This window comes from Bidens hawaiensis, unplaced genomic scaffold (assembly GCF_021521415.1).
Source record: "Bidens hawaiensis isolate Kalapana, Puna unplaced genomic scaffold, B.hawaiensis_p1.1 tig00020159_1, whole genome shotgun sequence".
Classification (NCBI taxonomy): domain Eukaryota; kingdom Viridiplantae; phylum Streptophyta; class Magnoliopsida; order Asterales; family Asteraceae; genus Bidens; species Bidens hawaiensis.
Window position 1 is genome coordinate 329,658 of NW_027493071.1, and position 69,723 is coordinate 399,380.

Consider the following 69,723-nt stretch of genomic DNA (forward strand, 5'->3'; position numbering starts at 1 on the left):
GACGACGCTTGTGGCAAGGATAATTTGGTCAAAGGGCCAATCGGATATGTCCCTTATTTTTTTTGTTTGATTAAATTAAACATTAGTTAACACTCAAGGAAACTTCAAGCACTAAGGCTATCCTATGTGGAGGGGGGGGGGCAACGTTGCCCCTTCACAGTGCCACATCACTATCACATAGGAAATAGAGCTTCCAAGCTTCTCTCCATAATGTCTTACTGTGGTTTATCACCTCTTTTTTGGCCCATTATGTATTTATGTATGTATGTGTTTGTGTGTGAGAGAGTGAGAGAGGGATGTAGGCCTCACTGTCACACCCTCAAAATCCACTAACGGAGTTTTACCGTCAGAGGGTGTGAACTAACAGGATCGGATTCATTAGTTATAATCAAACCATAAAACAAAGTTTCAAAAACCATGAAAACGTTTACGAGTAATTAAATGCGGAAGCGTAAAAACCACAGAAACCAATGTTGCGTCACGCAGGACGACTTAAAACCCAGTGATAACAGTTTAAAATAAGTTTGCATTATTAAAAGTGTTTCAAGTAATGCATGATCCTAAACCGCGTCCCCTCCTCGGCTACCTGAGAATAACATACTAAAAGTGTCAACACAAGGTTGGTGAGTTCACAAGTTTATATAAAATAAAGCGTTTAGCGTTTGCGTTAAGCGTTTTGCGTTACAGCGTTTTGCGTTACCAGATAGTGTTATGTCAATTATATATCTATAGGTAGCTAGCCTATAAAACAAGTATCACTAAGTGTTCGACACCGAAGCTGACTGTTTATTATTTGCCTTGCCACCAGGTCTATCCCGACCATGGTATGTGTTTAGCCAAGATTACACCCACTCGACCTCCAGTCGAGTTTAGCGTTGGGTGGGGTTTGTCAAACCCAGTAGTACTACTCAACAATGACTCGCTATTATCCAATATTAAACGGTTCGATGTGAATGAAGGACTTTGGTTATTGCGTTTGCCACTTAGTCTTTACAAGTGATATATAATCTATATTAACAAAATCTTAAATGCGTTTTCGGAGTATGTTATCTCCCCCAAGTGAAAAGCGTTTAAAAGTTTAAAAGGGGGAAAGTGAAACTCACTGTTTGCGAAGTATTCCCAAAATAATTCACCAAGATGCGCGTCACAGAAAAACTCTCTCTAGCGTTCTAAAACAACAAAGAGATTTTTCTAAGTGTCGGAATATTATCGAGTCTCTAGACCCGGCACATAATACCTATGCACACAACATGTTTCGTGTTTCGTTTGTGAATCGTGTGTGACTTTAACAAGTGTATTTGTGATACGTTACATGTGTAAGCAATTATTTACGTGTCATGTATTCATAATGTACATCAGTAGCAATTACTCCCCGTAAGGGCAATTTGGTCAACACATAACAATTAACTAGCAATTATTCCCCATGAGGGCAATTTGGTCAAATCATAACAATCAATTAGCAATCACGTTGTTTCATGCAACTTTCACAAAGCTCAGCAACTAGTTTCTTAACGACAGAATTCTACTTGAAAAACTAGTCTATCCCACCGATTATAGCATCACAATTAATTTACCAAAAATCATCACAAAAGCATATATGTCTTAGGTTTCCAGAACATATTTTATTATATTTTTATTCCACATAGGTTTCTCACAATAATCAAATCATTACAGCAAACTCATAACAGTCAAATTCATGCGCAACAGAATGTTATTTGAAATTCCCGTTAAACGAAAAATCCAATAAATGCAAGACCACATGGGTTAGGTTCCTAACTCAATAAGTCAACTTCCAGAAGTGGAACCAACCCAATTGGTCTCGTAGTTCATGAGATATAATATTTACAAAACAACCTAACAGCAGGTCTAACAACTCAGCTTTGCACAACGTTTTTGTAAAATCATAAAAGTTAACTTTTACACGTCCAAAAATTGCAAATTTATATTCTTTAGAAACTAGACTCAACCTAGTTTACTTTAGTATCAATAATCTCAACCAATTTTCACATTTACACCCCGTTACAGTCAATTAAACATCAATAACACAATCTGTCCAGAAACTGTTTGCATCCAAACTTAACATATTAACTATCTATGGACCATCATTCATTCATATAACACTCTAGACTCCATAATCACTATCCATGCACATCAATTACGCATTACATACATGATTAGGGTTTTTGTTTGAACTCAAATCAAAGACACAAGCAATTAACATGTAACAATATCCATTCTAGTTATCAAATCATCATCAAATCAACATCAATCATATGAACACATTACACACATAAATCGACCCCTAGGGTTTTCAATTAACCCATTAAACATCGAAATTAAGTATAAAGGATGCAAGGGATAGTCGTTTATACCTTCCTAGCACCTTAATCTTCAATCAAAAGCTTGAAAACTTGGTTGTATGTGTGTGTGTGAATGGCGGCAGCCAAGGGAGCCAAGGGAGAGGGGTTCCGATCAGGGTAGAGGGAGGAGAGAAAGAATGAGTTAGGGTTTAGGTTTATTATTATTAATAATAATAATATGTTACACTCAAGTCCCTCAACTTTCAATTGTTGCTTTTCTAGCTTAACTAACTAGTTCTAGTACATTGAGTTAACGTTTATAACGATGTTATCACACAACTCATAAGTCTAACACATAATTATCACATAATTACTGTTTTGACGTTTTTCGTTTATTCACCAATCATTTGCGTCAACTCGTTTGCGTTTCGGTGCAATTCCCGAAAGACTACACATGTAGTAAGTGTTAAGCGTCATTTAAACCCTAGTTTAAATGTAATGAGGTGTGCGTTATAGATTCAGTGATCTTAAGTTTGAATTGACGGAGTTGAGTTAACGGAGTTAACCTGAAATTGACGATTGTCACACTCACATCCCCCCATTGGTGTTCCTACCCAATGTTTCCCCCTAGATCACCCCTATGTTACCCATAGCGGATGGTCTAAGTATAAAACTGGAAAAAGTTCTTGTTTTACATGACATGGACGTGGCGGGCCGTCTTCCACTTCCACTCACTACTAGAAAATAACTCATTTTCCTACAAAATTCATATATGTAATTCCAACGAATTTCCAACAAAAAAATAAAATTAAAAAAACAGCACTGAGTTTGCTACAATCCCTGCAACAAAAGAGTAATAATACGATTTTTCGTTGAAAATTGTTGCTAACTCTCCAACAAAAATCACATCTATCAATTATGTTTAGTATTTTTGTTAAATTTAGTATAATACATTTGTTGGAAAGTTGTAGAAAATTTAAAAAAATAAATAAAATAGGCTTTGTTGGAATAATATAGCAACTTTGCCACGACATCTTTATATCAATTTTGTATGGAAAATTGTTGGAAGAAGTTGGAAATGAGTTTCACATACGTTTTTCTCATGCAACTTATTGTAGGAAAATGTAGGGAAATCGTTAAAAAAAGCTACTTTTTCAACAAAACCCATCGTAAAAAATGACCGATTTTCTTGTAGTGTACGGATCTCAACCGGTTAATTCCAAAAATCACGATCAAGTTAACTCAGATCTATAAAAACAAAATCCCAAATTATAAACAGACCAAAAGGTATTCCTAGAAACCCACCCGGCATCTTTACGTTCAAATGATACCAACGTTATCAATACGCTACAACACGACGTATTAATATAGATATGTGAACATAAAACTAAAGTAGTACTATGGTAAAAGTGAGAAGAGCTTACAGACTGATTTTTCAACCGATGATTGCAATGGTGATAATGGAAGTACAAAGGAAGATCGGTATGAGTATATGAGGGTGGAGATAACTGTCATCGGTAGATCGATAAGTACAAAAAGACTAAGTTGAGGATAGAAGACTAAAAATAGTCATTTAAAAGAGATGGCTAACGACTATTTAAATTATTTTTTATAAAAGTTTTTAAGGTTGAAAAAGTGATTTCGATTTTGTTTTTTCCCGGTTCCAAAAAAGGAAAGTTTGTATTTTTAATACTTTTTATGTGCATTAGGGATGAGCTCGGGATGGTACCGGTAGGTACCGGTACCGATCCCGAAAATCCCGATCCCAAAATTTGGAAATAGTTGGTACCGGTATCGATTCGGTACCGGTATTTCATGAAAATTCGGGAAATACCGGTACCGTACCGATACCGAAACTCAAAATTTGGTACCGATTTGATACCGACGGTATCAAATCGGTACCAAATTCGGTACCGGTACCGGTACCAATCATTACCCGTACCGAAAATGCTCATCGTTAATGTGTATTGTTAACACCTTCCTTTTTTTTAAAAAAAAAGAAAAGGTCATATTTATGCTTGGACTAATCCATCTTAATTTGTTAGTCTGGCTCGCCAACCCGATATCATTGATCAGGGTTATTCAAATAACATGCGGTTTGTAACTAGTTTAAAAGGCTGAAGCCAAGGTAAGCTAACTCATTGGCTCCCTCATTTGACTCGATTAAATTGAGTACACACATTTTTTTTCTAATGTTAATAAAAATACATTATTGAAATTCCAAAAAACAAATATTGGCATATTTTTGCTGCGATGAACTAGTGTTATTATTTCGTTCATCTTCAATCCACGTGCTACCTTCTCTTGCTCGTTTATTGTTGGCTTTAAGTTTAAATGAGTTGACTTCAGCCTAGAGGTGCATAAATTGGGTTTTTCAAATACCCGGGTTTTTCAAATACCCGTGTTCGGGTATGACCGAGAATTGGAAAATCGGGTATTGGTAATACCCGGATCGGGTTCGAGTCCAGGTATTGTCTTTAAAACCATACCCTATGTATCGGGTTCGGGTCGAGTATTAAACCGGGTATTCTAAAACCGGGTATTTGAATACCCTATTTTCGGGTATTGAAAAAACCTATTTTTGGATTTTTGGGGGTTTTTTTTTCTGGGTACAGATTGGATTTCTTTTAAGGGGTTACAATTTTTAGGGGTATTTTTGGGTATTTTTCAAGTATTTTTCCGGTAATTTCGAGTATAGATCGGATATTTGAAAACCCGGTTCCGGGTATTACCGTGTATAAATCGGGCCCGGTTCCGGGTACGGGTTTTGATACTAAAAAACATACCCTATCCGTACCCTACGGGTAGGGTCGGGTATTTAAAACCTGGGTATAAAAAAACCCAGTTCCGGATATTTTTTTTAGGTTCGGGTTTTTTATGCACCTCTACTTCAGCCTTTTACAAGCTGAGCTTGAGCTCAAGATTTCATTTTGTTAAAATAACGAATAAACCGAAATGGGCTTGTTTAACTTTGAGGCCAAACTCAACTTGCGTAAGCCGAACTCATTTAAACTCCAATATTGGACACCCACGACTCCACGAGAGTTGGTTGAACATCAAACCTGTATGGCTGTATCCAATAAGTCAGCTTCAAGGTTCAACAACATCAATACAGTCCATACTCTATACCTAATAAATAAATAACTTCTTGTGCCATTTGCCAAAATTCCATGAGGATGCGTTTTTTTCAAGCTTCGTTTTCTTCATCCCTTTTACTTAAGGAATAACACACAATTATATACTTTTTTTAAAAATGTTATTTAGGCTCACCCAATAAGTTTTTATAAATATTTGCAAACGAGTTGTAAGTGATATTAAAACTAATTAATTAAATAATTTATCTAATACGAGTTAACAGCTTTTGGTTATCTAGCCAAAAATAAAAAATAAAAAATTAAAAATTAAAAGTAATTTATAATTTCTCACAATTCTTTTCAGTTTATCATAGCATCAAAAGATTCTCGAACCTCCGACAGACATAATATCCATATGCGTTCTTTCTCTCCTCCCTCTCTTGTTCATAGATCTTGAAACCAGATGACGGCGAAAGAGGCGAAAAAAGCAATCCATAGAAAGATTTGGCGCCGCTCACTAAATTGGAGGGGTGCTCTAGCGATATCCCGATAACTTTCTCTAGGAAAAGTCACCTGTTTGAGTTTTGTTTTTGACAAAATATCATACGTGAGACAGAGTTTTTATCACAGTAACTCTTTTGGAGGCTTGGTTTAAAAAAGCACGCATGAGGCGAGCCGAAGCAAAATGCGACCTAAGGCGAGGGCCTCTTCGCTTTAGGTCAGTCAAGGCGAGCCTGAAGCGAGATTTTTAGGCAAAAAGCGAACTAAAGCGAAGTTGAAGCGTTCACCTTTTGTATGCAAGTAGTTTTTAAGTATCTAAATGTTGTACACTATGTTTTTTAGGGTGTATGTGTAGGTAGTTTATATATTAAATCATATAATGCTTAAATATAGCTACGTTATTGGTCGGGAAGCTAAAAACCCATGACATATACATATATAAAAATTTTATATGTATATTCTTCTCGAGTACAAAAAACTCTCGCTTTTGCGTCTGACGCTTCTGTTTTAAACCCCGTCGTTTTTCTTCGCCTCTCGCTTTTTAAAATCAAGTTTGGAGGTGGGTTTCCTTTAGAATTGGTGTCGGGCCGGTCACCATCGCTGCGTGCAATCATGGGTGTACTCGGGCGTCATGACTTTTTTGGTCGTTCAAAAAAAAATGAAGCTGGCCAACCCAAAAACGAGAAGGACTAAACACGACTATTTCCATAGTACAAGGGCCAAAAAAAACCTCACTTCACTCACCCTGGATAATAATAATATATCAAGGCGGGAAAATCGCCACAAAACCCTAGTTCAGACTTCAATCTCTTTTCAATTTTTTTGAATCAATCCACAAATATGGGGATCAAGGTAGTTTCTTTTACCCAATTCAATCATCGTTACTTCTAATTACACTTCCAATTGAGCTAATTGGAAGTTTTTTCAATTAATTTGACCTAATTTTTGTGATTTTAGGGTTTAACGAAGCTTCTAGCAGATAATGCACCGAAGACGATGAAAGATCAGAAATTTGAAAGCTATTTTGGTCGCAAAATCGCCATTGATGCTAGCATGAGCATTTACCAGTTTCTGGTACTTAAATTGAACATATATGAGTTTGTTTATATTGTATTGTGCTTAATAATAATAATATTGTGATTGTGTAGATTGTTGTTGGACGTAGTGGAACTGAAATGTTAACGAATGAGGCCGGTGAAGTAACTAGGTAGCTAATTATTATTATTATTATTATAGTTTATAAGTTTTATTTTTGTAATTTGTGAAGAAGTCAATGCATTGGTGTTTGACTTTTATGTTGTGATTGTGCATATGATAGTCATTTGCAAGGGATGTTTAATCGGACGATTCGGCTTCTGGAGTCTGGATTGAAGCCGGTGTAAGTGCGGTTTTTGTCTCAACTTGATGTTGTTATGTGAAATGAATAGTTTTTGAATTTGTAAGTGGTTTTGGTTAATCTTTATAGGTATGTTTTTGACGGGGCGCCTCCAGATTTGAAGAAACAAGAGCTTGCAAAACGGTAACCTTATTATTGTTTCATGCATGATTTGTTTATATTTAAAAATGGTTATGATATTGGTTTTAAGAGTTATGATACAGTTACTCAAGGAGAGAAGACGCGACAGCTGGCTTAGATGAGGCTATAAAGGTAAGATAAGTATTAATTCTTTTTTGACAGTGCTTTAACTTTTTAGATAATTCTTTTTTACATATTGCTTTTGGTGTTATTGTAGTCTGGCAATAAGGAAGACATTGAGAAATTTAGTAAACGTACGGTGAAGGTGAGTAACAAGTTAAGAGCAAGGCACAACAAAATGTGAAGTTAAAGAAGCTCATTAGTTGGTTAATATTGTAATTTGTGTTCCAGGTGACGAGACAGCATAATGAGGATTGTAAAAAACTTCTCAGGCTTATGGGAGTGCCTGTTATCGAGGTAACATTGTCAAATAGAAAAATAAGTATGAGTTAAGTCATAAGTCACATAATAACTTAAAATTATTTATGGATTGTACGTGTATTTATGCAGGCTCCATCTGAAGCAGAGGCACAATGTGCTGCTCTTTGCAAAGCTGATAAGGCATGTATCTTTGTCTATATTAATACCGACTTAACTCTTAAGTCATATTTATTAACTTATTCTAACGTACAACCTGTCACAGGTCTATGCTGTTGCATCTGAAGATATGGATTCTCTTACTTTTGGAGCACCCAAATTTCTTCGTCACTTAATGGATCCTAGTTCAAGAAAGACCCCTGTGATGGAATTTGATGTTTCAAAGGTGCTAAATCTAACAATATAAATTGCAAATTATGTTACTAATTACTATGTTCTAACATTGAGATGCTGGTTTTATCAGGTTTTGGAGGAACTCAACCTTACAATGGATCAATTTATTGATCTGTGCATTCTATGTGGGTGTGATTATTGTGACAGCATTAGAGGTAATACATAGTTTTTCACCATCACATTTTTAGTTCAAGGTTTTTGGTTATATAACTTTTTAATTTATTTATTTTTGTTATATTTTAGGTATTGGTGGTCAGACAGCTTTGAAGCTTATCCGCCAACACGGGTCAATAGAGAGTATTTTGGAGAACATAAACAGAGAAAGGTTCTCTATTTTCTTGCAACACATAAATGATTAATTTAATATATAAGTAATGTTAAGTAACATTTACGCAGATATCAGATACCTGAAGACTGGCCATATCAAGAGGCTAGGCGTCTTTTCAAAGAACCTTTGGTTTGTGATGATGATGAGCAGCTTCAAATTAAGTGGACCGCCCCAGATGAAGAAGTAAGAAGACTTCAGAGTTCATATTATTAACCTCTTTTATACTTTTATTCGTTACAGTATTTTAAATGTTTATATTTTCTTTTCTAGGGCCTGATAAACTTCTTGGTGACTGAAAATGGGTTCAACAGTGACAGAGTTACAAAGGCATGTTTCTTTGTATTTTTTTGGTATTATTCTCTTTGTTCATATATGTATATAAACTGAATATGGATTTTCTAATATTAGGCAGTGGAGAAAATAAAAGCCTCCAAGAACAAGTCTACACAGAACCGGTAAGAAAACAATCGAATCGTTTATTCATATGATTGTTTTACTCTCAATCTCTGATGCCTTATTTCTCTCTGTCAACCAGATTGGAATCGTTTTTCAAACCGGTTGCTAGCTCATCTGCTCCCATTAAAAGAAAGGTAAGGTTTCATTGAAATCAGTGCGTCTCTGTACATTGCATATTCCTTGTGAGCATTATAAATCAATCCATTGATTTCAGTATAGTTATGTCTTCTTGAGTAACATATGAAACAAGTATAAAACAAATACTTAATACTTGTGGTTAATTAGGTAAATAACCATACTCGTGTATAATCAATCCACCATAATTTTGAGTAACCTGGCTGTCAGGAAACAAAATGCTTACTTGGATCTCCAAAGCCAGTATTCAAGAATAGGAATTTGACTCGAGCATCTTGTCTGAACATAAGCTGCTTTAGTCCTCCAGTTCTAGGTGTACATTTCAGGCACTCATTGATGTTATCAAAAGGTGTCTGCTTTGGAACATGAAGCTGAAATGGTGAATATTTAGAACTGAGTCCTGCTGATTATTATTTATATTTGATATCTTACTAAATTTTAAGATTCTTGAATCAGAAAAATAGTTTAGAAATATTCTTTAATCATAAATGCAATGTAGTTTCTTGTTTGTCCCAATGTAGGTAACTAATTATTAGAAGTTTGTTTTGTATCTTTGATTTTTGTCTCAATTCTTTGAACCAAATTTTGACTAGATTAAGCAGTGTGACATATGTATGATGTTTGTGCGTCAGGAAACAAATGAGAAGGCCACAAAAGAACCAGCCAACAAGAAGGCAAAGGGTGGAGCTGGTAGAAAAAAGAAATAGGTTAGTTTCAATTTATTGTTGGTCCCATAGTTGTGATCAGTTTGGACTAAAATCGCTGTCTATTTTGAGAAAATCAACTGCTTATTGTACTTGTTCTTATGTAATGTTAAGAATCTATCAGTTTATGATATTAGTTTTGTTTTACAACAAACCAGATATAACAAGAGAGAAGTAATGTTATAATTACTTGTACAAAAAGCAGCAAAAAATGTCATTTCATCTCATCAAAAAACACAAACTCAAAGTTTAATCTTTACAGGCACAACTATAAAGCTAAGTTTAACAAAATCCAATCCATGGGCATCACAGCCCCTTTGTGACAAATGATTAATATCACATGATATCATCAGCTTGGGGGTCCTTGAAGCAGATCACTCTTGCTTTGAGCTTTCTTCAGTTTGGCTTTGACTTTGACCCGTGATTTTGACACAAGGGTTTGAACTGTGTTTATGAAGTTCCCGACTGCCATGGTTATCAGAAGGATTCCACAAGTAACAACCTGGTGACCGAAAATGGCATTTTCTAATCATACGCATGCTTGTGAATTTGAGTGATGAATAATTTGAAAAATGAAATGCGAACTGTTACGATTAATGCCTTTTTTAGCTTTACCTGCCACTCAGAAACCACACCAACCACTGTGATTTTCAGTAATAGCAGACCCACATACGCTTCAAAAGCCTATGAAGAGAATACAAGCAGGCGGTAAATATATTGCCAAAAGGCATAATTCTTTATAAATAAAAGTAAGTTTCAAATAATCCAGTAAATCACCTGCAAGATGAAGAGTATGGGGTATAACAGCCATATTTGACCTTCTACTCCAGCAGTTTCTCCCCACACAACATCCATTCTTCTAGCCTACAATCAAAATACGAGTCAATTTTATAATTTTAGGGTCTATTTAATCTATAATGTTTACAAAAGAAAACACCTTTCCAAGTGCGATACGAGTATAGAGCCTCTGGCGCTGATATATGTTCTGTAGAAGCATTGCAATTCCTTGCATAATTGCCCATTTGAGAAACAATTGTATACCCTTCTGCAGCAAGATTAATATGCATCCATAAAATAAAAGTTAAAAAATCAACCCATAAACTTAAATGAAACAAATTCTAAACAATTTTCAAGCAGTAACCTGCTTTTCAGAACAATTAGGCTGCCTTTCTATACCCCATGTGAGGCTGATGAGTGCCATAACCATTGCACAATAGTGATGATATATCCACCTAACAAAAATCACAATATATAGTATCATGCAACAATCATATCATTTGTATACAAATTTAAACTAATTACCACGGACGTATGTCACTTCCATTAACTCTCAAAATATTCTCTCTCAAAGCCAACCCCGTGTAGAGAAATAGTAACCACGCCTGAAAACAGGACACTTTTGATGCTCTCGTGACATGTACATTAACTTATATGATTTAATAAGCACGTATACGATATAAAAAAGGGAAAATTCCTAAAATAGCCTTATATTGGAAATAGATTCCAGTTTTGTCCCATAAACTTAATATTTCTAAAAATGGCCCTCTCTAACTCATCTTAGACCATGTATTAGGAAATCTAACACGTCTTTGACGACATATTAGCATAACACGTCGTCAAAGACGCGTTAGATTTCCTAACACATGGTTAAAGACGATAACATGTCGTGAAAGACGTGTTAGATTTCCTAACATATGGTTAAAGATGAATTAGGCTTCCAAACACGTAGTCAAAGATATGTTAGCATCAAACGCATAGTCAAAGATATGTTAGCTTTTTGTTTGTTTTTTTTAATATTATATTTTTATAACTAGTTTAACTTATATTTGTTTTTTTATAACTTTTAATATATAAAAGTTTTATATTATTTCGAATATATCGACGAGACATGCTTACTTTTACGATTTTATCTACTGCCTAACATAAACTTACTCAAACTCGAGCCGTGCCAAATCAATATCGAAAAGTTCAATAAAATTTGATCCCGCTCGGTTTTAAATAAAATTTATGTTGGTCCATAGATAAAAGTAAACATTTCTCGTCGGTATATTCGAAATAATATAAAATTTTATATATTAAAAGTTATAAAAGAAAAACAAATATAAGTAAAATTGGTTATAAAAATATAATATTATAAAAAACAAACAAAAAAGCTAACATATCTTTGACTACGCGTTTGATGCTATCATATCGTTGACTACGTGTTTGGAGGCCTAACTCATCTTTAACCATGTGTTAGGAAATCTAACGCGTCTTTGACGACGTGTTTTGGAATTATTAAGTTTGAGGGACAAAACTGGAATCTATTTCCAAAATCAGGCTATTTTAGGAATTTTCCCTATAAAAAAACATATTTTACCTGGTAAAGCTGGACTGGCAATGCAGGAAAACATCCATTCCAAACCCATGACCTTAACACCAGTAACAAAGATGGGAAAAACAGAAACAAATATGCAGTCCTATCCTGCTCACAGAAGCCAAAACAATAGTCACTAATTCTAAATTTGATAATTATATAATATAGTTACTAATTGTAAATATCATATATTAGAATGTACCCTGAAGTTATTGTATTCCTCTTTTACTTTCAACTGAACATCCTTTCTGGTAGCATGGACATTTATTGGACCAAGGAAGGCCCTCAAAAATCTTCCTGTAACCAAACAGCCCTAATTAAACTAAAAATTCATTAACTTTTTAACTGTAACCAAACAACCCTAAATAATTATAAATAACTGATTTAATAATATAAATCACCATAAGATTTACTGGGAAGAAATGCAGCTGCATCTCCTTCGCTCAATGTATAACTTGCTCTACTTAGCTCTTCAACCATCTGTATACAGAAAACAAACAATTAACTTATCACACGAGACACGACACAATACGACACAATTACCTGTGGTGTCAACACAAAAACAATAACTAATCGTGTTTCAGACACGAACCTGTTTCTTTAGATACAGGTGACACAACACGACTTGTTTAGGGGTATGCTAAATAAGGGCTAAGGGACCTGCTTAGACAAATAAGGGACCTATTTAGATATTTTTAATCGAGTATCGACTAAAGTTGAAGGCAGTAAGACTAAGGGGGTGTAAAACTAGGTAGAATTGATCTAACTCACCAAAGCGTAAATGCACACGATGAATTTGGATTAAATATCTCTCAATCTATAACCAGAAAAATAATAACTCTAAAACTGATTACAAACTCATAACCACAATCACAACTTTGATTATGTAATATAGTTTGTACAATTAGAGATGGACTCGAACTCTAAGCAGTTAATGCGAAAAAATGTCGGATATCTGAGATATCAGTTATCACTGTGGGATATCGGTAATTTTAATATCATGTAAATTTCATATATATATATATATATATATAGCAATTTAACACTAATAATTCAGTATACTCTCCTACCATTAACAAATTAAACCTTTTCAACTTGCAAAACACTAACAGTCGTAGCAAGTAGGAACTGGTTAAGACTTAAAACACTAACACACTAACACTAACACTAACACTAACACTAAAAATTTATAATTAAGACTTAAACTACTGATATCGGAATATCGGTGATATATCAGTCAATATCGCCAATATTATTGGTACCGATATTCTGACCAATATTTTACCAAGGGACTGATACCCAGCGATATTGACTGCATAGCTCGAACTCCTAGCTAGACATGTTATTTAACTAGTTGAGCCAATCCAATAACTCTAAACCGGCCTGACATGAACCGCCTCATTGACTTGAGGATGGGAATTAAGCCAAATAGGCAAACAAGTAGGACATATATTTTATTAAAAATAATAAAAAATACAAACATGTTAACCGGTGCTTAACCTGTTTAGACACTAATTTAAACAAGTCTTAAGCGTGCTGACCTGTTTAAGTCACGAAACCTGATAACCTGTTTAACTCCGTGTCTGTGTTAACATACCTAACGAACTTGAAATTAACGATCGAATCTGCAATAAAAACAAAAAAAATAGTATTTAATTACTTTTTCGGCATGTTTGGGATCCAAATTCCCTTTCTTGACGGATGAAGCGATGAATGAATTCAGCGTTTTAATATTGGAATCAAGTGCTAGTGCTCGTTGCCTTAATGATGCTTCCTCTTGTGAAGTTTTAGATATTAAAGTCGCAGCTGATTCCTGCAACTCTTTACTCTGTTCCATGATTCTCGAAACCTCTTCCGCCGCGTTACGCTCAGATGGGGTGTTGTTATTATCACCGCCGCTGACTGTAGCGGTGGAATCACCCATCGATCGAGTTTTTGTTACGTAACTAATGCGACAGTGGTTCTGGAGTTATGGTATAACTATTGTCTATGGGTGAATGGCAATCTGAATGACGACAGTGGCTATCAGTTGCAGTTGTAGTTGTAGCTTCAAATGTAGATCATCTACTGATATCCATCACCCCACCAATTCAATATAAACCATTTATTATTATCATCATCATCATCATAGTATATATTATTATATTATATTCGGAAATATTATGTTTAATAAATACCATGTATAAAACAATATAAAATTAGTTGATTCTTTTACTTATCTTACTTGCTATCTTTTATCCCCTATTTAACGAGTTGTTTACGTCATTCGTTTTTAATATTTATATATTTTTTGAGAGAAATTAACGTACAGATTAAATTAACGTGTTAATTGTGAGAATCAAGTAGAGTAATTATGATGTACTTAATTTGTATTTGATCCAAACTTTATATTTTAATTTGTATTTGATCCAAACTTTATATTTTGAATTTTAATTTTGTTTATTATAAGTAAGTTAATAATATATTTATGGTTTGATGATGAAAGAGTTTCACAAATAAAAAAAATATTATAACCTAATTCAAAGGCTATCTGGGTTTGGTGAGACTCATAGCCCGCTTATTATTTTTTTATTATAAAATTATTTTTTAATTATAAATAATATTTTTTAAAAATCGAATAGTAATTTTATAGCTTTCATAACAAATATTTGGTAAGATTAATTTTTAATTTAGTGAGATGTTATAACCCGTTTAAAGGCTATTTGGTTTAGTGAGACCCGTGAATTCGGGTCAAATGCATATAGTCTTTATTTACAAATAAAGCAATCCGATGACTTGAGAGAATGCAAGGAGTAACCAGAGAATTTTTAAAGGTTGTGATTATATATAGTTAACATAAGATATATAAATCATGGGTTAGGAAGCTTAAGAAATTTTAAAGGTAATTTTGTCTTTATACCACAACATGTACGGTTACTTTAGTTTTATAAATAATAGTTATAGTTTTAGTCCTCCAACTTCAATCAAATTTTGTTAATTTATATAATAGTTACACATTTACCATTTATTTAAAATATATTACCCTTACGACTTTTAAACGGTCATAACTTTTTCACACGTTAATATTTTTTTAAATTATTTCATAAAAATAAGCATTTTATTCTCTTTAATTTGAGTATAGTATTGTTAGAGTTTGTTCATTTTAAAAAATTAACATTTTACGTGATTACCAGTTAGTACCGACAATGGGTCAATTCGGGTGGTTCCATGGCCAACTCTAAAGGTGTGCCATGTTGGCACTCGGCCGAGGCACATTTTTTTCGTGGGCATAAAAAATTTTAATTCCTGATGTTATATATATATATATATAACTAGCTTTTGAACCTATGTATTACACGGGATTTATCAAACGATATAAATAAATAAGGTCCTGTTATTTCAATTGTGATTCTCAAAATAGTTATGAATTAATTTAATGTAGACTTAAAAGAAAAAAAAACGGGTTAACGAAAATTACTAAAATAGCATGGTTTTGGAAACGTTAGGTGTGGATTTGCAAGAAATTTAAAAAATGTGTTAAAGTTGCGTAGTTGGTCAAACTTCATGTATGAAAATGACACTATGTTATGAAATCCACATTATGTTATAACCCGCTTGACAAAATAATTTTGACTCATGACCCATGGATAGCTAGAATGAATGAGATAAAATATTATAAATTAAAAGAAATGTAGGCTTGATACCTAAGTTTCATCATTTTCTTTTATTAGTATTGTAAGATGTAAGATACTTGAACGTTTATAATCCTACTATTTTTATAATACTCAAACACATTTTAGACCTACTTTTCTTAATTACCCAAAAACATATAGTCCGTTAAAATTTGAAAAATACACATTACTTTTAATTAATCCATAAAAGTTAAATAAATAAAAAGAAAGAAACGAACAGGTGGGATAACTATAAAGTCGACTTCGAACACCAGCAATCACGGTAGCATCTGCAGAAATGAGTTTTTCAAAATTATAGTTATTGAAATCTTATTTACAATCCACAATACCCCAAGAAAGACTTAGCAGGTTTGTGATGATATTTATCAAGAACGGAATATTAGAAAGCATAAACTGCAAAGAGTTGATTCACCAGTTGCTATCAAAAATGTTAGGAAAGCTTCACAAATCCTCTGTTAGCTATTAGCATATTCAGTATGTCATAAACTTATTATAATACCATAATTTTACCAATTGTTATGTTTATCGTCATAACTTTAATCGGTGTATAAAAAAATGTGTTTGCATTATCATTTAGTACGTTAAGGCTTTAGGGGCATATTTTTTCCAGCTCGGCCAGGGCACGTGAATTCTCAGGGTCAGCCCTGGGTGGTTCGACTCATGGGTCAGTATGAATTTAGAGTTTGAGTCATGACAGATCAATACAAAAAATGGTTAATTTGATTTGGTTCGGGCTGGAATGGGTTTAGGTCGGGATGAGTGCGGGTCGAAAGAGGTCAGATTGCTACATCATAGCCCGTCTGAGGTGCTCTGATCATTAGTCTGGAATTGGCACGTGCCGAATTTTTTGCTTAACATGTAAATGAAGCACGTCAATAGTTAAGTGGTGGTCTACATGGCACTTCGAATACGACCTCACCATTTAATTAGGTGCTAAGAAAAATGCGGCCTCAATCCACAATTTTTGAATTTTATATCTGAGTGGTCCCATAAATCTAGTATGTTAAAAGTTTTGTTGTTTTTTTCAATAATGAAAGGGCCCCTCTTTAGTCTTCACCACAAAATCATGAACAAAGTAGAAATGATACATTATTATTAAAAATAATTATGTAATAATGGGATGAGCTTAACCCAAACATGAGCTTATAAAATTGCTTAGTCAATCGACTTTGTAAACATGCTCATATGTTGAGGTAGAGTTTCAAATGAGTCTAATCAAACTCTAACTCTAGTTAATAAACTTAGTCGAATTCAAACTTAGTCGGCTTGATTTCAACTTTGCTTGTGAAGAGATAGGGTCTAAGACCCTTCCGTGGGCCCAAACAAACTACAAGATAGTCTTACTTTTCACCCGCAAAATTATCCCTACTATCCTACGAGATACCTGCGGACATCACCCGCAAGCGTCTTGTTTGATTATATCATGTGAACGGAGTTGGCAAAAGCTTATTATGACATGTTTCATGATCGAGCTATTGAGGCATCTAAACAACGATAAACGGGCTCTTGTGTTGTACTACGCTTCTTTTTATGTTTCTTGAGAAGGGCAATCTGTATTAGGCTCCATTTTTACCCATACACATATGATGAGGTTAAGTCCATATTAAATAACTAATGCCCGTAAACTAAATGGCTTATAACAGTTTACGTCATAGTGTTGTGTCTTTATTTTTAAAAAATCTACGTGAATCATGATTTGGTTCAGGATAAAAAAATAAAATCTAAACGACCTAAAGTTAGAGTGTGCTTTATGTTCTAAGGGAAAATTCTGAAAATAGTCCAAACTAGAAGGGAGAAACTGAAAATAGTCCATGAAATTTCAATATTCCATAAATAGTCCTTTGAATTCTATCGGACCCGATAGATTTCAAAAAAATCCGATGGTTTTCACGGTCTAGTTAAAAGGTGCCATGTGTCTCACTCCCACCTACCCCCTTGCATTTCCCCTCAAAATACTCGGTCCAGATGGTTTTCCCCTCAAATCAAGCTCCTCTTAAAACCATCTCCCCACATTGCTTTCCTCCTGCTTTCATCTCCAACTTTGGTTTTCAACCACTCTATTATCCGGCCACCATATTATTCGGCCACCATTTTTCCGAATTTTCCCATGTTCTAAATCATATGCCAACTCCATTCGCCGGAAAAATGGTGGCCGGATAATAGAGTGGTTGAAAACCAACGTTGGAGATGAAAGCAGGAGGAAAGCAATGTGGGGAGATGGTTTTGAAAGGAGCTTGATTTGAGGGGAAAACCATCTGGACCGGGTATTTTGAGGGGAAATGCAAGGGTGTAGGTGAGAGTGGGACACATAGCACCTTTTAACTGGACTGTGAAAACCATCGGATTTTTTTGAAATCTATCGGGTCCGATAGAATTCAAAGGACTGTTTATGGAATATTAAAATTTCTTGGACTATTTTCAGTTTCTCTCTCCTAGTTTGGACTATTTTCAAGATTTTCCCATGTTCTAAATCATATGCAACTTTTTATTAAAAAATCTATTGTGGATCTACTGGTAGTAAAATGATATATCTTTTCAGTACTTTCAGTACTAGATCTTGGTTTTATCAAATACTACTTAGAGAAAATTACAATTTGCGTCTCTGTGGTTTTAGGGCGAAGACACAATGAGTCCCCGAAAATTTTTTTGAACTGGTTGACTCCCCGTGATTTCATAAACGAACAATTTGAGTCCCTGAGGTTTTAGAAACGAACAATTTGAGTCCCTGTGGTTTCAGTAAAATGAAAGTTTACCATGAAAGTTAAGTAATGGCAGGGACTCAAATGGTTCATTTTTAAAACCACAGGGACTCAATCAGTTCAAAAAAATTTTCAGAGACTCATTGTGCCTCCGCCTTAAAACCACAGGGACGCAAACAGTAATTTTCTCTACAATTTTAATATGAACCATATTGGAAAACCTCAAATCTAACTCACTAATAGTGGCAGATTCAGGAAATTTTTTCACATGGGTCGGAAATTTTAAAGGCAATTGTCTATAATTATATTAACCTTTTTTCGGTAAGTTTAGCCCGGGTCGTCAGGTTAGACCAGGTCACATAATAAAAAGATAAGCTAAATTAAATTATAACTACATAAAAAAATCACGTCCATTATGAGACGAAAAGCACTTTGATTGGTTCATTTTATTGTAAAGTTAAATACCAATTTATCGATCGAACCGATTTCAAAACTAAACTATTTAATAGTTTCTATATTTTTAAAAAATATATAAAAATAACAACTTTAAACATCTTTAACAAAAAGAAATAACAAAACAAGACTATTTAACGACTTTGAAAATAAAATTATATATATATATATATATATATATATATATATATATATGCTAAGTATAAAATGAAAACCTATTTGAGTTGTGAAAATTCTAGAAACTTATTCTCAACCATATGTTTTTAATTAATGTTTAAATCTTTTGGTCTACAATTAAAGTGAATAAAAAATGTAAATATAAATATAATTTTTTCTCTCTCCTGAAAACATATATAAAAATTAGTAAAAATATGTTAAAAAATAGAAAAACATTTTTTTTGATGTTTCGATATTTTGTATTACATGTTACAACATATACTACATGTAACAAAAAAAACAAAAAAAAACGATGTTACATAGGGTTTTCGCGGGTTTTCACAACTCAAATGTGTTTTCATTTTAACCTTACCCTATACATATATATATATATATATAGGGGTGGGTTATAATAAAAATAGATAGTTTTTTAGGAAGAGTAAGAATGGATCTAAGCCCTTAGATTTAGGATCTAATAGTTGAGATTAGTAGCTTCCAAAATAATAAATAGTTTTCCAGGATCTAGGATTTATGCTACATAGTTCTCTTAATAGGCTAACATGGTTTCCTAACTTTAAATTTCATGTCCTTCCTACTCTTTCTACAAAACTATGTATTTTTATTTTAACATATATATATATATATATATATATATATATATATATATATATATATATGAGTGACAAGATAGTTAAATAAATATTAAGAAACAGATAGTATAAATCTATATAGAAAAGACATGCGTAGTATCCCGATATCTCGTAAGAGTTGTTGTACAGTTCGTTTAGTAAACATAGTTAACGAAGCCGTCAACTAAAATTAGTTTAGAATGTTATAAGATGAAATTAGGAGGGGTGTTTTGGAACTTTTCTTCAATAACTTTGGAAGTAATTTAATTATGAAAGAAACTATAGGGGCTAAAGTGAAACTTGACAATTAATTCAACCATTTAACCCAAGTCTTCTTCCCCACCAGCTGGTTATTTCCGATCAGTCAAGCATGCCGCCGGCTATTGTCACCGTCTTTCAGCCATATTTTTTCCTTCTCCCTTTTTTCAGCATTTTATAGGGGTCGGCGTCGAAATCTTACATGGGTCGGTTGGGATTTATCTTATATATAACCCTAATTTATATTTTTTCACAGGGGTCAGCTTGGGCGTAGGTCCGCCTCTGCTCACTAACCGTCAGTTTAAACTTGAGCGGGCTGGATTGGACCGGACCGGACCTCACATGCTATATTTTGCACATTGTTTTTCGTTTCATATTTTTTAAGAAACCATTTCTTGGTCAGATTTGGTGTTGTCCAAGTTAAACGGCAAAACTCAAAGGTGTTTCATGGTATCTTTTGGTAAGCTAAACGAGACAATGGCTTTAAGTGGGAGTTATGTTTTATAAGATTTTAAAAGTTGAGTAATTTTAGAATTGGTAACTCATTAATGAATCATAAGCTAGGGAGGATTGTTTCATATTCATTATCAATACATATTATATAATTCTTGTATACTCTCTAGCGCTATACGCATAACGAAAAAAAAGGAAAATGCCTCAACATTTTAGTTAGTTTTAGGCCTTCATGGACGTTGAGCCGGCCCTAACCTTGAGGCCTTTATTTATAAAGTAAAAAATAAAAAGTTATTAGTATCGGTAGTGCATATATCATTCTTCGAGATGATGATGAACACACTTTCTTTAAAGTTTAAACAAAAGTGGTCCGACTAGATCGGGTTTGGTGGTTTGTAAAGATCCTGGCACCTACATAATTTCAAAATAAAAAGTTATTAGTATCGGTAGTGCATATATCATTCTTCGAGATGATGATGAACACACTTTCTTTAAAGTTTAAACAAAAGTGGTCCGACTAGATCGGGTTTGGTGGTTTGTAAAGATCCTGGCACCTACATAATTTCACTCTTTTTTCTAATTATTATTTTCCACAAATAATTGTATATTTTTAACGCCAAATATATATTATGAGAGCACACTGGCAAGAAGCTAGACAAACGGGGATGCAAAGAAAAGGATATACGCGATACAATCAGAAAACTTAGCATAAATCGATACAGAAACCCAATATAAGATGAAGACTCTGACAATAAAAAGCAGGCTCCTGGTGACTTAAACCAGATCTCCTAGTCGATCATTGGCCACTTTGATCCAAGTACATAAATATATTAGTTTTGATATCCTCAAAGATTTTCGAAATAGGATATTTCTTCCTATTATACATGACTCGTCGACTCCTTATACGCTTTCCACAAGAACCACAAAAATGAGTAAAGTATTGCCAGTAAGGGTTTATTTTCTATTCTAGACTTGATCATACCTAATAACAGAATAAACAACTGCTAAACTGAATCCATTATTGAAATCACAACAATAACTTAGCTACTACTGATCTCCAACCTTTTCATGAAAGTCCAAGTTGCTGTTGAGAATCGTAAAACTTGGTGCAATATCAACTTGAAGGACCCGGATGGTTAGTGCGAAAAATATAAGAGTAGTACGGAAGATCTCAAGGGCAATTTTTGTCACACCCGGCCCTAAACGGCGGAAACAGCCGGGCGCGCGCAAGAGTGGGAATTGATAATCAAGCACGGGTCATTGCAAACATTCAAATATATTTTCCATTGCGCATGAAATGTCTAGTACAAAATACATTACATTGTTTAGAATTACATATAAAAACATCCACAAAAGAAAAACGTTGAAGATTTCCGCGCCATATCCCCTTACACGGCGGAAACAACCACGCGTGTGGAAGGGATAGAACTAAAATCTTCCAAAAACTATTTTATAGATGTTCTGCGTGAAGTGCTCTAAGTGTGACTCCTTGCGCTACTAATTATCACCTGAAAGACACGTAAAAACATTTGAATCAGTATAAACTGAGTGAGTTCACAAGTTTTGGTGACTTGATAAATCGTATTGCATCATATCCTTGATAAAACCATATTGAAACATATTTCTGAATACATCATTAAGACATATGCTTGATAAAGCCATATTGAAACATATATCTGATAACACCATTAAAACATATGCTTGATAAAACCGTCCCGCGGGTTACGCGCGGACATTTCTGAAAACCGGGCTCGTCCATGCAAAGTGGCGCTGCCACTACGAGCTAAAACACTACCGTCCCGCGGGTTACGCGCGGACGTTGTGCTCGGAAAACTAGGCGCTCGTCCGTGCAAAGAGGTGCGACCCCTACGAGCGGGCTTTACCAGTAGTACTACCCCATGACCATACTAGGCACTCGTCTATGCAAAGAGGTGCGACCCCTACGAGTGGGTTGATCAAACACAGCAGTCCCTACCCTTAGAGTTCCACTGACTAGTGATCACTGTCTAAAACTTGCGCACTTACATTGAAAACCAAGATAAACACCATGAACAGATAATCGTTTGCATTGCTTGTAAATATACCATGATAAAACATAATTTAAACACGTGTCCCTCGCCCCGAAAACAGTTTAAAAATAGTGAAAATAGGGGCTGTGAGACTCACCTGTGATTCTTGTTAAGCGATGGTTTAGAGAGAGATTAAACGAGATTCGGGTTTCCTGATGTTAGCCTCGAAATTGGAAGTCTAGAATATGTTTAAATAACAAGAAATATGTATATTAAGATCAAGAAATAGAAGAATATAAGGGTTGGTCAGGAAAGTAAATCTCAGGACTAAAGTTTCGGCTTACCTAGCGATGAAACTGGAAACGGATGCTTGGGAGATGGTTAGTGCAGAATTACAGGTTTAAGAGAGGAGTTTGAAGTGTGTTTGTGTGATATTTTTATTCAAGAATTGATACTTATTTATAGGCAAATTCAAGGGAACACAATCCCTTGATTTAGGGGATGGAAATCTTATCATATTGGGTGTAATGATGACATGGTATGGGGTTTATTATTATTATTTAGGGATGGGGGTGATGGTCTTAGGGAGTGGTTATGGTGAGAGTAGGTGCGGCTGACAGCTGACATTTCGTGTTACAGTATACTTTTCCTGGTACTGTTGTCAGTGTGCAGTCAAAAGGTAAAAATCTCTGAAACACGCAACTGGTTCATTCTGGGCGGGGGTAATCCCCTTACATCTGAAGAATAGACTAAGTGTTTTGTGCGTGTAGCCTTGCGCGTATAGCCTTCTGCGTGAAGGCCATTCCTTTGAACGTTGTGGGTTCGGCGGCTCCAGTTGGTCTTCGCGCAAGCGTCCTTGTAACGAATCCTGCGCATATCACTGCGCAGGCGTCCTTATAAGGAATCCTGCGAGTCCATCTGGCTCTGCTGGAACCAGCGTTCTCAGAGTTTATTAACAGGGTGAACTTTTGGATTTAAGCGAAAAGGTGGTTGGTTTCTGTGCAGACGTTCATGCGTAAAGGGTTTAGTTTTAAGGTGTCCCGCGAGGATTCTTCCCGTAGGTGTCGCACATAACTCCTTTTTATTTGATGCGGGTAGGTGCGTAACCTTCTCGTAGTCAGGGACGTTGAGTTTCATTTGTAGATTCTCCATGAGGTCTTGGTATTTCAACATAGTGATCAGTTATGTTGAAGTCAATTCCATCTTGGAGCTTCAAACAAACTGGCTCTCAATGTTCCCGCCATGCGGGGAGGTTAGTTCTCTTTTTCCGCGCGCGCATAAATGATTTGGGTCTTAATTAGGAAATTAGGATATTGTTTGAACATAGTTTTACTTATTGATCATTGAAGAGGTATGCAACCCATTAGACAGAAACGACATAAAATTAAGTTATGAAAACACAACAAAAACCTGTGCGCGTGGCGCATATAACATATGCCCGCGCTAATCCTAACATGGAGCGCATCGCATCAGCGCATGGCGCATATAACATATGCCCGCGCTGATCATAACATGGCGCGCATCGCATCAGCGCATGGCGCATATAACATATGACCGCGCTGATCATAACATGGCGCGCATCGCATCAGCGCATGGCGCATATAACATATGACCGCGCTGATCATAACATGGCGCGCATCGCATCAGCGCATGGCGCATATAACATATGACCGCGCTGATCATAACATGGCGCGCATAACATTCACAATCTCCTAATAATTAGGTTGATTACTTGGTTTATGGGATTGGGAAATTACCGGGTGTCACATTCTCCCCCCGTTAGAAGAATTTCGTCCCGAAATTTAGGAGGTGTCGCTGGTAGGAGCTATTCTTTGGAAGAGGTATGGGTACTTTTTGCGCATTTGGTCTTCTCTTTCCCAAGTGAATTCAGGTCCACGCTTTGAGTTCCATTGAACCTTTACTAACTTGATTCGGCTTCTTCGCAACTTTTGTTCTTTCCAATCGGTTACTGCTATAGGCTCTTCTACGAAGTGTAGCTGTTTGTCGATATGAATCTCGTCCAATGGTAAAATTAACGTTTCATCAGATAAGCACTTCTTGAGGTTGAACACATGAAACGTGTCGTGAACTCCACTAAGTTCGGCGGGTAAATGGAGTTTATAAGCAACTGGACCGATCCTTTCCAGGATCTCAAATGGTCCGATGTATCGCGGATTTAACTTTCCTCGCTTGCCGAAACGGGGGACTCCCTTCCATGGAGAGACTTTCAAAAGTACTCTATCCCCTACTTGAAATTCCAACGGTTTTCTTCTCACATCTGCATAGCTTTTCTGTCTGTCGCGCGCTGCCTTAAGGCGATCCCGTATCTGGAAAATTTTGTCCGTCGTTTCTTGGATCAATTCTGGACCAGTCATTTGCTTGTCACCCACTTCAGCCCAACACAGTGGGGACCTACACTTGCGCCCATACAAGGCTTCAAATGGCGCAGCCTTGAGGCTTGTGTGATAACTGTTATTGTATGAAAATTCAACCAATGGGAGATGAGTATCCCAGCTACCCCCGAAATCGATTGCGCACGCGCGCAACATATCTTCTAATGTTTGAATGGTTCGCTCGCTTTGTCCATCCGTTTGGGGATGATAAGCCGTACTCATGTCAAGACGAGTACCTAAAGCCCCTTGTAACGATCTCCAAAATCTTGAGGTGAAACGACTATCTCTATCAGAAATGATGGATACCGGAACTCCGTGTTTTGAAACTACTTCTCGAATATACAATCGGGCTAACTTTTCCATCTTATCGGTTTCCTTGATCGGCAGGAAGTGTGCTGACTTAGTTAGCCGGTCTACAATAACCCAAATCGTGTTGTAACCCCCAGGTGTCCTTGGCAGTTTGGTAATGAAGTCCATGGAGATTTGTTCCCACTTCCACATGGGAATTTCTGGCTGTTGAAGCAACCCCGACGGTTTCTGGTATTCAGCCTTTACCTTCGAACGCGTCAGGCACTTACTGACATACGTCGCGATGTCGCCCTTAAGATTGGGCCACAAATACAGCGCTTTAACATCTTGGTACATCTTGTCTGCGCTAGGATGTACGGAATACCGCGTTTTGTGAGCTTCGTTTAACACTTGCTCGCGCAATCCTCCTTTGAGAGGGACCCATATGCGGTTAGCAAAATATCGAGTATCGTTCTCTTTGAGCTCCAAATTCTTAATCATACCCCCAAGGGATTCGTTCTTGACAAACTCTGATTTCAAGGCTCCTTGTTGAGCTTCTCGGATGCGGGTAGTGAGGTCTGCGCGAATGGTCAATCTTAGAGCCTTAACTCGTAGCGTCTTTGCTCGCTCTTTCCTACTTAAAGCGTCTGCTACCACATTCGCCTTTCCAGGATGATACTTTATTTCACAATCATAATCATTCAATAATTCAACCCATCTTCGTTGCCTCATGTTTAAATCCTTTTGATCAAATATATGTTGAAGGCTCTTGTGATCCGTAAAAATCAAACACTTTGTACCATAAAGATAATGGCGCCAAATCTTTAGCGCGAAAACAACTGCTCCAAGTTCCAGATCATGCGTTGTATAATTCCTTTCATTGACCTTGAGTTGACGAGAGGCATACGCTATGACTTTGTTTCTCTGCATAAGGACACATCCGAGTCCTTGATGTGAAGCGTCGCAGTAGACGACCATGTCGTCCGTCCCCTCGGGTAGCGACAAAATTGGCGCACTACATAACTTTTGCTTTAACATTTGAAACACTGCTTCCTGGTTTTCGCCCCAATCAAACTTCTTATCTTTCTGAGTTAGCGCAGTCAGAGGTAAAGCTATCTTGGAGAAGTTCTCAATGAAACGTCGATAGTAGCCAGCTAGTCCTAGGAATTGCCTCACCTCAGTCGGCGTTTTTGGCGCTTCCCAATTCTCGATGGCTTTGACCTTGGAAGGATCGACGTGTATTCCTTTCTCGTTTACAACGTGACCGAGAAAGTGAACCTCTCTAAGCCAAAACTCACATTTAGAAAACTTTGCATACAACTTTTCTTTCTTCAGCATTTCCAAAATTAATCTCAGATGTTGTTCATGCTCAGCTCTGGTTCGGGAGTAAACCAGAATATCATCTATAAATACAATCACAAACTTATCCAAGTATGGTTTGCACACACGGTTCATCAGATCCATGAATACAGCCGGCGCATTAGTTAGCCCGAAAGGCATCACTAAGAACTCATAATGGCCGTATCTAGTTCGGAAGGCTGTCTTCGGCACGTCTTCCTCATGGACCCTAAGTTGGTGGTAACCTGACCGTAGATCTATCTTCGAGTAATAACTGGATCCCTGCAACTGATCAAATAAGTCGTCAATCCTCGGTAAGGGGTACCGATTCTTGACTGTCAGCTTGTTCAGTTCCCTGTAGTCAATACACATTCTAAATGAACCATCCTTCTTCTTTACAAATAGTACTGGAGCTCCCCAGGGTGAAAAGCTTGGGCGTATGAAACCCTTATCCAATAGTTCCTGCAACTGATTGGATAGCTCTTGCATCTCGGATGGAGCTAGTCGATAGGGTGCTCGAGCTACTGGTGCAGCTCCTGGAACCAAGTCGATTCGAAACTCGACTTGTCGCGGTGGCGGTAATCCGGGCAAATCTTCAGGGAAAACTTCTGGAAATTCGCGCACCACTGTTAAGTCTTCAATCTTTCGCTTATCTCCTTTCTTCTCTACTACGTGCGCCAGGAAGGCGTAGCATCCTTTCCTCAGGCACTTGCGCGCCTTTAGACACGAAATGAGTGTTATCGCAACTCCACTTCTTTCCCCTTGAATTACTAAGGTTTCCCCGCTCAACAGTGGGATCCGAACCTGCTTCTCATGGCAAATAATTTCCGCGTGGTTCTCGACTAACCAATCCATGCCTACCACAATGTCAAAGTTCCCAAGTCTATTGGCAATAGGTTAATATTGAATCCGTGACCTCCCATGACCAATACACATTGCTCAGTCCTCTCGTTCGCGCGTATCTGCCTACCATTGGCTAGTTCTATAGTATAAGGCGTGTCTAGCCTACTGGTTGCTAGGCGTAGGGAGTTTTTAAACTCAGTGGATATGAAACTTAGGTCAGCGCCAGTATCAAATAAGACAGATGCAAAATGGTCGTTAAGTAGAAACGTACCGGTTACCACATTCGGTTCTTCTTTTGCTTCGCCCGCGCCGATCACAAAGGCTCTCCCGCGAGCTTGGTTTCTCTTTTGCGGGCAATCCCGACTGAAATGTCCTGGCTTCCCGCATGCGTAGCAGTTGTCGTTTGCTCCAGCTTCCTTCTGGCAGTTTATCGCCTTGTGCCCTGGTCTGCTACATTTGGCGCATACGATGCTTGCGCATTCACCCTTGTGGTGATACTTGCATCTGCTGCACCATGGGCGAGGCCCATTGTACCCTTTTCGTGATGGCTCCAGGGCTTGTATCGCGTAAGCCCTTACGCTCTCCTGTTTCTTGAACGGTGGTTGCTTGGAGTCGGACCCTCGGTGGTGAGAGTTCCATTTTCTCTTGGGGTCAGAGGTTCGCTGCTCGTTCCCGCGCGAGGTCAACATGCCCGCACGGACCGTATCTCTTGTAAGAGTGATGGCCCGCGCCACTGCCTCATCAAAGGTTGGAGGCGCTGCGGCATTGAGCGGAACTCTGATAACATGGGGTAACCCAAAAATATACCTCTCTATCTTTTTCTCCTCCGTGTTCGCCATATCCGGCACCATCTGGCAAAGTTCGTTGAATCGGTTGTTGTAGGCGTCGATATCAGTTCCTATCATGGTGTGGTTCCAAAATTCCTGCTGTAGACTCTGAATTTCGGCGCGAGAGCAGAACTTTTTCATCATCATTTCCTTCAGCTCCTCCCAGGTCTTGTGGAGAGCAACATCTCGTCCCAATGTTTTCACTTGAAGCTTCCACCAAGACGAGGCCGCTTCTTGAAACATGCAGGTCGCGTAAAGGACCTTTTGATTTTCACTACACCCGCTAATGGAGAGAACCGTCTCCATTTTGTCGATCCAGTTGTAGAGCCCAATGGCCCCTTCGGTGCCCTTGAATGGCCAAGGCTTACAGGCCATAAATGTCTTATAGGAGCATCCTTTGTCCAAAGCTCCTGATTCGGGTTCTGGGGTTCCGGTCTCTTGACGACCCTGACTTGATTCGGCCTTGCTGGCCTCATGCGTTGCGATCGCCTGTGCGATTATTTCTGCGAGTTCCTCGAGTGTGTCATGGTAATTCCCCTGGCTCTGGTTGGAGGCATTCTCGTTTTTCTTAAAAGAGAACGAAAATATATCAAACTTAGCGCATGTACCCTGAGCACATAATGTTCTTATCCTTAGTGTTCACTAGACATTGTGTGACCCGTGTTCCTAAGTGTGTGTGTGGTTTTCCTTTTGAAAATATTTTCTTTGCAAAATATTTCATGCGATTCCCCTACGGTTATAGTCTAGGTTAAAACTTCTTTTCTAGTTCGCTATAACCAGTGCTCTGATACCAATCTGTCACACCCGGCCCTAAACGGCGGAAACAGCCGGGCGCGCGCAAGAGTGGGAATTGATAATCAAGCACGGGTCATTGCAAACATTCAAATATATTTTCCATTGCGCATGAAATGTCTAGTACAAAATACATTACATTGTTTAGAATTACATATAAAAACATCCACAAAAGAAAAACGTTGAAGATTTCCACGCCATATCCCCTTACACGGCGGGAACAACCACGCGTGTGGAAGGGATAGAACTAAAATCTTCCAAAAACTATTTTATAGATGTTCTGCGTGAAGTGCTCTAAGTGTGACTCCTTGCGCTACTAATTATCACCTGAAAGACACGTAAAAACATTTGAATCAGTATAAACTGAGTGAGTTCACAAGTTTTGGTGACTTGATAAATCGTATTGCATCATATCCTTGATAAAACCATATTGAAACATATTTCTGAATACATCATTAAGACATATGCTTGATAAAGCCATATTGAAACATATATCTGATAACACCATTAAAACATATGCTTGATAAAACCGTCCCGCGGGTTACGCGCGGACATTTCTGAAAACCGGGCTCGTCCATGCAAAGTGGCGCTGCCACTACGAGCTAAAACAATACCGTCCCGCGGGTTACGCGCGGACGTTGTGCTCGGAAAACTAGGCGCTCGTCCGTGCAAAGAGGTGCGACCCCTACGAGCGGGCTTTACCAGTAGTACTACCCCATGACCATACTAGGCACTCGTCTATGCAAAGAGGTGCGACCCCTACGAGTGGGTTGATCAAACACAGCAGTCCCTACCCTTAGAGTTCCACTGACTAGTGATCACTGTCTAAAACTTGCGCACTTACATTGAAAACCAAGATAAACACCATGAACAGATAATCGTTTGCATTGCTTGTAAATATACCATGATAAAACATAATTTAAACACGTGTCCCTCGCCCCGAAAACAGTTTAAAAATAGTGAAAATAGGGGCTGTGAGACTCACCTGTGATTCTTGTTAATCGATGGTTTAGAGAGAGATTAAACGAGATTCGGGTTTCCTGATGTTAGCCTCGAAATTGGAAGTCTAGAATATGTTTAAATAACAAGAAATATGTATATTAAGATCAAGAAATCGAAGAATATAAGGGTTGGTCAGGAAAGTAAATCTCAGGACTAAAGTTTCGGCTTACCTAGCGATGAAACTGGAAACGGATGCTTGGGAGATGGTTAGTGCAGAATTACAGGTTTAAGAGAGGAGTTTGAAGTGTGTTTGTGTGATATTTTTATTCAAGAATTGATACTTATTTATAGGCAAATTCAAGGGAACACAATCCCTTGATTTAGGGGATGGAAATCTTATCATATTGGGTGTAATGATGACATGGTATGGGGTTTATTATTATTATTTAGGGATGGGGGTGATGGTCTTAGGGAGTGGTTATAAAGATTCTGATGGATTTGACAGTACATGCAGGACTGTGGTTGGTGAGAGTAGGTGCGGCTGACAGCTGACATTTCGTGTTACAGTATACTTTTCCTGGTACTGTTGTCAGTGTGCAGTCAAAAGGTAAAAATCTCTGAAACACGCAACTGGTTCATTCTGGGCGGGGGTAATCCCCTTACATCTGAAGAATAGACTAAGTGTTTTGTGCGTGTAGCCTTGCGCGTATAGCCTTCTGCGTGAAGGCCATTCCTTTGAACGTTGTGGGTTCGGCGGCTCCAGTTGGTCTTCGCGCAAGCGTCCTTGTATCGAATCCTGCGCGTATCACTGCGCAGGCGTCCTTATAAGGAATCCTGCGAGTCCATCTGGCTCTGCTGGAACCAGCGTTCTCAGAGTTTATTAACAGGGTGAACTTTTGGATTTAAGCGAAAAGGTGGTTGGTTTCTGTGCAGACGTTCATGCGTAAAGGGTTTAGTTTTAAGGTGTCCCGCGAGGATTCTTCCCGCAGGTGTCGCACATAACTCCTTTTTATTTGATGCGGGTAGGTGCGTAACCTTCTCGTAGTCAGGGACGTTGAGTTTCATTTGTAGATTCTCCATGAGGTCTTGGTATTTCAACATAGTGATCAGTTATGTTGAAGTCAATTCCATCTTGGAGCTTCAAACAAACTAGCTCTCAATGTTCCCGCCATGCGGGGAGGTTAGTTCTCTTTTTCCGCGCGCGCATAAATGATTTGGGTCTTAATTAGGAAATTAGGATATTGTTTGAACATAGTTTTACTTATTGATTATTGAAGAGGTATGCAACCCATTAGACAGAAACGACATAAAATTAAGTTATGAAAACACAACAAAAACCTGTGCGCGTGGCGCATATAACATATGCCCGCGCTAATCCTAACATGGCGCGCATCTCATCAGCGCATGGCGCATATAACATATGCCCGCGCTGATCATAACATGGCGCGCATCGCATCAGCGCATGGCGCATATAACATATGACCGCGCTGATCATAACATGGCGCATATAACATATGACCGCGCTGATCATAACATGGCGCGCATAACATTCACAATCTCCTAATAATTAGGTTGATTACTTGGTTTATGGGATTGGGAAATTACCGGGTGTCACAATTTTCTTGAAGTCTAAATTTATTTTATATTTATCTTAATGTTTAAGATAAAGTTTGTATATTATTATAATTAATTATTTCTTATTTGAGTAGAAGTCATTTTAGTGTTATATAAACCAGCCGATAGTTTTCATTTAGTTTGTGTTATGTTCTAGTTTATTATTAATAAAAAAGAATTGCATAAATCGTGTTCAATTTATTGATTCACTTGATCGAATAAGTCTCACAAAGACTAGTTATCATTTCACAGTTGTTGGTGATTCGTAGTTTTTAATACTAACTATTTGCCACCAACGGGCTAACCTTTTGCTGATCAATGTATAGTTTTACGCCAGATAATTGCCAATGAGAATCCATTATGATTGATGAACAATTTCCATTATTGTTAATTTTGATTTTCATAGAAAACAGGAGGAGCCTTAAAACAACAAAGAGGAAAAAATACGCTGAAAAGGTAACAGACAAAAAAAGAGATTAAAAAGCATAATGTAGAAATTTTATAAGAACTGAAACGTGGTCCCGGCGGAGCTCGAACCCGCGATCTTCGGCTCATAAGACCAACGCTCTAACCAACTGACCTACGGGACCGTTTTGTTATTTGCTTAACATAGAATGTATATATACAAATGTCAAAATAACAGCTTTTAGTTGGAAATGAAATACATGCTTGATTAAAGGTGAATAAACCAAATTGGAAGTTTCATCTTCGATATTTTCTGGTAACTAACAAATGTGTACGAATTATTTAGTTCGTAACATACAATTACAACACTTTCTCAACAAATAATATCAAATTATAAATTTTGCTCCACTTGTAGTTTTTTTCTTCTGATCTTATCATTGGTTTGGACATTAGTAACCGTGACATAGTAATGGTATTTATAAAAATAGTTATACATGATTAGAAATATCTAATGAAAGTTTAATAACCTCCTATATTTTGAGAAATTCGGTGAAGAGAAAGCCTAAAGACAAAAATTCAAATCACACTTTACAAGTCATGGGAAAACCATTTGAGACTCATAAAAAAGGTGGTAATTCGAATAAATCAATTATGATTTATGTAAATTTTACGAAATTCACTCATAGTGACGTTAAGATGAGTTTTAAAACAAACCTGAATATCACACGAAGCAATTGAAATGGTCGGTTATGTACCAAAATCAATGATGAAGCAAGCTAGGGGAATTTTTTACAAAACACGATTTGAATCACAAAAGTTTTAAAGAACACGAGAAATCAAAAACTCGAAAGTTGAGGTATCTTGATAAGAAACCAAATAGATTAAAGAATTATATATTTGACAGGGGCACAATTTTGCCCGAGAGCAATGATAAAATGCCTTCAGGCTCCCCATGCTCAAGATTTCTTGAACGTCATCCCCATCAAAGGGTTAGGGCAGCACGTGTCAGCAGGGGAGTATCAGGCCGTTCTTAAATTAATGACCCCACTGTTCCCGATTGATGAGCCATGCCCGTTTTCCGCAAAGTTTGCTTGGATAATTTTGGTGAACATGCCGCTCATTGCAAGGAGCTTCCGAGGTTTAAATATAGACATGATTTAATTAGAGATGTCCTTTGTGATGTGTTAAAACGAGCGGGGATCTCGACAAAAAAGGAAGCTTCTGTGAATTTCCAGTCGGATCCACTTGAAGGGAGGTCTACTATCTGACCAGCAGACGTTCTTGTGTTTGGATGGGCAGGGGGAAGCACGCTTGTATAGACCTTACTGGAGTTTCCCCTTGTTGGGCTTAGGGATACCGGGTTTGTTATTAGGCAGACTGTGTTGAAGGCGGAATCAGGAAAAATTGCTAAGTATGAGAAAACATGTACCGAGAATCAATACGTATTCATTCATTTTGCTTTTGATACATTTGAGTCCCTTGCCCCAGAAGCTATTACGTTTCTGAAAAGAGTTCAACAGGTTGTGCACAGTAACTTATCGATACCAAAGAACTATAATTTTGTTTTCTGTAGGACCGGGCTTGCCATTCAATAAGGGGTGGTGACGCAGCTTATTGCCCGCTTACCCACCTCTTTGTAATTGAATCCTTTTGTTCGATATGTATGTATTTATATGGTGACTTCAAATGCTAAAAAAAAGTAGGGGTAATAATGTAAGATGGTAATAGACTAAGAATTCATGTAAAAAGGACATGCATAATATTTTTAAGTTATGATCGGGTAATATATGATATGCCACAAGTTTGTAAGGTATACATATATATGAAATTCTATCACTTTTATTATCTTTAATTAGTATGTTATTTACATAACAGAAAAAGGCATCGCCATCAATATAGACGATGCATTAAACTAAAAGAATTTAACAATTGTTGTTAAAAAAAATCAGAAAAGGCGGTTGGTGGTCCCAAGGTGAAAAATCAATCGCCAATATTGACATGTGAACTACCTAACAATCCGTTGGCTATATGTTGGTAAGACACATTAGGCGATCTCTTGGTGAATCGTCTAATATTGGCATGCGAATTGCTAGTAGATTCCAACGCAGATCCACTTGTGAATTCCATCGGTATATACTTTACGCGCATCAGTTTCTAAAGGAACCAATGAAAGCCCTTCGTTTGTGCTGTTAGAACCGAAATTTTGTGTTTAAATTGGTTTTCATATTTCCAATCAAACTAATTACATATTTGTAGATTTGTTACCGATAAACCTATTAACAGATTGCCAAAGATCACTTTACCATAAAAAACAACCATTTGATCCATACATAAAGAAGAGAAACCCGCAACTTGATTTATAAATGGAAGGAAGAATATTAAGTACAATGAGATTGAATCATAAGTTGAATAAAAAGATATATAATTGATCTAGCTTATGACCAACCCCAAACAACGGTAAGAAGATACAACATGAGTATTGCAATAGGATAAAACAAATAACCCACAAAAGCGGTCCAAAGTGGAAAAACTGTCCTCGTGCTTGTGAAAGTTCCCACTACTACACAGATTATCAACACAACTAGAACTTCTGCAGATACATCCCATGAAAGGTCCTTTATATACACCGTTAATAGAAATGTCGACAGGTTACTCATGTTGCTCGAAAACATTCCTGAATAGATCTACAAAAGCAAATTTAGTTGGGCCAAATCTGTTTTAATTTCAACATTAATCATTTACATTTGTTAGTACTATGAAGTAATCAATTTATTTATTTTGTGTTTAAACAAATATAGATACCTGAGAAAGACTTAAAGACACAGCGCGTTGAGTCTTTTTTCTTGCTACAGTAATTGTTGATAAAAGACGTGGCATGCCTATAGCAGTAGGTATTACAAAGTATGGGATGAGGAAAGAAGGGATGTTTGCTTCCGTAGCAAGATTCGCAACATTCTTTACGAATGGATTTGCAATGAGCACCGTCACAACAATTCCAATGAGTACCCAAGCCAAAGCCTCCAAGTAGTATCGGATTGACCTTTTGGTAACATGTGTCTTCTTTCGTATCAAAGGCTCTTGTTCTTCTTCTTCTTTATCCTATATAAATTCTTAAAATGGTTACTTTACTACTTATTTACCCAATGTGTAGCATTAAAAGAAAATAAAAACTGGCAACATTATTTCCAGAATTCCACCCATCGTTAGTTTCATGAAAGGCTTTAAATAAATCCTTGATAGGTATAAAGGCCCATTTTAGGTCTTATTGTTATTATTTTAATTTTTGAATGACAAACGTATTCAGACTCAGTGGCATGCCTCTTCATAGCTCATATATTCATACCTCAGGCGGAGTTACAACCGTCAATTATTAGTTTAACGCTCAAGGATGGTACCAAACCATTCTAGTAGGAATTGATTAGCTCGTAAAAACCCCATGACTTACCTGCCTGGAGAAATGCTGGAAATAACAAGGTCTCTTTATTGGACCGGCTTTTAAAGCCTTCTTGTTAGGCTCAATGATATATTTTCTTTCTGGGATTAATCTATTTTTGAGGAAATGTCACTCGATGGACTAACTGATTCTTTAGTCTTTAAATTCATATAATTTGTCAGGGCACCACACCATTCTAAAGAAACAAAATAAAAGCCTGAAAAATAGATCTTAAAATGAAAAGTTACCTCTTGAGATTTGGTGAAAAACCTAAGGGGGTTATAATCATTCTTAGCAACTGATTTTCTTGCATCATATAGCCACTTTGTTAGTCCTATAACTAACTCTTCCTCCTGAATATGATCATCTCTTGAAAAGTCAAGTTGATCCATGATTCTATCCAAAAAACCTTGGCTTAGTTCCCCGTCTGCTTGCACTTGAATTCCCATGAGCAAAGTTTTCAACTCAGCCTTGGTCACTTTACCATCGAGGTTTTTGTCGAGTTTCTTGTAAAGGCTGCACATCAGTTTTTCACTCAATCACAAGATTTTCGGTTCCTAAAAAAGAGAAGAAATCAAGGCAAGTACTAACTGTTTCATTAACTGCACATTTGGTTTTCCGTTTAGAGAAAGAAGTTTCAATAGGTTGTTCTTGACATATTTTTGTCTCACATAGTCGAATCTTCGGTTTTGGATCCATGGTTGGAAGATCTACACGTGAAAATCGAAATCATTTATCTAGCTTTAGTTAAATATAAAACTTATTATATGTTGAATAAGAAAATCTTATATTAAACCTCTAAAGTTTGCAAATTGCTACACAAAAGACTAACCTGATACACTACGTAAGTAAAGAAGAAACTCAATGTTATAATGAGTGTTATTAAAACTAACACTCGAGTTACTAAATTCGAATTGATGATCTTTGAGAGTTGAAGAATAAGAAATGGGATCATCGATGCAAGCATGAGTCTTGCGGTATAGCTTGTCTCACAATCGGTTGTAACACCATAAGCTGAAAAAAAATAATAGAAAGAACATAAAATTAAAGAGCTTGTAACTTTGTCTATCCATGTGACCATGTACTCTTATGCATTGTTGTATATTAATCAAGTACTTGTTAATCTGGTTAGAAATTGTGGCTGTTCTTCTATAAATTGTGGCTGTTCTGCAAGATCATAGCTTCCGAAAGCTATTACAGAGGGCCAAATCAATGTTACACTCATGACAGCTGATCCTGCTAGGATACTCATTCCCATTAAAGCACTAGAAGCTGCGCCCGCTTCGTCTCTTGATAAATTTGATTCTACAAATTTGTCACCAAACATATTATGTCCTTATCGTTAAAGCAAATATAACCAATACCGGAAACTATTATATTGGACTTTCTATACATATAATATCACAGCTATGCTATTTTTTTTTGTCAATATTAGTTTTGTAGCAAGTTTTCCTTGTCTACAAAAATGTAACTCAATTGATTTGCATGCTAGCTAGCAAGGGGATAAAAGTTATAGTTGACTAGTAACTTGTTTATAAGACCATCACCGGTGAAAGAAACCAAACGCGTCTAGTCATGTAACACATGATTTTCACAAAAACAACCTTATTTTTTTGTCTAGCCCCTCAAATATTTTAATAAATTCTTATATTTCCACATCATTACACTTTTTACATATATTTTTAGTATTTAAATTATTTTTCATAACAAATCAAGTTATTTATAAAAGTTTAATTAACTTTTTATATTAAATAAACATTTTGTTTGTAAATTAATGTATCTATATTTATACTATATATAATGCATGAAATGAGAGTAAATTAAGACACTTTAAGATTAAGTAATTAACAAATTAAAAAACATATTGTACAACATACAAAGCATGTTGAAGGGGTAAAATAATCCATTGAAAATATTCAACAGAATTCTTTAAACCTAGTTACAATCTTGTCACCTTAACTTTAATTAACTTTTGTAAATTTAAATAGTAGTTACAACATTGGCCCTTTAACTTTTAACCATATATTCTTTTTAATTTCAAATTTAATCAAAATTCCACCAATGACTTTTAAACGGTCATAATTCTTTCAAACGTTATTTTTTTAAATGGCACCATAAAAACGATAATTTTATTCTCTTTAATTTGGGTATGATATTACTATATATAGTTTTTTTAAGTTTACAAAATTAACATATTACGTAGTAGTGATAGCTTTTAAATTAAACCATTAGTAACGGTTTTTTGTCATAAAAAACCAAAACAAAACCGTTAAAAATTAAAACCAAACGATTGTCAACGGTCTGTGTTCCCCTTGAATTGTGCGGGCACCTGTCTAGTATAAAATAAAGTATTGCATGAGGAAAAATAAAAATAGCATTACAAATGTGCTGAAAGTTCCGACAAAATACTTTTTGTGCAAATTCATCTCAAACCTCATCGCAATTCGTCATAAAGTTTTCCAAGTGGTATTTTGTGACAAAATCCTTTTATATAAATGTGTCGAAGACAATAGTTTTCCTTTTATCGTAAATGCGTTAGAAACTATAGTTTTCTACTTTTCTGAATAGTTCCGACGAAAACATGGAAAACTAAATTTTCCACGGTAGTGGGTCTAACCTGGGAACTTCCAAAATTATAGCCTGTCTATTTCTCAATATCTAAAGTGAGTGGTCTATAATTTTTTTGAAAAATATCTGTAAGCAAACGTCCAACAATATTTGAACCTCACTTGGTGTTGGTTGCCAATGTTTAGGATTGAGTTTGAAAAATGCTTATTGATTTATTACTGTTTTCAAAAATACAATAAGCTAAAATGTGTTTGACAATCACAAATTTTTTTTTATTTTAGCTTTTTGAAAGGATTAAAAACCAATTTTTTAAAAGCCTCAAATCCTGACTTTTCAAAATAACTTTTAAAGAAAAGCCAATAAGCATTTTTCAAACTCAATCCCAAATATAAAGTAAGTTGAGAAGATTTTGCGTTATACTTTTGCTTATATAGAAATTAAAAAGGTAAGCAAATCTCATATTCGCTGTGTTTTTATAAGATATGTTGTATTCTTAATATTTGTCCCTCTTAAGTACCACTAATGCGCTTTGAGCACAATTGTTATGGATGGAAAGAGAACTTCATTGTTAACCATGTTTTTCATAGTTAGCCACCTTTGAGTGTGACTAATTCTAGGATAACTAACTTCCTTAATTATAAATTTCCATTCAAACTAACAAAAACAAATTTGAGAGTTCCTTATAATGAACATAACCGAAAATATTAGTATGAAGATGTTGATGTTAAGTAATGTTCTCCGTACAATTTCAAGTAGCTAAGTTAACATTTTTCTCCAAAAATATCTCTTTATATTTTTTTTTTCTTTTAAGTGGTATACTTTTAATTCTAAATATCGCAAAAGGAAAATGATATTTAATGTTTTTGTAATAGTTATATATTTTAAAATTATTTGTGACTTATTCCAGTGTAATAAATTTGTAGGTTCGAAGTCGGAAATATGCAAGTTCAATAATTTTAGTTAATAGGATATATTAGCTGCTAATAGAAAAAGAAAATAATAATAATAACCAACGATATTACCTCTTTGCTTAAATATACTCCCTAAAAATAAATATAGACAATTTAAACTTAACTTATACCCGCATGTTATTAGAATGTAAGTTAATGGAGAAATTTTCTAACACAAAAAAAAAGTGTGAAAATGAGAAGAAATGAAGCATACCAAGAACGACGTATATAGTAGGGAAGTTTGCAAGAATATGGAACAAACTGGCTCCAAATATACCCGGTCCGATAAGACTGAAGAATTTATCTGACCCCTTAGAAATATAACTTTGACTTGTAGACATCAAGTATTGGAAAACCACGACCAAGAACAATCTTCCCCAAACACCACTTGTGCACGGCAAGAACCCGTATTCTAGTTCACATGTCACGGTTGCACCTTCTGTTTTCCCACAAAACACGATTAAAATCGCAAACAAAAAGCATCTTTTCATCTTCGTTTATGGTTTGATAAAAGCACGTTTGGAATCTTGAAAATGTTTGGTTTGGTGGATAAGATTCTTTGTGGGTGTATGAACTATGAAGGGCCGATTTAAACAAATTGTTGTACTAGAATCCAAAGGGAAACAAATTGTTGAAACGTGACAATGGTTGATTCAAAATAAAATAAAATAAAATAATTTGTGTGGTTGTGAAATATCTCAAAAACATTTATCTTAATAATAATAAATAATATAGGGAGGATTTTGGATTCGTTATCCATTTTCAGGCCGGAAGAAAAAACTTATATATTGTATTATTCTCGCAGCTTGGTGGGTAATTTGATGATTTCGAAAAGATACCAGATTTGCACATGAAGATAGAAGAAAAGAGTTTATTTTCATTCCATTCTTAACTACTCGTATTGATGGTTAAGTAATACAGATCATATAACTTTTATGTTACTTGGTCTGAATGGATTAAAAATCTTCTTCTTATGTGATCTACTTTTGTTTTTTTTTTTTCTAGCTTTTGGCTAGTTTTTTATATATTACATGCCATTAAAAAATATAAGAAAAAAGTTGAGTAGTTTTGAAATGCCGATGAATAAATAAGCAAACAAGTTAAATAATTTTGTAAAACTTGAAGAGAACATATATTAGAAATGAAGTTTATTAAAAAATAAGAAATAAAAACTTAAAATAATTTCAGAGTGTAACTAAAAAAAGAATGGGACAATATGTAAGTTATCGTACGATGTTTGTTAGTTGAGCCGCATTTTCTAATAACAGATGGTTTTATCTTAAGAAACAACACCTTAAAATGGCAAAGAAAATGAACTCAGTTACATAAACACCTTAAAATTTGCTGAAAATGGCAATGGAAAATTGCTTAATAGCAACAGTTACAATGATAAACATCAAACATCAATCACTTGATATATTAATGTACATACATGACATGAATACAAAATTTTATAATACAAATAAAGAATATTACTCTTTGTAATATGCAACATAACAAAAAATTTTGAATATAGACAAACAACACATCTAGTAGAACCCGGTCTGGGGTTATAGCTAGCAAATCTAGCCTATGACCAACCCCAAACGGCGGTAAGAAGATACAACATGAGTAGCGATGTAGGGTATAACACATAACCCATGTGCCCGGTCCAAAGTGGAAAAACTGTCCTCGTACTGGTGAAAACTCCCATCACTCCACAAATAATCAAAACAACTAGAACCTCAGCCGAAACGTCCCATGGCAAATCCCTTATATACACCGTTAACAAAAATGTTGTCAAGCTACTCATATTGCTCATGAACACCCCTGAATAGATCTGCAAAAAGATAAAATCATGTGTCATGGGACTGGGATTGATTTAAGAGTAAATATAAGTATATAGCATTGACAAGAATCTAGTAAGTAGATGGATGAATAGATGAGATACCTGAGAAAGAGTTAAAGATGCGGCACGTTGAGTCTTTTGGCTTGCTGAATTAATCGTTGATAATAGGCGTGGGATGTTTATGGCGCACGGTATTATAACGTATGGGATAAGGAAGGAAGGGATATTTGCATCAGTAGCGAAACCCGAAACATTCATTATGAGTGGAAGTGCAACGAGAGCCGTCACAACAGTCCCGAAAAGTATCATAGCCAAAGCTTTTAAATACTCCGAAACCAAATTCTGATCATTAGGGTTTTTCGTCTTGGGTATCAAAGGCTGTTGTTGCTCTTCATCTGCAACCTATATAAACACAAGATGATTAATAATTAATTTAAATGAAATTCAAATTCTGAAAGGGCATTCACATTTAAGGTTCTTTATGAATTTTAAAAAAGTTAATTACCTCTTCAGATTTTTTGAAGAAATGAAGAGGATTATAATCGTTCTTAGAGAGCGATTTTCTTGCCTCTTTGAGCCATTTTGTTAAAATTCTAACAAACTCGTCTTCTTGAATACATTTGTCGCCCGAACTATCAAATTGATCGATGATTTTTTCGACAAGATCATCGCTTATTTCACCGTCTGCTTGCAGCTGTATTCCCAAGAGTAAAGTTTTCAACTCGGCCTCGGTTACTTTACCATCATGATTTTTGTCAAGTTCCTTGTGAAGACTGCACATTAATATTTCACAATACCATGAGGATTTTTTTTTCTCAATTAGAAAAAAATAAATAAATTTAAGACAAGTACTAACTCTTTAATAAGCTGCACATTTGCTTTTCCATTTGTGGAGAGTAGTTTCAATAATCTATTCTTGACAAATTCTTGTCTAATATAATCAAATCTTCTGTTTTGAATCCATGGTTGGAAAATCTACATGTAAATAAAAAATTATTATCTTCACTGAAATATGAAATGTTATGTGTTTGAAAAGGAGTTGATCATTTCCCTATATTTATTCAAGATATTGTTTTGCTTGAGACATAAAAAGACTAACCTGATACATGGCGTAACCAATGAAGAACGCTGCTGAAAGAATGAGAGTGAGTAGAACTATCACATGTGTAACCGAAGTTTGATTGATGATTTTCGGGAGTTGTAAAATGAGAAACGGAATCATCGACACCAGCATTAATCGGGCAGTGTAGCTTGTTTCACTATCAGTTGTAAGACCATAAGCTAAAACAAAATGAAGACAAAAAGAATTAAACCAAAACTAATAACTTAATTTTGTATTTAATATTAAGTGCTTGTGATTTGATTATTGGTTGTGCGCAGGGCGGACCCAATGCCGCTCTATCTCCCCCATGAAAAAGATTTTTGGATCCGTCACTTTACAGGTATTTATATTTATATACAATGAAAATTACCAATTTAACTACCTGTAAATTTCTTTATAAATGATGTCTTTTCTCCTTGTGGTGAAATGGTATCATCATCATCGGCAAGATCATAACTTCCGAAAGCTATGACCGACGGCCATATAAGTGTTAAACTCATAACTGCTGATCCCGCTAGCACGTTCATACCCATTGCGGCACTAAAAGATGCACCCCTATCGTCGCCCGTTAATCCATTCTCTGAAAAATATTTGTCAATCATATTAACATATTTTTGTAGATACTCTGAAAAATATTAATATTAATTAACATATTAACATAAATATTTTGATCATATTAAAAATATTTCTGCTTATATATTTTATGGGTTTCATTTATTTAGCGAATATTTAAAAGGCTTCCTGCAACATTTTAAATAATAAAATTATTATTAACAAAGCTGTCCACAGGTGACTTGTATTATGTGTGGATGCATGGATACAAATACAAGTGGGTCAAGTTGTCATAAATTACCTAGAAATATCACCAACTCACATTAATTATTATAGTATTATACTCTTGAATCGGACACCAAGTTTGTCTTCGACTTGGTCCAAGAATAATAGCTTACATTCTCTTCAAGTCTTCTCTTATTTCATAAGGTTATAGCCATTAAAAATATGCATCTCTAAATATATTTGATATTTTTTAAAATTAAGTTAGGAATAAATGCATCAAAGAAATATCAAGAGTTATTATGGTGTTTATATCCGATCACTGAATGTGCTTTATATGTCACTTATCAATTAATATTAGTTTGTTGTTTTGTCGTTCGATTATAAAAAATCTTTGGTAATCCATCAGTATGATTGATTATCAATGGATAACCTAGCTAGGTGATTTGTATGTGATCCCTCAGTAATATCCGTTTGTAATCCATTGGATCTTTCTGAATATCAATATCACCGTTATTACCCATTTTCACCGATGGATCTTCCATCCATGAAAGTTGTTCGTTTTGTAGTGGTTGTCTATATATTGAAATTTTGAAAAGGACTCAAATTGATAAATCACTTAGTTTATAGTAATATAAGCACGCTACTATATAATAATATAAGTTTTCTTATCAATATGAGTATACTTATCAATTATGAACACGCTACTATATAAAAAAGTATCAGCAATATAAGCACGCTACTAGATATAAAAAAGTATTAGCAATATAAGCGTGCTACTATACAAGGAAATGTTAGATTCTTTAAACGTAAAAGAATTAGGGGCTATTTGGTAGCTTCATAACGATCTCATTAAAAGACTACCTCTGAATTGGTCACATTGTCTCGATGATAAATTGATGTATCCCTGGGCTACTTATTATAAATGTTTGCATTCACTCCATCCATGAATGTTAAAACAAAAGCATCGGCTATTTTTTAATGTTAATTTATAAAAAAATGAAAGTAGTATATTATTGTTAACGTTACATAATAATATAAAGAAATTATGCTTACCAAGGATGAGGAAGAGCATCGGAAAATTTGCAAGAATGTGGAACAAACCGGCTCCAAATATACCCGGTCCGATAAGGCTGAAGAATTTATCCGACCCGTTTGATATATAACTTTGACCCAAAGACATCAAATACTGATACACCACGATCAAGAACAGTCGTCCCCAAACACCACTTGTGCACGGCAAGAATCCGTATTGAGGTTCACATGTTACCGTTGCACCCTCTGTGTTTACAAAACAACTCATCAAAACCGCCAACAATATAATAAAACTAGCGAGTTTTCCATATGTTTTCATCTCTTTTTCGGGTTTTTTATTCGCTAAAAGCTTGAGAACCCGCGACCGACAGGCTGGATTGCTAAGAGTAATAAACCAAGATGAAGAAAAGATTCTAAAAGTTTAAGAAAACTTTAGGCCCGGTTTTATAAGGAAACCAGTTTAGATAAGAAGGTTTAGAAGTGAAAATGATTGTGAGGGTTTTTAAGGAATCTTTGGGGCTATTTAAATGGGTTTGTTTAAACAAAATGTTTTGTAAGAAGACAAAGCTAGCTTGTTGCTTGTAGGAAGGTGACGATGGTTGAAGCAATTTGTGTCATTAGATGTTGAAACTTGTAAATATTCAATTAGATCCAGCTTGGAAATTTGATCACATGATTACAATGGCTAATAAATTAAGTAGGTTTGACTATTTTAATTCACTAATACATTATATACGCAAACTCTTTATTATTATATATATGTATAAAAAAATTTGATAATCATATATATATGATAATAAATTGATTTATATAATTAAGAGTTAGTTTTTCCCTTAAAAATAATTCATAATTTAAACCTAAGAAATCGTAGCGAAATCCAACACTAGTCATTTTCAAAACTGATTAGGTTAATTATGCTTATGACTAGGAGTTACACAACACAATAGTTGTGTATCAACGTTAATTTACGTATCTTAATTTTATTCTATCAAAGATTGAATTAAATAGTTATATCTTAGTTCAATAGTTCGTGTGACATGTAGTTGTGTGCAACCTTTATCTCTCATATATATTAGCATTCAAGCTTTATCAAGTATTCGCAAATGCATTTTCTATGAGGGCCTTGCCTCTTTGGTGTGTCTTGAAACCCCTTCTAATATAGTATAGCATCAGTAATAACAGTCATTAATTTGTTACAAAAATGTGAATATGTTGAAAATCTACGGTTTAAAAATGATATTTATTCAAATCTCATATAAAGAGATAGACCTTAATGCTTGCATAGAGGTCTTTAAGAGAGCCCATTTATGTGATATCATATGGAATAGAGAGAGTGGAGTACTCTTTATCCGCAATTGTTTCAAAATATATTTATCAACTATGGATGTGGTAACTCGTATGATTTTTTGATGTGATATATTTAATATTAAAGAAGATATATGTAATTTATTTTTTTAATTGGTATGTGTGTGTGTCTATATATATATATATGTAATAAATGAAGTTAGTAGGAGGATATATGTAATTGCTTCTTATTTATTATATCGTGATGAGTTATAATAAATGTAGAGTAAAGTTAAAATACAAAGGGAAACAAAAATAAGAAGTGTAAGAAGGATTTGTGACTAGACAAAAAACCCTTTAAAATTAAATTCAAAAAAATTAATAAAAAAATTATAACTCAAAATATAAATAAAAAACAAAAAAAAAATTAAAAACTAAAATGTTTCCCTCATCATTCTTGTTCCAAAAAAAAACAAAAAAAGAAAACCCTGACGAAAAGACACAATGGTGAGATCAAAGATACAATGACAAAAATGAACAAAAGACACAATTATAACTAAAAAAAGAGATAATAGATCGCAAAATATAACACAATGCCGAACAAAATATAACACAATGTTGAGTAATATAACACAATATTAAGAAAAAAAAAACAATGCCATGGAAAAAAGACACAATTAATGACGAAAATAAACACAATGATAAACAAAAAGACACAATGATATTTTTCACTTAACATATATATATTTTTTTGAGAAAGAGAGACGGTGGAAACATTTTTGTGTTTTTACTTTTTTCGTTTTTTTATTTAATTTTGAGTAATGTTTTTCTTTATTAATTTTTTTGAATTTTTTTAAAAGTTTTTTTATATGACCACAAATTCTTCTCATCCTTTTCATTTTTGTCCCCCTTTGTAGAATAACTTGACCCAAGTATGTATATATAACAATTAAGCATAAAAGCTGAGTAGTTGATGAAATAAAATAAAAATGAGTACGTATTTTGATTAAGCTTATTCAAAGTATTCATGTATAGGTTTTATGACCGTTGAATTATTTAACGTAGCATTTTATCGTAAGTTGAATTTTATTACAAAGAAAAGTCTTGCTTTGGAGTTTCTTATCTTTTAGGATTGATTTAAAACAGCGAATGAATTCTAGAAAAAGACTTATTTAACTTCCAATCATTTGACACGACATGTCGTATACATTTAATCTTCCAAACTTCAATCGATATTTTAGGTTTAACTTAAAACTATTCATTTGTAGAAACACAACAAATTTCAACGTAGTTTAGAAGAAGCTGGTCGGAGGTTTCTTTGATCTGACCACCTTTTGTTGGGTCAATATTGTTTTGTTTTGTAATACAAATGATTGATAGTTTGATACTGTCAACCACGTTACATATTTCCAGCTGGGCTTCACCAAATTTAAATAAAAAGATAAGAAACGTGTTAATAGCATAGCAGCCATTTAGTTTACCATATGAGACTAGTCAATAATATGTTATTCACTTTCTATCTAGAACTTCTTTGATGGGTCATCTTAATTAACCATTTTAGTGACTTATGCATCATAATTACATGTAGTTTTAAATTATTTTAAATGTAGTAAATGAGTAAAACAATAAAAATATACAATGTCTTGACTGTAAAAGCATTAATCTGTATGACTTAAAGATCATTTTCAAGTTTGAATTTATTCATTTGAAATCTGGGTTTTTCTACTTCATTTTTATTTATTTATTTGATTGATTTTGATTTATAAAGAAAATGTATTATCCACGCATATTGATATGTATGTTCCATAAAAAATTTATTCTAGATTAATCGTTTATGGTTCACCGAATCTCACCTATTTAAAAAAAATCAATTGAATCATTTTATGTCAGTATTTATTTCTTGGATGACAATTTAACTTGGACAGATTATTTTACTAACCATTTGTTTTTGAAAAAAGTTGTATAAATCCCCGAAAGACAGCTATAAACATAGGATATGCAAGTAGCACAAATAGATGTTGATTGCAAACTGTTGTATATTTGACTCGTTTTAAGATATGGATTTTAAGATAAGGAAGCAACAAAATCAGCCAACATTCATCTATAATAGCAACAACATAAATAAATAAAATATATATTTCTAGTTAGTAGTTACGTCAAGAAAACGCCTGTATTAATGGCGATTAGGATTCAGTGGCTGCTGTTGGTAAAAGTGAGGTGCGGCCTCTCTCAACCATGAAGGGTCGATAGAAATAACATTGCGCATGTATTGACGATCTGTTGATACTAGTGAAGTATATATAACCCATTTTGGGTTCACCCTGCAGTCAAAAAGGTTTTATTATTATATTAAATCATTAAATTTGCTATTAATTGTACGCTTAATTTGAGGTATTAATGTGCTAACCTGAACAATACAGATGATGGATGAATGTACACTTCTTGAGAACTCCTGATAGTTTTGTACGTCCCGTTATGACTGTATGGCTTCACAATTGAATAACCGATATATAAGCATGTGACATACGATTTTTTAAAGAAATTTCAATAGAATGTTAAATAATGCGCTCATTAAATCTGGTAACACACCTCCAAACGACATGCATTAGCGAAAAATCCAGCAGTTACCGCCTTTCTCAGTACCTAAAACAACGAAGATTTATTATAAACAAAAGATTTACATGGATGAAGATTGTCATAAATGATGTAAAACAAAGTACCTGTGTATCATTTTCACATGATTTTAAGGTTAATCCTAATCGTTGTGTGATTCTTCTTAGTTGTTCTCTCACTTCAATTACTTTTTTCTGAAAAATGTAAATAAATATATATAGAAAATAAAAAAGAATGTGATAAAACATGATTTCTCTAAAGCCGTTATGCTTACCATTGCATGGTAATTAATAAAGTTTTTATGACACCATTTTGAAGATTTGTTAGACTGAAGAAATCCCTTGTATACATTTAGGAAGGTCACATGATCACCCTGCAAAACATATAATTGTCATCACTGATTTGGTACTTGATAGCACTTTGAAAAAAGAGAATTCTGTAAGGCACATATGATCATTCATTTGTGACACTATATAGTACAGATACCACATATATATTTCAAAATTAAATCTTATGAAGATAAAAGTAATTATATAAGACACCTCCGCTGCAGCAAATCTCAATTTGGCTTCATCTAGCTCCCTCTGCCCCTTAACGGATAACCATATTGACTGAAAAATTGTATCTTTATTTATCAGAATATGAACAAACTATGAAGGAAAAAAACTAACAATGATGATGGTACAAGTTAAAGGACCTGAATCGAGAGGACAGCAGCCACAGTAATAATTTCTTCCGAACATCCAAGCTGATCCGATGCTATGATCATTTTTGAGATCATAGGATCCTAAAAACAGCAAATTTCAATATATAAGTTGTATATCAATATTAATTTCACGGAGTAAACATTTATAAAAATAATGGTATACCAATGGTAGCTCTGCAACTTGAAATCCTACTGGTGAAGTAAGTTTTGCATCATCATCAAGAACTCCAAGTGAATATAATACTTCAAGAGCTCTAACCATTGTTTCAGATGATGGTGATGCTGGCCAATCAAACCCTAAAATATTATCAATACCTAATGCCTTTAACTGCAGTTAAACAATGCATAACTATCAGAATCTATAATGATGGAAAGTAACCATAATTTCAATTGTTACTTGTTAGGTTGTTAATACCTGAATTACACTAGAAGCAAGGTTTGATCTTTGCATCTCGGGAATCCCATGTGAAGACATCTCATTAACAAAATAATCTTCTGTATAAAGCCTGTTAAAGTTTTATATCACAAAAGATGAGAATCATTGAAAACAATTAAATAGTCGTAAATCTGTAAATACATTACCTGTAACATTTCCCTGGTCGTATTCTTCCGGCCCTTCCAGCCCTTTGTCTAGCAGATGCTTTGGGTATCGGTGCCACTACAAGATTTTCTATATCTGTAATCTGTGACAGCAATTTGCAAGATTTAAAAATGCATATAAATAGATGATTTCATTATATTGAGAAATCCTAGTGTCAATAAGAAAATACCGGGTTGTAGAACCGTTGTTTTGAGAAACCACTATCAACAACATAGACGATACCCTGTACAAGTAAATGAAATTAAAGTACAATAAAGTAATAGATTTTATTTATATTCAATTAAATTGGTCAAAAATACCTCCAATGTCAGGGATGTCTCTGCAATATTTGTTGAAATCACCACCTTCCTTTTTCCTCTCGGGCATGGTGAAAATATCAAGTCCTAAAAAAATATCCCGCAAATAAATCATATTTAGTAAACACAAATGCATATAGGTCATATTTAGTAAACACAAATACATAATAACTACATAATAACTTATGAAAAATAATAAAAGTTAGAATAAGTGACCTGATCTGAACGGGTGAGTCCCGAATACAGAGGCAAAACAATCATTCCTGAAATATTTACAAATTGTCATAACAAGCAAAGAATTTTAAACTACAAATTCCATTAAACGCCGAACATTTACACATTTAACTGATACCCATTTGGATTCAGATTTCAAAAAAGGCATGATCAGCAAATATTAAGCCGGTGGCATACCTAAAGAAGACTTGCCACTGTTTTGGGCTTCTTCTGTGATTAATTGAACTGCCGAATCAATATCATCTTGCCCAGTTAAAAAGACAAGAATATCCCCCATTGGCTCCTGCATATTAAAACAACAGATACGTAACATAATTATAAATATAAAATGAACAAAATGCAAATATTTAATAAAGAGCAGGTGTACATTTTCATGAATTGACATTACTGTTGAAACAGTAGCTCGAAGATAATCTGAAACAGGCTCTTCAACATAAAAAATCTGTACATTATATCCTCTTCCCTGAAATCACATCCTTTACATTATATTCTCTGTTCTATTATATAATAACATCAGATATTTCGATTTTGCTATAACATACCTCAACAGACAATATTGCAGGTTCCGTCTGCGGTCCAGTATCTTCTCCTTCCAACTGAGGCCTTCTTTTTCTGATGAGTATACAAGGTCGTAATACATCAGTCATAATCCATGATATAAAGTAATTAATAGAACTTAACTGTTAATATGAATCATTGATCTAATTAAAGCACCTGATTTGGAAAAATGCAGCCATTGATTTTGCTTCAATTGTGGCTGAAGCAATTATAAGGCGCAACTCAGGCCTACGTCTTTGTATCTAAGAAATCAATAATTAGCAACAGTAAAATAAACATATATTGAATCTTTATTGGTACCTTTTTTAAAAGACCTAACAATATGTCTGTTGAAAGAGATCTCTCATGAGCTTCATCAACCATAATCACACTGAAATTAATTACAAGCTAATTATTTTGATAGTTAATAAATAAGTGAGTACTACTACTAACAAAGAACACAAATTGTAACCAGCACCTGTACTTGGTAAGGAGAGGATCGTCCATCATTTCCCTTAATAATACTCCATCTGTGAGAAATTTGATCTTTGTAAAGTCCTGAGTTCATAACATTAAAGTATAATTAATATTACTTTATTTTTTTATAGGTTACACATGTTAAAATTATATGAACATCAAATTAAGTCTTACTGGGTTTGTCACATCTTCAAATCGAATAGTATAACCAACTTCTTCCCCAAGTTTGACTCCCATTTCTTCTGCTACCCTTGCAGCAACACTCTGACAACATGAAATATATTAGAATAGTAATAATGGATAATGGTGACATTAACAAATAAGAACATTTGACAGTGAGTACCTGCACGGCTAAACGTCTTGGCTGAGTACAAGCAATAATGTGTCCATCCTCAGCCCACCCTGCTTCCTTAAGATACTGCAAGATTAAAAATAATTATTTATTTTTAATTGTTGGAAGCATTCAAATCTTAATTTAAGAATACAGGAAACATTAATTAAGAATACAGGTAACGAAAACAAAATCTACCAGAATCGAATACATTAACCAAAAGTTCAGTGAAAAGTTTGTGAACTGTTTGGCGAGAAATTTGTATGTTCGATTATTTAATAAACAAACGAACAAGAACACATGTATCGTTCATTCATTTATGTTCATGAATGTGCGTTTATTTAATACTCGGTTATTTTCGTCAGTTTATGTTCATTTACATTCGTGAGTTTGCTTTTGTTTAAGTTTGTTCATTTACGTTCATTAGTATATTTCTTCAAATTCTTTTGTCCCGTTACAACTTATATTAGTTTTACAAAATTTTTCAAATTACTTAAACTTGTTTTAGCTCAATTTTGTCCCGCGGGATTAAGATTAAGGACTTTTAGGGAATGTCACTTTTGTGTGTTAAATTTAGCTTAGGGCTAAGAATCCTATATCTTAGGTGGACTTTGCATGTGATTGTTCTTTTGTTTGTATGTCTATTAGGATCACATGAGCCATGTGTGCTTGTATTCTACTCTGCCACTCTATCACTATATGTCCTGTTATCAGTACATGTGTGTTTCCATGTTGTTTGCTTTGGAGCCGGGGGCCTCTTTGGAAGCGGCCTCTCTATCCTAACGGGTAGAGGTACGGTAGTTGTTGTTTTAGCTGAATTATGTTCGTTCAGTTATGTTCATGAACCATTCGTTTATGTTGTTAACAAATGAACACGAACAAGAAAATCAATCCCGCTCTTTTGATTGTTTGTGTTCGATCGTTTGTTCAGTTAAAGTTAAACGAACGAACATGAACATACTCTGTTCGGTTTGTTTACACCAATTTCATATTTCACCTCCGTTGGGAACCCTAAGTACACTAACTAACTAACTAACCTGAGGGATTTGAGTGGTTTTGCCACTTCCAGTTTCTCCAACAATAATAGTAGTGGAATGAGTCTCCACCAGATACAAAATAGGCGTTCTGTATTTGAACACAGGTAGCCTCTGACTCTGACTCTCTAAGCTCGCGTAACCATACCTGCAGTTCATTTCAAAATAGTGGCTCGTAACAGAAGAGTGTTTTGGTGTTGTGAAACCCTAACGATTAAAGTTTAGTGGCAAAAATCAAAGAAGATTAGTTACGAGTGTGAAGAGGAAGGAGTGGCGGAGTATAATAGAACGCCGCCTTCTTCGTCGTCTAGCAGGCGAGGTTTCTCCGTCCCAGGCTTCCAAAATTGCGCCATTCCGGTTATCGGAGTTGTGAAACCAATTAATAGTTTTGGGGCTTTAGTCGACCATACGATTTTTTTTTTTTTTTTTTTAACCGCGACTATTCTAAATGAGCTGATATCTAAGTTCTTCGTATCGGGATTCTATCATTTTTTTACTCTAGAAAAACTTACCCAATGCCAACGCCCGAAAGCATGACAGTGCAGGAAGATAAAATCTGTTCCGTTTAATAATTCAATTAGCTAAAGCCACATATTCGTCTAGTCTCCCTTCTTCACCCGGGTACCTCAAAAACCAAAATCTATTTCAATACATAATTTTGAATATATCATTTTTATAAAACATATATCGAATATAAATTAAAGGGGAAAAAAAAAGCAGAGCTATGTGTTGCGAGTATCTATAATTACACTAGCTTTTGACCCCCGTATTACGGGGGTTGTTTTACATTATTTATTTATAATAAGTTGTAGTGTTCATGCACCTATTGGGATGCAATTAATGAGATGTAATTTGGTACTGTCGCTACGATAAGCTGTGTATTTATGTGTAGTTTTGGTTTTAATTAACCGATCTCTCTTAGTAAGAGCTAACATACGTTATAAACACGTATCAGGCTCACAATTCCTCACTATGTTTATAACACGTTACACATAATACAAAACAACTATGTGCGTCACCATATTTATATACTAGGATAATAACCCGTGTTACACACGGGTAGAAAACATATCAACAAACAATATAAAATATAAACTACGCATTCAGTCAACACAAATGTTAGACATAAGTTTTTTACCCACAGATGTTACAAAAGATGTTAAACTATGTCTGTAATATAAAAAGAAAATACTTTATAAATAAACCATGCAATGAATAAGAAATAATATAATATAAATGAACCATTAGACCTGAAAAAAAAATAAAAAACACATATTAGTAAAAGATTTTGTAATACTAATTGAAAACTAAGTTTACAAATACATACCAGTTTTAAACTGTATCACATTAAGTTTCTGAAAATCTCTTTGTAAACAGTTTTATTTTTTTTAAATGTTCATAATTGTTCTAAAGAACGTTTTTTTCTTTTTTTCTTTTAGAGTGTTTTTTATAAATAATTTTCAGATACAGCTATATTGTTATAGCATTTTTCATGTTATATATATATATATATATATATATATATATATATATACTATTAAAGAAATTTATTTTGGCTCATTCTTATTGGTTGATTTTACTATATTCCAAAAATAAAAAAGTACTCATACAATTTGTTACTAATAAAATAATTCAAAATTAAAATCATAATAATCATTTAATCTATATAATAAATATCATTAAACACATTCTTTTTGGCTCATTATTATTGGTTGATCTACTATACTTCAAAAATAATAAGCCCTCATAGAATTTGTTACTAATAAAATATTTCAAAATTAAAATCATAATAATCATTTAATTAGATGCGTTTTCCCCTAGACAATCAATTATGGACCCATATATGTTTCATAACCCTAATATTCATTCCTTTATCTCCAACTCACATTTTGCGAATCACCTTTTTTTTGGCAGATGGTGTTATATATGTTAACTAATGAATTATTACTTTTGTGATTATTAAAATGCATTTTTATATGTGAGTTGAGGACAAACATAACATTTATTTAAAATAATTTTACACAGATACAAAATTTACAAATTGTTCAAATATATAAGCATATATATATATATATATATATATATAATTAACACCTTCGGATAAAAAAGCTTCTGTTTAAGTTTTAGAGAAGACAGTTTCCTGTTGTAGTTTGGTTTTGCAATGATCATCAACAAAAGTCTAGGCCAGTTTCTAGCAAGGGTTGGCATACTTAAAAGACCCGTTTTACACATGGTTAACTTTATGCAGATTTATTAAGAGTGAAGAGCAGAGACGAACAAAAAATAAACACTTATTTTAGATAAGCAAGAGAAAGTTGCAAACAAAGCAAAAAATTATTGTTTGTAAGTAAAAATTTGTAGCTTTTGAAGTTTATGTTTTAAAGTTTAAATTTTGTTTGTAAACATTCTGCTACGCAATGTCATTTTTTGTAAGTCCATGTCTTTCATTATTATGTTTTCATTTGAATATAGCTTACAATTATAAATTATATTGCTGTCTCAAAATACATATTAAAAAAATGTTGTCATTTGAAATTATATATATGTTTATTTGGACCGTTTTTTATATTTATGCCCGTGTAATACACCGGTCAATAACTTAGTTTCTTAATAAATAAAACTTAAAGAACATTCGGTTTGATCACCATTCACCGGCTCTTCTTCTTTCCTCAAGAGCAAATTAAATCATTGACACGGTGGTTATTAATTGGAATAAATAGACTTAATCATGGAATTAATTGCATTAATTTGAATAAATAGATTTAAATTAAACAAAAACTCAAAAAGAATTTGACAAGGTGGTTATTAATTGGAATAAATAGACTTAATCATGGAGTTAATTGTATTAATTTGAATAAATAGATTTAATTGTAGAATTATTGAATTAATTTGGAATGCTGATTTTAATTTAGTGGATTAAAAATAATTGTGAATATGTGAAAATTATTGATATGGAATGTGATTACATGGAATCCTATGTGGATAGACTAGAATAAGGACATGTGAAGAGAATCATCTTGCTTTAATATATTAGTAAGATGCTTACATTCATACATTACTAACCATCAATCATTTATTGTTAATCAATTAATTAATCATTTAAGCGCCGGTTAGAGCACTAGAAACCCTCAATGTAGAAGGGAGAAGGGATAAAGACGGACTCAAATTGACTTGGGAGGAGCGGATTAGGCAGGATTTGCTTAAGTTACACCTCTTTGAGGTCATAGTCTATGGCAAGAGTTCATGGAGAAATAAGATTAAGGTTAATGACTTTTAGAGATTATCACTTTTATTTCTTAGCTTTAGCTTAGGTTAAGAGTCCTATATCTTAGCCGGACTTTGCATGTGACTGAATGTAATTTGGATCATATGATGTCATATGTGCTTGTATTCTACTAACGTCAGTTTATCACTAGATGTCATGTTATTGGTGCATGTGTGTTTCTATGTTGTCTGCTTTGGAGCCGAGGGTCTCTTTGGAAGCGGTCTCTCTATCCTCATGGATAGAGATAAGGTTTGCCTACATCACACCCTTCCAAGACTCTATCAATGTCTTTTGCTATTTATGTGATTTACTGAATGCGGTTGTTGTTGTAATTAATCATTTAAGCATAAACCACATTCATTAATCTCTCTTTTATTAGTCATTACGTGAATATGCATAGAACCCCAAAACATTAAACGAAAGAGGTCTAGAAACTCACATGTTTTTCTTAGCTCCTTAATCAAAATCTAAGTGGTTAGACTCCTGAATCACTTGTGAGATGAACCAGAGTCCAATTTGAGTTTGTTTGCTGAAACAAGCTGATCTCTAGAAGGATCCTTGTAGGTTTGGTGCGATTTACACGGTGGTATAATCAAGCTTTGATTCCACGGTGAACCTTATAAGGATTGTTTGAAACCAAAATTTGAAGAAGAGGATGTCTAAGTTTAGGAGGGTGTGATAATGTTGTTAAAGTTTAGGATTTAGGATTTAAAGGTATTTATAAACCCTTAGAGCATTCCCAGCCTGTTTCCTACCTTATATTCATATATATCATATAATTATACTAAAAAACACTGTATTTTCTCTCTTCTGTTTAATTAAATAATATTTTTTATACATTTATCATCATATTTTCTCTCTCTTTCACTCACAACTACTTTATGAAAATATTAAAAAATTATACGGTATCTATAATGAAACCCCAAATTTAACTTTCCCATACAAATTTTCTCTCTCCTTTACTCACAACCACTCATAACCATACCATATAATTTACAAATCCCCTCACATAATTTTACGAAACAGATTGAGAATGCTCTTAGCATATGGACCTTTCGTAAGCCCAACTTATACAAGTCTTAATCCCATCCTTTATTTATTAAATAAATTAACAATTCCACTATTAATTGTTTAAAAGTCAGGATGTTACAATATAACACAAAATAAATTGCGTAATAACCAAATTATATATATGTATTAGCATGCAATTGGTCCAATTATATACATGAACTATACTTAGTTACTTACATTAAAAGTGAAAAATGCTAAATTTTTATTATGCAATTTAAAAAAATAAAATAAAATGATAACAGGTAAAAAAACTGTTAAAGATTAAAAATGATAGAACTTAATAAAAGTCAACGGTAGTGGTTCTTCTTATTTTATCTCATAAAACAATTAAAAAAAACAAAATAAATTATATTTATAATTAAGAGTTTTTTTTTAATTTCTTATTTGAATTACATATATGTGTGTCCTAACAAACATTTCTAACATTCATTCCAAAGCATAGAAACAAAACAATTTGCCATCTATAATATTTATGCACCTTGTGTTTCCCCATTGATCTCCATCTCTATGAACATGGTTTAATATCCCTCTCAACCATAAACACAAACCCTTGCACAGGAAAGAATTAAAGCCAAATGGGTTCATTTGCAGACGACGATTACGATTACTTGTTCAAGGTTGTTTTGATCGGGGATTCAGGCGTCGGTAAATCCAACCTATTGTCACGATTCTCCAAGAACGAATTCAGCCTCGACTCCAAATCCACAATTGGTGTTGAATTTGCCACTCGTAGCATTCGTGTTGATGACAAGATCATCAAGGGCCAAATATGGGATACCGCGGGACAAGAAAGGTATCATTCTTCATTGTATACATTTATAAACATATTAATACATGATCAAAATCTTTATAAACAAAGCATGCATGTTAAACAATTTATTTGGTGTTATTCATCGTAATAATAAAGAAACATTTCAGGTACCGAGCTATAACAAGCGCTTATTACAGAGGAACCGTAGGTGCTCTAATCGTTTACGACATTACACGAAAAGTAACGTTTGAAAACGTGGACCGATGGCTAAAGGAGCTTCGGGATCACACGGACCAAAACATCGTAGTCATGCTCGTGGGAAACAAGGCTGATCTTGCTCACTTACGGGCCGTTACAACAGATGAAGCCAAGGCCTTTTCCGAGAGAGAAACTGTCTTTTTTATGGAAACATCCGCTCTTGAGGCGTTAAACGTTGAAAAAGCTTTTACCGAAGTACTGACTCAAATCTATCGGGTTATGAGCCGAAAGGCGCTAGGTGTGGCTAACGACCCGGCTCTAGTACCCAAGGGACAAACGATTAATATTGGAGGTAAAGATGACGTGACGGCTATGAAGAAAGCTGGTTGTTGCTCTACATAAAATAAACACTAGAAAAGAAAACATGTCACAAGACAAGTGACAATATTAATGATTTGTAACATGTTATAACTATATCACCGACGGGCGATCTAGATATCTCGACGTGTGACTGTGAATACTAGAGATCTTTCCCTTTGGATTCTTTTTTCGGTCCACAAGCTTTAGTTCTAATCTATACAATGCGCACGCATCATATTTGTTGATTTCATACTCGTAAAGATGCCATTCGACTAATTTCATCGGTTGTGGGTCCATGTAATATGATCTTTTTAGCCATCCGGATTCATTAATCACTTGCTTTTGTGATTCATGCCAGCCCCGACCATTGTAATCCGGGAGTGATCTTTGTTTCCTGTTTCCACTCTCGAATGCCCTTCGTGGTTTGTCAAAAAACAGCCACTCGCGAAGCATTTCACCGTCAAAAACCGAGAGATCAAAGAGCTCTGAACAAAATCATTTTGGTTATAAACTTATATAAAATATTACTTAATACAATCTTAAATGGGTCAGGTCAAATAAGGAAAGATGAGTAGACTAACCAGGAGCATTCCATGGAGATTTTGCAGTGGCGGCTCCCTCACAAACTGGGACACCAACATTCCTGCCTTGTGCTTTAGCGCTAAGTGCAGCAAAGAGTAAATTATCCTTCAATTCAATGCCTTTAGGCCGCACGACTGGAGTCATACCCGGTTGACCTTCGTTTTGTGCAACCACCGCGTGCAGACTGCTGCAGTAGCTGGTGCACCACCATTGAACCGGCCTCTCGGACCACCAGCCTTGAGCCGGTCTGGGACAGTCCCAAAGTGCACATTTCGGTCCAAGGAACGCAGAAGGCGGAGGACAAATGTTAGACAGAAAGCTAGTAACTTGAGGTAAACCATCTTCGCCCCAAATGCCATAAATCCCATTAACACCGTTCGGCTCAAATTCAGGTGGTAAATTGAATGAAAAATAATCAAACTGTGTATCAACACCAATATTCTGTTGTCCTGTCATGTTTATCCCCAAAGGCAAATCTTTGTATTGATCAAGCAACTTAAAGTCATGTTCTTGAGACACTGGAGTTATAATATAATTCTGCAAGATGATTAGCAATATGAATCAGATAATAAGCTAAACAATTAAAAAAATGCAGGTCCAAACACCAACTCTATAGTCATATTGTTACCGCGTTGTTCACAATAGTATTTGGACCCGTATGGGCATCCGGATCAGGTTTTGGGACAGCTAGCCCGCTCGTTACATCATCATCTTCATCACAAAGCTGCAGCAGCCTACTTATGTCCGGAGGAAAAGACCCTAAGCTTCCATCCTACATCAAAATTGCCAAATTTAAACAAAATTCGACATCCAAACTGCAACAATTGATCTAATGGTCATGGCCAGCCCTAGGGTAGGGCGAGTTGGACAACCAGCCGAGGCCTGTAATTTTCAAGGGCGAATTTTTTTTTATATTTATATTTTCTTATATATAGTTTTTAAATTTTTTTTATAAAAAAAGTATAGATCTCAATCATCTTAAATATATTGAGCCAAATTTTTTTTAATTCATAATCCATTTAAACTATCTGGCCCAAACTAAATTTAAAAGCTCAAAAAAATAAAAAACAAACAACTCGTTAGGGCGTACAGGCCTTCTTATTTCTGCTCTACCGAGGTATTTAAAACCTTGAGGCCGACGCTGCTAACAGTAAATCAATTTACATAGTTGTTGTTTAACAATATATAAATATACCTGATGCAAAGAAGATGCAGGGGAAGGTTGATTAAGCTCCTTCTTCCATTCCTTGAGCATCTAATGCACTTGTTCCTCGAGTACAAGCATGTCGATATTACGACTCTCCTTCCTTGCAGATTGCAAATCCATAAACATGACTTGAAGATCATCGACACGGTTCATGGCCCGGTCTTTCAGTATCCTGTGTGACTTCACACCTCTCCCCATTCCAACAGCTTAAAAATAATAATAATAATAATAATAATAATAATAATAATAATAATAACCAAATCAACAACATGATAACGATCAGATCCTATATAAACATATACCCACAGTCATCAAATTACCTGTGTTTGAAATTGGTGATCTAGATGAATTGAGAGAACAAGTTTGGGTTTTGATTAATGAGAGAATTTGATACACCCAAAAGTTGGGCAGATGAGATGCAGATCATAATACCCTTTGGTGGTCTAGTGCAGCTTGGCGGTAAAAGTATGTTAAGGGGAATATGTCCTGAAACTTTTGTTTTTAATATTCTTTTCAGACTTATAATAAGAAGAATAATAATATATGAAATGTATAGTTGTTTGTCACCAAATAAAATCTTAAAAAAGATATAAAATATTTCATTTTATTGATATTTTGAACTGGTTTTGGAGGGTAAGTGAAGATTTGGGCCGAAGACTGCAAGGTCTTAATTTCAAATCCGATCTAAACATGGTTTTATCACTATAGGCCATCGGGCAGCGGGTTTTGCCCGGAACAGGAAATTGTGGGCTTGGGCTACCAGCACTGTATGTGATCACAAACATATGGGGTCGACTTTTTGTCATTGGGTTGCCTCGGGTAACTGGGTTTATTTGTTGATCGTTCAAATAAAAAATCTCTAGTTGTTTAACATAGGAATTTTTTTTATTTTTTATTTTTAGTTTAGACGTTAGACGTTGTGGAGTTCTATTTCATGTGAAATTCGGTCGGACATTAGATATGAGACACAATAATGTGGAATCATCGTATTTGGTACATAAAATGGTACTTTCTTTGCTTGTTTCAGTGTTTGGTACATTAATATAGAAAGATTCTAGTTCACACAAAATTGTAAAATATGTTAAGCTAAGTACGAGCCATGCGGTTAAACCTTTACTTGGCACATTGTTATTGTTTGCATTCAACTTTTAACTTTTAATATGTCAGATTTGGATTTTATTATCGGGTTAGGTCATTAAGTAGTCGGTCAATTTTATATAACTTTTTGTCAAATGAGCTGATATGTCATGTTATCAAAACTATTTCATATCATTAATTTGAAAACCCTTTTTCCGTCACACGAATCAAATTTCTCTTTCTTTCCTCTCGACCGCATAAATAAACACCCCATTTCCGCCCACGTCCTTACTATTCACCACATTCTTTCTCTTTCCGTTAAATTTTATTCTCTAGAAGCGATTGAGAGGGTGTGTCACGATTACAAAAACGAGTGCGTCTAGACAAAGCTCTCATAAAATTAGTTATGCTAATTAGCAATATGAGGACTCGCAAAAATAAGATAAAGAAATACTAGTAAAAAATGCTAAGAATCATAAAGTATCATAAAGGTATGAGGGGATGTTTGGCAAGGGTCCTAAAAACGTGTCACATCATGAAAGTTAGATACCATCTATGGCATGTTATCACCCAATATATACCACAACACATTTTTATTAACAATTTAAGATTGTTGTACACAGTTACAACAATTCAATACATTTTTAGAAGGTTAACCATATTCAAAAGTTGTAATATGTTCTCAAAAGATGTAGGAAGCTTAAAAACATTATCTGTTATATAATTAGTTAAAAAGAATTCCTCCTTAAATGTTAGAAAAATGTAAGAGAAAGAAGAATAATGTTTTACAACTTTTTGAAAGGACCCAAGAGCATAAAGGAACACAAAACACACCATTCATTAGATTCTTTTGGCTCAATTTATTATTCTCCAAACTATACAAAAGTCTTGGAAGAACACATGTGATAATCATCCTCTAATCTTAAGTATGCATCTTATAATCAAAATGAATATATCCTCTCCTTTTCAAGAGAACATCTACATATTGAAGAGAATGAGCATCCTGTTCCACACAACTTTTATTCTTCTAATAATCAGCATATTGTTTTCATAAAATATGCTACAAAAATAACAATTTCTTCACGTAAATCGTAAGATCTCATCATCTCAATCACGAAAACACTCGTTAGTCAAATACCCGCAAAGAATAAAAGTATAATTCCATTATTTGTAGCCAAAGAACGGTTAGAACAAATCAAGAGGACGAAATTGCGGTCTTGACGTCTTTGGTTTGATTATTTTCCAAGTTGACAACACATGTTAGTGCTTTTTCTTTGGTGATTTGCTCAAGTTGACTGAGTTTTTGCTCGAGAAGTTGCACCTGTTTTGTCAAATCTTCATCGCGTTGCATCAAAACCTATGTGTCGAACAATCATATAAATAAAGAAGCAAACAAGAACACGTTAATATATTTCTGTACGCAATTTACCTCAATTTCTCAATTTCTTTCTTACGGATTCCTTCTTTCTTAGCTTCTGATCTAGCACTTCTTTGCACCTCAAATATAACAACAGCGCCCGCAACCTGATCAAAGTTCAAATCTAAACCGTCATTAAACATTTAACTCTAAGCAGCCGAACCAAATAAATACGTGTATATGCGTGTAGAACCAAATACCGTGAAAACAAAGAGCTCTCCAATAAGGTCCCCAGCCGCCTGAACAGCTCTGTCTTCGTTCAAAGGCCGAACTTCAACATTCGTTGCACGTCCGTATATTCGTCTTTGTATTGTTGTTGTGAGCCAATGGTTTGCCTGTCATACATCACCCAATGCACTATAATTAATAGTTTAATACACTTTTCCTTTGATTGCTGTTTCCAACAATTTTGTATTTCCATATTAAATATAACAACCGATGTGTAATTCCACAAACCATGGCTATTGGCCTATAATAATTCATAGTCAGAATTAATGACATTCTTAGCTTTTACTTTCGTTGTCAAGAGTAATATCAAGTATCACTGATCAAATTGTCAGTATAAATTATTATCAACAGGATCATAGTTTTGATTATTAAAATATAATTTGCAGACAGATCACAAAACCAAATGGACCCACATACAAATAATTTTTAAATTAAGCCAACATACATCATACATATTATAAAATATCATTAATTTGGCTTCAATTATACAAAATATCTACAGATCTAAATAATAACTAAACTAATAAATAATAATATTACCTGAGCAATACCGATGATGGAAGTTCGAAATTTAGGGCTAACGGCGGCTTGTTTCTTGAGCCTAGTAGCAATGGGTTTGCTAAGGGTTCTGACTGCAAGCGTCCCAAGCTTCATAAACGGGAGTGACATTATGCCAATTACCAAACGCACACCAAGTGTTCGACGATATGCGTGAGTGAGATCAAGAACAAACTATGAGCGTTTCATGGTGGGTCAACTGATCTGGGTACTCCGGGTTTCTTGGAATGAAGACGGGTTTGAGTGCAAAAAATATTTTTCAGGTTCCAATTTGTGGTATCTTGATGATCATCAAACCTGATTTGGATTGGTTGGTTTGCAAGTAAAAAGGAAAAATTAACTTTTAACTTTTGATATAAAATTCATTTATTGTAGATAAATGGTAAATAATTTTTTGTAATCTCAAATTCAAGTACTTCAATATCTCTTGTAATCCCTGACTTTCAATTATTGGTCAGATTAATCATAATCTAAGAAATGTTTACACACAGGTTATAATTTTAAACGTATTTTCTTTTAGCAATCTCATTATAACTACATGTTAACCCTGTTAGTTTTTTTTCCATGACATGGACTTCTTATGTGACAAAAATGTGTCTCTTACTGCAAAAGGAGTGGTCATTAGAAATGTAAGCCAAGTTAACTAAGTCGGGTTAACTAAACGTTACTAAATTAAACTTACTAACTGAAAGTTAACGCCGTTAGTTTTTCTAGAGTTTCAATCGAGTGTTTATTATACATGTAGGCCAAATGGATGAAGTATATCCCTTAATTTGCAGCAAGAGACATATTTTTGCCAAAATGCAGTCCACGACATCAAAAAAGATTAATGGGGTTAATATGGGTTCACTGTGGAAAATACATTTAGAGTTAGAATTGTATGTACTTATTTCATGAGTTAGGATTAATCCCAACGAATAGACCAAATTGAAATTATTAAAATTCAAGTTTCCTATAATCAATACAAATCTAAAATACATAAGCCTTTTCTATCATATAATTATCAGTTGTTTATAATGTGCAACGTGGTATCAAATCAAGTTTGTATATCATAGTTTGTCACTTCATACATATCGCATGATATGGCAAAAATAAAAATAAAAAATGGATGTACGGTTCATATGACTCTAATCAAACACATCATATGGGAGTATGAGACAGATGATTTGCCTTTTATACAACCTTTCTACTCATTTTCCTCTTATCATATGACTTAGTATAATCATTTTTTTTTATGTCACATGGCTCATTACATCCCCTATATCATGTCGGTAGTGCTTGAATAGCGTGCCAAACTGCCAATAGTATTTTTAAGCTCCGATAATTATTAATTACAAACGATTCATTTAAATTTGGTTAGGAAGTTATATTGTGACCTACCACTGTGACTTGCATTTCAGCCTTTATTGATTTCCATGAAATATAACATGAAATTAGATGTGTTTTGGTACAACTTCAAGCAGCGTTATTTGTTATCGCCAACTTTGATGATACTTTCACTCAAAACACGCCTCACGGACAAATTGTGTGATTTATTAAAACTAGTTTATTATAATAGTTTTTTTTTTAAGTAATAAGTTTACAATCATTTAGCTTGTTACTTTTGTGTTTATAGCTATGGTTGGTTAGGTTAAGATACTTTGATCATAGGTTACATTCAAAATGTGTGAATAATAATACTTGTTCGCAAGTGACAACACTAAGCCACGAAGGTAAGGTAGTAGACAAAGCAATATCCCAAGAAACGCCGAAAGCACGTCTCAGTGTTATCCAATCGGCGATGCAAGCTTCTTTGATGGAGGTAATCCGAAAGAGGGCGAGGAATAAGTCGCAGAGTCGGCCACCAACAAGCCACGGGTCCAACCAAAAATGGATTTAGGCGGTGTAAATCACATGTGAACTAGTATTATTCATATAATTCGAATTATTTAAACAATCAAATACGTTAAGGGAATTTATATGGTTTATCATATTTGATTTTTTTAACTAGCTAGTTATTAGTAATTAATATATGTGTATTATGAACTAATTTTATTTTATTTTTTTTAACTAGCTAGTTATTAGTAATTAAGCCTCCAGTTACAAATAAAATATTTTAATGGTTTGAGAGGAGATGGAGAGCAACCATAGAACTTTAAAAGAATTCGTTTATATATATATATTTAAGACTAGTTTTTTATCCTCGTATTATGGGGGTTGTTTTACATCTTTCGTTTTTAACATTTATATATTTTTTTGGTTTTTAATTTATTTATTTTAAGGAAATTAATAATATACTTAGTGTTTGATTATGAAAGGGTTTCGAAAATAAATGAAATGTTATAACCCGTTTAAAAGTTATCTGTGTTTGATAAAAACCATGACCCGTTAATTTTTTTTACTATAAAATTGTTTCTTAATTATAGTTAATATTTTTTTTAAAGAAGAATCGGATATTAATTTTTAATATATCTCTATTTTATAGGATTTTCATATCAAATATTTGGTGACACTAATTTTTAATTTAATAAGATATTATAACCCGTTTAAGGACTATCTGGCTTTGGTGAGACTCATACCCGTGAATTCGGGTCAAATGCATTAAAAGCGTCTATTTACATATAAAGCAATCTGGTGACTTGAGAGGAGGTAGAGAGCAACCAAAATTTTTTTAAATATTTCGTTTATATATATTTAAGATTAAGATATCTTCTCTTATTATGTTAAATCAAAAAGTTTTAAGATTTCTGTAGGTCCTGAAATCGGATCCGACAAACGAACGGATTTTGTTCTTGATAAACGTGCGAGACGGGTGCGGTAAATCAAACGACCGAACAGATAATATAAAGATAATATGAAGGATAGTGAACGATCTCGTTAACGGTAAAAGATTTGATATATTAATAAACGAACCAACCCCACCCAAGGTGACCTCCTCTTGGATGGGCAATTTACACCATTGAAACACACATTAAATGAAATACACATGTCCTATTTATAGCTAAAACCAAATAATCTAGAAAACCTCCTCTCGTTGAAGTTAAACGCGTGCACCGAAGCTCTCGTCTCGTATCCGGATTTCTCATGGACATCACTAATTTGATTAACCAATATATATAAAACAATTTTCGTTACATTGATATCACAAGTCATATTTCTGGCCTTACAATCACCCCCTTGGATTGCGATATCAACTTTGTCAAACCGTGTCTCGCATCTTCACAAATCACCCAATAAACCGAAGCCTCTTCGTTTCAATTCACCCCCTCAAGGTAGGACCGACCTATATTTAATCTTGAAGTAGTTCTCGCTTCTTTATCCCTTTTCTCGGATCTTAAGTTGTATATAGGCATGAGATGAGCTCGAATATCTACAAATCAATCTCGAATTACTGATTTCATCGATCAAATGACAAATCTTGTTAATTCCTCTTTAAATCCAAATCCATATTCAATTTGTTCAAAGTTCGCCTCACAGATCCAACTTTAGGAATACCTTGAAAATAATATATAAATAACAAGCTTTGAACACGGTCAAACAATGACGAAAACCTGAACAATTTTGACTTTCTTCAATATCAGTTAATCCAACGAATAATTATTTCTTAGCCCATAGTAGCCTAGATTTGTCCATGACATGTCATGGCCCAAAAATCATGATCAGCCCAACACACTCAAACCATCTTCTCTTTTAATCACAACCCACACAACAAACCAGGCCCACATATCCAGGCCTAACATGAGAGAGTTCCATCATCCTACAAACCCTAGTTAACATCACAACCAAACATCAGCTATCATACATGCTTATGACCAAATCTGACCTCGCGCGGAGTTCACCGGAGATGTCACCGAAAAACCGTTAGGGTTGCCGGAATTTGTCACCATCGGTGACCCTCTAGCCGGAAAGCCGCATTCCGGCAGCCATCAACACGCACCGCAGCCCTGATCCAACAGTTACCGACCACCCATTTCCGGAAATTCATTCTCCTATCATCCATCTTTCAAACGACGCCACCCAGCTCCAACATCATCCCCCATCGTGAATAACCGTTACATGTAAACCGGACATCCTCTGCCGGGAAAACGGTATTCCGGGAACATCATCATCAGGTGTCACTAGCCACCCATAAGTAATCAAGAAAAATAGAAGAAGAGTGTGACTAACTATAGGCATCAATCAACCAGATAAGCACAATAAAACAATCTGAATCACCATTGTTTATGGTGACCCTGCTAACCCAAGCCGCCGCCCATCTTCTACTCTCAAATACACCATCTCAGCCGCTAAACACTCACTAGATCCAGCGTCATCAACCCAAATAAGCCAAAACCAGATCCTTTCATATCAGCCCAAAAAATCGACTATTTGAAGATTAAAACCCAGATGTTAAGGATAAACAAGACACTATTTTGAAGCTTCACCAAAATAATCATCAAATTACTTGTAAACATGGCGGTGAATCCGGATATATTAACCCCAGACTAACTTCAAGCATTTTTATTTCCCTAAATCTTCACACTTTATTTCCAAACATCAAACTTTATTTTCAAAACTTCAATGGATCTTCAAAAACTTCAAGACATTAACGTCTCGATTCAGGTAATCGCGGAATTAGAACCTGAATATTAAGAACAAAGTTGAATCAGTTGATTCGACCCGCTCTGATACCAAATGTAGGTCCTGAAACCGGATCCGACAAATAAACGGATTTTGTTCTTGATAAACATGCGAAACGGGTGCGGTAAATCAAACGACCGAACAGATAATATAAAGATAATATGAAGGATAGTGAACGATCTCGTTATCAGTAAAAGATTTGATAAATTAATAAACAAACCGACCCCACCCAAGATGAGCTCCCCTTGGGTGGGTGATTTACACCATTGAAAAACACAATAAAATGAAATACGTGTGTCATATTTATAGCTAAAACCAAATAATCTAGAAGACCTCCTGTCCGTTAAAGTTACACGCGTGCACCGAAGCTCTCGTCTCGTATCCGGATTTCTCGCCGACATCACTAATTTGATTAACCAATATATATAAAACAATTTTCGTCACATTGATATCACAAATCATATTTTTGGCCTTACAATTTCTTTCTTTTAATGTTTTTATTTATTTTGAAAAAAAATATCTTTCTTAATATTAAAAAAAAACATTTTTATTCATTAAAAAGCGTTTATTATTTACTTAAAAGATTAATTTTAAAAGTATTTTAATTCTTTTTAAGCAAAACCAATAAACAAAAATTTACATAGGCTATATAATTACTTGCATTACTTAAATAAACGGTAATTATTAGCTAGAGTAACCGCATCAATAAAATTTCTTGTATTATTATGAAACATTACGTCACGTTACATATATAGGACTCGACTATGCTGATAATACACGGAGAGTGATATCACCTTAGTTCATCCCACTAATACATTGATGGATCTTGTATATACACTGGCAGCTGTACCGGAAAGTGAGGGGATTGCCTTCTTTCTTTGCTTATAAGTGTTGTCTTTGGCGATCTTATGTGTTCGATCAATTGCGTGACAATACAATGTAACGTCAAGACGCATGTTCTATCTTGGCAAACACAAAAATTCATAAACTAAATATGGTACGTGTGGATATATTTGGCAAGGGCGGAAGACAATGGTACCGGATAGTGAGCGGATTGCCTGTTTGAGTGTCTGGTAAGTTTTGGTTCTCAAAGCAAACTTATTTACTTTATTATTTGTTAAATAAATATCGTTACAAAGTATTATGTATACTTCAAGTTGAACATATATATGTGCAGCAGTGAGCTGGGTCTAAACCTAAATGGATCCCAACCAAAGCCAAGTAGAAGCTAATGAACTCTTTGAAGCTCAAGCTCATATATACAGGCATGTCCTCAACTACACCACATCCATGTCTCTTGGTTATGCACTTGAACTCGGCATACCTGACATCATTCACAATCATGGAAAACCGATCAAGATTCAAGAACTCGTTTCAAAGCTCAATATCCCCATAGAGAAAACCCTTCATTTGCAACGCCTAATGCGGTTTCTAATTCACTCCAACTTCTTCTCCTACACCAAACTTCATGATCAAGAAGACGAAGGATATGTTCTCACGACCGCATCAAAATTATTGGTCAAGAACAATGATGAAAGTTTGCAAAACCTACCGAACTTATTACCATTTGCTAACTTGATCCTAGATCCAGTTTTTATAACTCCTTGGCAGTTCTTGGGAAAGTGGTTTCATGGAAACGAATCCACGGCTTTCGAGACTGCTCATGGGATTCCTATGTGGGAATATGCTAACAAGAATCCTGGATTCAATGGGTTGTTTAATGATGCAATGGCAAGTGATTCTAAGATGATGAGTTTGGCGGTCAAAGATTGTCAAGAGATCTTTGAAGGCGTGGAGTCATTAGTTGATGTCGGAGGTGGAACTGGACTCGACGCTAAGATTCTCCTTGAAGCTTTTCCACATATGACGTGCACTGTTTTCGACCTCCCGCATGTTGTTGCTGACAAGATTGATACTAGGAATCTCAAATATGTTGGAGGTGATATGTTTAGCTCCATCCCATCTGCTGATGCCATCCTTTTTAAGGTAATCTAATCAATTATGATTTTATGTTATTATATTTTGTTAAAGGTAATACATAACTAGCTTGTTGCTAATGTTTTGACATATATTTATGTAGAACGTTTTGCATAACTGGAGCGATGACAACGTGTTGAAGATACTAAACCGGTGTAGGGAGGCTATTCGGCTTGCAGGTGACAAAGGAAAAGTGATCGTCATAGATATGGTGCTAGATGAAACACATGACCGAGGTGAGATAACAGAAACCAAGATGGTTTTTGATGTCTTGATGATGGTTTTGGTTACAGGAAGAGAAAGGACCAAGGTCGAGTGGGAGAAACTATTCTTGGACGCTGGATTTAGTCGATGTAAAATAACACCCAACTTTGGCATGAGGTCCATCATGGAAGTTTTGCCTTAAATCCTTCCTTGACGTGTCGAAAACGATATTTAACTGTTTTAATAAATGAGTGGTTAAACCCTAAACCTAAAACCTAAATTAAAACTTTGTATCAAACCCTGTATAAGGTATACTTGTCTCTAGTTTGAATTTAAAAAATAGAATTTGTCTCTCTAGTCAATAGCATCGGTTCAAAAGAAACAATCTGGTTTGTTTTGTACCATTACTGGGCTTTAAATAATATCCTAAATAGTTGAAACTGGGCTGAGTGTAAAGGGAGTGGGCCTTTTCAGCTTGGTAGTTATCAGAACAAAAGACCTAAAATTGACTGTTC

At 34.7% G+C, this 69,723-nt stretch overlaps 9 protein-coding genes, 1 non-coding gene and 1 pseudogene across 10 annotated transcripts; 3 read left to right on the forward strand and 8 right to left on the reverse strand.

Annotated features, from left to right (window-relative positions):
• The first annotated feature begins 6,681 nt into the window (after positions 1–6,681).
• LOC143560026 (flap endonuclease 1-like) lies at positions 6,682–9,838 on the forward strand. Its single transcript, XM_077048434.1, has 17 exons — positions 6,682–6,727; positions 6,833–6,949; positions 7,024–7,082; positions 7,194–7,253; positions 7,341–7,394; positions 7,475–7,523; positions 7,609–7,656; positions 7,743–7,808; positions 7,902–7,952; positions 8,035–8,154; positions 8,233–8,317; positions 8,406–8,487; positions 8,559–8,673; positions 8,761–8,821; positions 8,903–8,945; positions 9,026–9,080; positions 9,714–9,838. Exons 1-17 carry the CDS (start codon positions 6,716–6,718, stop codon positions 9,786–9,788), a joined length of 1,152 nt encoding a protein of 383 aa, XP_076904549.1. The 5' UTR covers positions 6,682–6,715; the 3' UTR covers positions 9,789–9,838.
• Positions 9,839–9,967: 129 nt separating this feature from the next.
• Positions 9,968–14,065, reverse strand: LOC143560028 (uncharacterized). Its single transcript, XM_077048435.1, has 10 exons — positions 13,802–14,065; positions 12,543–12,621; positions 12,344–12,438; positions 12,145–12,249; positions 11,088–11,167; positions 10,927–11,017; positions 10,723–10,830; positions 10,563–10,649; positions 10,401–10,469; positions 9,968–10,287 (listed from the first exon to the last, which is right to left on the reverse strand). The coding sequence occupies exons 1-10, from the start codon at positions 14,063–14,065 to the stop codon at positions 10,135–10,137; spliced, it is 1,131 nt and encodes a 376-aa protein (XP_076904550.1). The 3' UTR covers positions 9,968–10,134.
• Positions 14,066–32,022: 17,957 nt separating this feature from the next.
• On the reverse strand, positions 32,023–32,096 carry TRNAI-UAU (transfer RNA isoleucine (anticodon UAU)). The gene has a single exon. It is a non-coding gene; the product is annotated as a tRNA-Ile (tRNA).
• A 2,250-nt stretch (positions 32,097–34,346) lies between these two features.
• On the reverse strand, positions 34,347–35,868 carry LOC143560044 (sodium/calcium exchanger NCL2 pseudogene; annotated as a pseudogene).
• LOC143560029 (sodium/calcium exchanger NCL2-like) lies at positions 35,557–39,467 on the reverse strand. The gene is made up of 4 exons (XM_077048436.1): positions 39,077–39,467; positions 36,461–36,649; positions 36,177–36,358; positions 35,557–36,054 (listed from the first exon to the last, which is right to left on the reverse strand). The coding sequence occupies exons 1-4, from the start codon at positions 39,351–39,353 to the stop codon at positions 35,902–35,904; spliced, it is 801 nt and encodes a 266-aa protein (XP_076904551.1). The 5' UTR covers positions 39,354–39,467; the 3' UTR covers positions 35,557–35,901.
• A 942-nt stretch (positions 39,468–40,409) lies between these two features.
• LOC143560030 (sodium/calcium exchanger NCL2-like) lies at positions 40,410–44,340 on the reverse strand. Its single transcript, XM_077048437.1, has 7 exons — positions 43,623–44,340; positions 42,175–42,372; positions 41,790–41,971; positions 41,547–41,665; positions 41,196–41,463; positions 40,793–41,092; positions 40,410–40,681 (listed from the first exon to the last, which is right to left on the reverse strand). Exons 1-7 carry the CDS (start codon positions 43,918–43,920, stop codon positions 40,433–40,435), a joined length of 1,614 nt encoding a protein of 537 aa, XP_076904552.1. The 5' UTR covers positions 43,921–44,340; the 3' UTR covers positions 40,410–40,432.
• Positions 44,341–47,047: 2,707 nt separating this feature from the next.
• On the reverse strand, positions 47,048–52,089 carry LOC143560031 (putative pre-mRNA-splicing factor ATP-dependent RNA helicase DEAH9). Its single transcript, XM_077048438.1, has 23 exons — positions 51,967–52,089; positions 51,718–51,862; positions 50,693–50,767; positions 50,524–50,613; positions 50,351–50,430; positions 50,194–50,263; positions 50,050–50,135; positions 49,878–49,947; positions 49,703–49,798; positions 49,513–49,618; positions 49,318–49,364; positions 49,105–49,188; positions 48,975–49,028; positions 48,787–48,887; positions 48,620–48,710; positions 48,368–48,532; positions 48,196–48,285; positions 48,041–48,109; positions 47,773–47,871; positions 47,606–47,692; positions 47,475–47,528; positions 47,293–47,372; positions 47,048–47,206 (listed from the first exon to the last, which is right to left on the reverse strand). Exons 1-23 carry the CDS (start codon positions 52,065–52,067, stop codon positions 47,059–47,061), a joined length of 2,088 nt encoding a protein of 695 aa, XP_076904553.1. The 5' UTR covers positions 52,068–52,089; the 3' UTR covers positions 47,048–47,058.
• Positions 52,090–56,625: 4,536 nt separating this feature from the next.
• On the forward strand, positions 56,626–57,411 carry LOC143560032 (ras-related protein RABA1f-like). Its single transcript, XM_077048439.1, has 2 exons — positions 56,626–56,843; positions 56,969–57,411. The coding sequence occupies exons 1-2, from the start codon at positions 56,626–56,628 to the stop codon at positions 57,399–57,401; spliced, it is 651 nt and encodes a 216-aa protein (XP_076904554.1). The 3' UTR covers positions 57,402–57,411.
• Positions 57,412–57,470: 59 nt separating this feature from the next.
• On the reverse strand, positions 57,471–59,345 carry LOC143560045 (transcription factor VOZ1-like). The gene is made up of 4 exons (XM_077048449.1): positions 59,137–59,345; positions 58,570–58,713; positions 57,941–58,478; positions 57,471–57,844 (listed from the first exon to the last, which is right to left on the reverse strand). Exons 1-4 carry the CDS (start codon positions 59,194–59,196, stop codon positions 57,471–57,473), a joined length of 1,116 nt encoding a protein of 371 aa, XP_076904564.1. The 5' UTR covers positions 59,197–59,345.
• Positions 59,346–61,185: 1,840 nt separating this feature from the next.
• On the reverse strand, positions 61,186–62,632 carry LOC143560033 (OPA3-like protein). The gene is made up of 4 exons (XM_077048440.1): positions 62,411–62,632; positions 61,843–61,977; positions 61,665–61,749; positions 61,186–61,584 (listed from the first exon to the last, which is right to left on the reverse strand). Exons 1-4 carry the CDS (start codon positions 62,537–62,539, stop codon positions 61,421–61,423), a joined length of 513 nt encoding a protein of 170 aa, XP_076904555.1. The 5' UTR covers positions 62,540–62,632; the 3' UTR covers positions 61,186–61,420.
• A 5,595-nt stretch (positions 62,633–68,227) lies between these two features.
• On the forward strand, positions 68,228–69,410 carry LOC143560034 (trans-resveratrol di-O-methyltransferase-like). The gene is made up of 2 exons (XM_077048441.1): positions 68,228–69,013; positions 69,108–69,410. The coding sequence occupies exons 1-2, from the start codon at positions 68,228–68,230 to the stop codon at positions 69,408–69,410; spliced, it is 1,089 nt and encodes a 362-aa protein (XP_076904556.1).
• The last annotated feature ends 313 nt before the right edge of the window (positions 69,411–69,723 follow it).

Excerpts from the sequence above, each read along its gene's own strand:
- LOC143560026 (XM_077048434.1), top strand. Across the intron at positions 7,953-8,034 it reads CTCTTTGCAAAGCTGATAAG|GTCTATGCTGTTGCATCTGA; the intron begins GCATGTATCTTT and ends AACCTGTCACAG. Across the intron at positions 8,488-8,558 it reads GAGAACATAAACAGAGAAAG|ATATCAGATACCTGAAGACT; the intron begins GTTCTCTATTTT and ends ACATTTACGCAG.
- LOC143560028 (XM_077048435.1), bottom strand. The coding sequence starts at position 14,065 with ATGGGTGATTCCACCGCTACAGTCAGCGGCGGTGATAATAACAACACC. Across the intron at positions 12,250-12,343 it reads AGGAATACAATAACTTCAGG|GATAGGACTGCATATTTGTT; the intron begins GTACATTCTAAT and ends TTCTGTGAGCAG. Across the intron at positions 10,470-10,562 it reads CCATACTCTTCATCTTGCAG|GCTTTTGAAGCGTATGTGGG; the intron begins GTGATTTACTGG and ends TTCTCTTCATAG.
- LOC143560029 (XM_077048436.1), bottom strand. The coding sequence starts at position 39,353 with ATGAAAAGATGCTTTTTGTTTGCGATTTTAATCGTGTTTTGTGGGAAA. Across the intron at positions 36,650-39,076 it reads TACTATATACGTCGTTCTTG|AATCAAATTTATCAAGAGAC; the intron begins GTATGCTTCATT and ends ACAAATTTGTAG. Across the intron at positions 36,359-36,460 it reads ATTTCTAACCAGATTAACAA|CTTATGGTGTTACAACCGAT; the intron begins GTACTTGATTAA and ends ATTTTTTTTCAG.
- LOC143560030 (XM_077048437.1), bottom strand. The coding sequence starts at position 43,920 with ATGAAAACATATGGAAAACTCGCTAGTTTTATTATATTGTTGGCGGTT. Across the intron at positions 41,666-41,789 it reads TTGGTTACGCCATGTATCAG|ATTTTCCAACCATGGATTCA; the intron begins GTTAGTCTTTTT and ends ATTTACATGTAG. Across the intron at positions 40,682-40,792 it reads CATCTTTAACTCTTTCTCAG|ATCTATTCAGGGGTGTTCAT; the intron begins GTATCTCATCTA and ends ATCTTTTTGCAG.
- LOC143560031 (XM_077048438.1), bottom strand. The coding sequence starts at position 52,067 with ATGGCGCAATTTTGGAAGCCTGGGACGGAGAAACCTCGCCTGCTAGAC. Across the intron at positions 50,136-50,193 it reads TGTTAGGTCTTTTAAAAAAG|ATACAAAGACGTAGGCCTGA; the intron begins GTACCAATAAAG and ends TTGATTTCTTAG. Across the intron at positions 49,619-49,702 it reads TAATGTCAATTCATGAAAAT|GAGCCAATGGGGGATATTCT; the intron begins GTACACCTGCTC and ends TTTAATATGCAG.
- LOC143560032 (XM_077048439.1), top strand. The coding sequence starts at position 56,626 with ATGGGTTCATTTGCAGACGACGATTACGATTACTTGTTCAAGGTTGTT. Across the intron at positions 56,844-56,968 it reads GATACCGCGGGACAAGAAAG|GTACCGAGCTATAACAAGCG; the intron begins GTATCATTCTTC and ends GAAACATTTCAG.
- LOC143560045 (XM_077048449.1), bottom strand. The coding sequence starts at position 59,196 with ATGCTCAAGGAATGGAAGAAGGAGCTTAATCAACCTTCCCCTGCATCT. Across the intron at positions 58,714-59,136 it reads CTGCATCTTCTTTGCATCAG|GATGGAAGCTTAGGGTCTTT; the intron begins GTATATTTATAT and ends ATTTTGATGTAG. Across the intron at positions 57,845-57,940 it reads ATCTCCATGGAATGCTCCTG|AGCTCTTTGATCTCTCGGTT; the intron begins GTTAGTCTACTC and ends GATTTTGTTCAG.
- LOC143560033 (XM_077048440.1), bottom strand. The coding sequence starts at position 62,539 with ATGTCACTCCCGTTTATGAAGCTTGGGACGCTTGCAGTCAGAACCCTT. Across the intron at positions 61,978-62,410 it reads CCATCATCGGTATTGCTCAG|GCAAACCATTGGCTCACAAC; the intron begins GTAATATTATTA and ends GATGTATGACAG. Across the intron at positions 61,750-61,842 it reads GAGAGCTCTTTGTTTTCACG|GTTGCGGGCGCTGTTGTTAT; the intron begins GTATTTGGTTCT and ends AACTTTGATCAG.
- LOC143560034 (XM_077048441.1), top strand. The coding sequence starts at position 68,228 with ATGGATCCCAACCAAAGCCAAGTAGAAGCTAATGAACTCTTTGAAGCT. Across the intron at positions 69,014-69,107 it reads CTGATGCCATCCTTTTTAAG|AACGTTTTGCATAACTGGAG; the intron begins GTAATCTAATCA and ends ATATTTATGTAG.